Below are 72,089 nucleotides of genomic sequence, written 5' to 3'. Positions count from 1 at the left end.
ATTTTCAGATTGTGAAATACTACTTTTTTATGTGGTTTAAATTTTTTTTCCAAAATCTAAAGATCAAGGTTTGTTCAAAACTCTAGGCAAGCATGTATTATGTGATTTTCCTTTTTGAAGGCTTAAAAAAATGGACAAGAACCAATAAAGAAAATGCAGAACACTTTTGATGTTTGGCATCAAGAAAAGTTTGAATGTAAGCCCTAGGGAGGCTAGTTTCTCCTCCTTCTCCTGTTTTTCTTCAATAGATACCTAGTTACCTAACCTAGATGTTTGACCTTTGGCAAGTTATACTTCTGATTCATTTGTAAAGTAGTTTGGTTAACTAGAGAATAAAAATGGTAATGATTATAATAATGATGACAATAATAAAGCTAATAGGTAGAGAGTGTATAACAGGCACCAGTTACACTCTACATTTGTAAGTGTTCATTTATAGTAGCATTTATAGTTTATTAGTCCTATGAAATAGGTGCCATTATGAGACACAAATTATAGATGAGAAAACTAAGGCACAGAGAGGTCAAGGAACTTGTCCAACACTAAACAGTAAGCGACAGAGCCAGGGTTGGAGTTAACATGCTGATTCCAGAATCCATGATTTTAACCACTATGCAGTACTGATTTAAACAAACTCTGTTCCAGTTACAAAATAAAAATTGGGGCTACACCTTTGAAAGGATATGGTTTTCCCTTCTTAAATATTCTCTAATTTTTTCCACTTAAAAAATCAGTAAAGAGTAGATAATGTGTCTTATGCGCTGAAATTTCAACATATTACAGTAACGGCATACTTTTTAAATTTTACTGAGATATCTAAATAACATTTTGAATTTGGGAAAGAACCTGGAAAAACCACAGTAAAATAAGCAAGGTCAAAGAAATGGCAATGTCTAGAAAACCAACATTTTTGTTCCAAGTTTTCCTTCAGCTTTGGTTTCATAGTATGAATCAAGACAAATGCTCCATCTCTGGTTCTCAGACACACTCGGGGACTCACCCTGAATTCACTCTCATTGATCTCGGGGTAGAAGATATCTTTAAGAATGGGTTAATTAAAAAAACAAAAAGTAACCACCCTCTACAAAAATACCAGTAACAAATGATCATAAGTGAAAAATTAGGAAAGGGGAGGAAATAACCATGAAGGAGGAAAATAAATGCTATATATAAAGCAGAGCCCAGAATCAGAAATGAGAAGGCATTTGATACAGTTTGCCTTTACCACACTCTTCTCTATTACAGTTACATAAAAATTCCACCAGATGGTGCAATGAAAAAGACCCCCTACTTCTCCATTTGCACTTTCTGACTGCAATAATATTTAAATTTACAAAACCTAGCTTTGAATGATCTATGACCAGTTTTAATTCACCTTTTTATTTGCTTACTTGTTTGTTTTTTAATTTGTTTAGGTGTTCTGAGTCCTACTTCTAAGCTCAGCAGTTTTCTCTCTGTAACTTTTATGAAATTTCATTATATTATAGCTAAGAGCCCAAAGGTTACTTCAAATAAAAGCGTGAGCTTAAATTTTGATAAGGGGTTTTATTCTGCCTTAGAGATAAATATATATTATTATAAATGTAAAATAGATCTAACAGAATTCAAAATCTCTTTGTACTTACTATTATTAATTTATTTTTTCTGTGACTTTGATATTAATTTAAAAATGTATTTCTTTGGTAACACATTAATATATTTATCAGAACCAAGGTTTCTTATCGCTCATTACATATAGTACTCCCCTTTACTTCTAATATATAAAAACTGTACATTAATTACAAAATAACTATTTGTTTTACAAAAAACATCATTAGCTTAGCAGAAATTTTTATAGTTGGGTCCCATTTTATAGCAGCTCTCTATTAAAATTCAAATATAATTTGAGGTCCAAACGGCTACAAGATATGATCTGATTCTATAGACTCCAACTGGTAATTATAAAAATGTAATCCTCGTTATACCAAAAACTTTTTTCTGCCTCAAAATTAATATATACAAACATACTCTCCTGTGTATTAGTAAATCACTGATTTTTAGGAACATTAGTACTGTGAGTTACTCTTGCTAGTAACAGTAATAAAAATGATTTATATTTGAAACATAAATGCATATAATTTGATATTTTAGAAAGTTATTTAATATTTCAGAGTCATATTTACTTTTTCAAGTCAGACACATCTGTTTTGAGGTTATTTGTGATTAAAAATGTTTTCAGTGTATTATACTTTCTTATAAATACACACATTTTTCAGAAAAAGAAGAGAAAATGGAAAAAAATAAGTTACACCAAATTCCATCTGCCTGCAGATAATCATTCTTACTGTTAATTTCCAATTCACACTGAAAATGTTGGTTTTCATGTCTGAAGCCCTAGCATGATTATAGACATCACATATTAATGCAACATTCTGTTACTGCCTCATATTTATTTAGTAAAAGTATCTTTAATGTGACCAATTTTTACAACTCTTTCAAATTTCAGGTACTGTAAACTCTACTTTAGCTTATATTGTATTTTGATTGCTTCTAACAGCAGTAAAAAAGTGGTGAGAGTTTTTCAGAGACTAAAGGAGACCCAGAGCAATTGCAAATTTTGAGCTTCCATGCTATTAAACAAATTAAGAGCCCTATTTGTCAGTAACATCCAGAGTATCAGTTTAGACTCCTTCATAAATGTCACGTCAATCTGTAGCCCTCTGCTCACAGTGGAGCAAATGTGGCTGTTACCATATTGTAAGCATGTGTCCTCAGTGTTCAGTTTGACTGCATGTACTTCATATTCACTGCGCTGTCCCTGACTGCTGTTAGGAACATACTCAGTGGCCATGCAACAAGCTGTATCTTAATTAACCTTATGGTCCCACTTCTGCCATCTCAGCCAATTTTGTTTTACGCAACTGAGCAAAATTTGCCTGAACTGAGTAGACTTTCATAAATTGAAACAATTTAAAGGTTCAGAGACAAGCATGCACCAGATGTACTGTATATTATAGTAACTGTATATTATAGTAACTGTATATTATAGTAACAAGGTATGCATATTTTATTTCATGTATGTGTACACTCATATATGTACATACATGTATCTATGCACAGATAAAATATGTATGAAATAAAGACATGCACACACGTATATTTATTTCCAGGTTTTTAAAATGATGGATATTCACGTTGTATTCAGATTATTGTTATAAATAAACAACACTGGAGTGACTACCCTTCTTAAAATCTTTTTGTAAATAATTGTTTTGTACTTATAAAAATACCTGAGAGATACCATACTAGAAAATTGCTGAAGGATACAATCCAATACAAATTAATACTGGTATGTATTTTAATTTTTTTTCATAATTTGAAGTTGTCTTTCAAGAGGCCATACTCTATAAGGCTAATTCTTATCCCCATATAAACTATGAGGCTTGGATTTCATAAACCACAGAACAGGTATGAGGCCATTTCCTTGTCAGAGCTTCTGTAATCTTTAATAACAGACTTATTACATCTAATTGAATGGTACATGTATTTAAATGTGACATTTCTGTCATTGCCATGGTTACAAATTTGATTTGTCCAATTATGTCTTGTTGGGGAAGAGGACAGATTCTTGCAGATTGCATGTAAATAACCACATTGCCATGAAAAGTGAAGTGACTCAGCAAAGGCACTTTGTATAATATTTGCCCTAGTCCAGCTTCTCCCAAAAAAGTAGAGCCTGAGACACAGACTTGCAGGTCTACATAACTAAGCTGTGTACAGCTGGCTGTCAATAATGTTTTAATAAGTCTTGATAAAAACACTATATACTCAACGATCAATTTTTTTCTGAACTATTGTCCTCTCTGCAAGTTTTTGTAACTTGTACAACTATTGTCCTCTTTACAATTTATAAGTTTTGATTCATTCTATTTCTGTGTATATAGACATCCTCATATAATTTAATACTCCATATATGTGTCCACATATAACTTAAAAGTGTTTAAAATATATGAACATTGCAAGACAATGCCTATACTATAGAGAATTACTTTTTAAATTTCTAATATTTCACTTAATAAACAGACAAAACATACCTATTATTTTGCTACATTGAGCCTAGTAGGCTTTCAATCCTAGCATGCTGCTACCCTCAGACCTCTGTCCTGGGTTCCATGCCTCAGGGCACCCCCTCCCCTCCAATTTGAAGGGTCTGCCTTCCTTAGTCTGGGCCCAGCAGAAGTCAGCAGTGCTATTCAGGCAAGACAATCCAAGGTCAGATCTGCTCTGCATTGGCTTCAGAGGGATCCAGTCACAGTTTTTCCCCTTCAGAGCACTCCTCGACCCTATCCTCCACACACAGACCGCAGATCCTGGGACGTGATTCTACGGGGTTATCACCGAGCCCTGTGGCTGAGCCCTGGAAATAGATTCCCTGCTGCAGGTCAGTGCAGCCCCTTCCCCCCAGAAGTAAGCAAGACTGAATCACCAAAATGGTCCTGACATTGATGAGAATAGTGTTTGGGAGGATTGTCACTCACATGAGGCGTGGGGCAAGTTCAGAGCTCTGGGAGACACATAGTCCACTGTCAAAAGCTGGGGTCAAGTCACATGCACGGGTTTACTTGTCAGTGCTACCATAGTCTCTTGTCTCTAGAAACCGAGGGCAGAGAAGTGTCAGCAAGTATCTTTTACCTGTGTGTCTATTCCTCCCCTTACTTCACTGGCACTCAGATTGGTCACTCCATCCCTTTCTCAGGCTCCTCACCACATGTCAGGGTAGTCCTCCATTTCCTGCCAGGACTTACGGACTTCTGAGGCTGCTGTTTTGCAATGCCACAGGCTCTTCCAAATGATGTTCTCTTGACTTTATTCAAGTGACAACGTTGTGCTTTCTGACACTGGTCTTAAACCAAACCTGAGTAGGAGTAATCACTCCTTGTTCCACCCATGGCTTCTCTCCTAGCTCTTACCCTGTGGTGAGTATTCAGAAGCAGGGGCAGAAGGGGGGCAGTCAACACTGAAATGGATCACGTTCCAGCAATGTAGAGATTACAGCCTCAAGAGTTCAAGAGAAATCATGGTCAGACACTGTGCTGTTCTAAGTTTATATTATAGAAAGAATCCTGAATGATAAATTTAACATGACCAGAAAACAAAATACATTCACGTTTTACTGCATACTCTAGGCAAGTGTGGTATTTGTGGTCATTATTAATGAAGCACAATGATAATCACAGAGAGAGTAATTGGAAGCTGGTTTTCACAGGAGGCACAATGGATGATGAATGATGCAGTATTGTGAGTAATGATGTAACCAAGTTTAAATACGTGGTATTGGAGAACTGCAGAGCCAAGATCTATGTTATTTCAATACAGTTTCCCAAAAGCCATTGCCTTGTAAGTAACAACAGTACTGCGACCTTTTTTATGTGGTAGGAGACAGGAAATTAGCTATGAATGCACAATTGATAAAAAAAGAACATAAGGAGATAATTCCTGGACCTGAAGAGGAAGAGATAGTGCCTGAACAATATGAAGAATCTTCACATCCAGTGATCTGACAATCAGCAAATCTGTAAGTGTATTTTCTCTATTACTCTATGTCTAGGTTGATAAATCACTGTATTACTATACTTCACAGAGGCCTATGAATTTTCTAATTCATTTTTAAATTAATTGCTTGTATACTTAGGATGCTCACAAAAACAAACACGTGCAGGGCCCACACACTTTAGAGGTGACCTTGCCACAGGAGCAGTCTCTACACATCACTTTTATGTTTCTTAAAGTAAAAAAAGTCAATTTGTGCATGTACACTGCCGTATTATTTATCTATTGCTGTGTAGCAAATTATTGTGAAATTTAGCAGCTTAAAACAACAAACATCTCACATAATCTCTGAAGATCAGGAATAATAGCTGAATAGTTCTGGCTCAGGATAGCAAAAGAAAATGCAGTCCAACTGTCACCATGTGGGCCCCTCCATAGTGCTGTGTACATAATATGGCAGCTGACTTCCTCCAGAGCTAATGGATCTAGAAAAGTGAGTATGCTCAAGACAGAGCCACAGCTTTTGCATATCCTAACTTCAGAAGTGAAATCCCATCATTTTTGCCATATTCTCACTCTTTAGAATTGAGTCACGACGCTCAGCTTATATTCAAGGGAAAGTGAATAAAGATGTACTTCTTGAGGGGAGGACTATCACAGCATGTGTGTACATATTTTTCCCAGCCTTACAGATGTATGACTGACAAACAAAATTGTATATATTTAGAGTGTATATGTGATGATTTTATATGTATATATATATATAGAGAGAGAGAGAGATGTAGATATATATGTATTATATATATATAATGGAAGGATTACTACAATCGAGTTAATGCACCCATCACCTCACATAGCTTGTTTTTTGTTGGGGGGGTGTGTGTGTGTGGTTGGGGGTTGGTAATGTTTCAAAAGTGTGGTATATGTATAAACCCAATGTGTACATACTTTTAAAAATGACACAATGATCTATGCATTCTTTACAAGTTATTAGGTAATGGCCAGTTAATAGTGCTTAAAAATAAGAAAAAATAAGAAGCAAGGATACATGTAGCTTGGCAACCAAGTGTTTTAAAAAATGTTTTTTGGTGGTCTCTATAGTTTTAAATTGAAATCTATCTGGAAATTTTGCAGATAGAGAAACTTTATATATTAATAAACTCAAGTATCACTCTACAGTTTTACACAAGTTAAGGATCTTGGAAATTATGTTAAAACTGATGTTTACAGAGAAGCATATTTAATATTGATATGACTTTGTTTGTAATGTGACAATTTGTATTTTATTCATATGTTGCTTAAGTAGAAAAATGTTCTCAGAATTTGCTATTCTAGAAGACAATATGAACTTAATTGAACTCTTTTTTATAACTGTTATCATAAATATTTTTTGGAAATGATTGTAACTTAATATAATAACATAACCAGTATAAGAAATTAGTAAGTTTAAATTAATTAGGATTTTTATGAAAAAAAATCACCCAAACTTAATACAAATTACATTACACTAACATATTTTTGGACTATGATAGAGTCAGGATGAAATAAAATTAGCTAATCAGATTAATCTGCTCAAGTATTCACTTTGATTAGAAATATTACAAATAATTTTTTATACCTTAAATTCTGCTTACCATTACTGAAGTTCTCAATTTTTTCCTTCTATCAATTAGACATTATTTTAACTTCTTTGCTTTTTATACTGTATCCTGGCAATCAGTCTTTATTTGCAATTTAATCATTTCTCTAAGCTAATTTTTTTTAAATTTAAAGAGTCAGCAATTTAATATCATTTGGACATTTTTTCTATTTCTAGGATTATTGAGTTTGTTTTAGTTTGGTTTTATTAGCTCTGAATTATGTCAGTGTTTAATAGTCCCTGTAAGTCAATCCTAATAGAAGCTCCAAGAGGCTTATAATCTAATTTATTAACTTCCCCAGAGTTAGGCAAAAGGATATCAATCCATATGATCATACAACATTTCATATAGACAACAGAAGTCTTATCAAGTTCTCAGGGAGTTAGAGGAATTTGGGATGGCTGCTTTCTTCAGGACTGATTTACCATTGGGTTGAGCCCCAGATGGGATCATAGTATAGACACAGTGGCAATACACCAAGAAACCCAGGATGAAGTTTTTTATATACAGTGGACCTTGCTGCATTGTTTTCTCTAGTTCTTGTCCAGATAGGCTGTGGAATGAGATATGGGCTTAACTTTAATGTTTACTAGACATCTATCTTTTGATAATTAATGTTGACTAATAAAGTAATAAATATTTATTAGACATTTATTATTAACCTACCTTATTGCTAACAAATATTTTATCCACATCTTCACTTGACTTATTTATGTATTTTTATAGATTTCTCTAGTTCTTTCAAAAGAGACAAAAAATATCTTGCACTTGGGCTAAAATCTCTGGGCAAGCCAGCGATAATCTTTCACGTTTTAATCTACATTGTAATTATTACACACACTCATTCAATCGCTATTAAAACTAACTAAAGGTATCAGAAAAATCAGAGAGCTTTGATCTCTACACCACACATATATGATTATAGTGTGCAAAAACGATAGTTTTTAAGACCAACTAGTATCCAAAAGTCCCAAAACAAGAGAGTGACAGTGTGCCAGCCACTGACCAAAAAACAAAACAAAACACAAAACAATAACAAAACCGGCACAATTATAAAAATAATACAAATCTTTTTGTGTGTGTGAGAAGAGGAAAAGTCTTTTTAAAATATCTACATACATATATGTTAGGCAGTTAGATAGAAATGAGCTCCGGGCAAGGGCAGAGGAAAGGGGAGTGGTCAACCAAGAAGATAAAAGCATGCCTGAGCTCAGGGTAAGGGCCTTCAAAGAGTTTTACTTTCTCTAAATGAATGCCAACAAAGAAGCCAGTTAGAATGCTGCTGCTGCACAATAGAGAGAAGGACCCCGCTTAACATGACCCAGTGCGCATTATAATGTAGTTAACATTATGGTTTGGGCCTCCTCCCATAGGGTTCTCTGTGTGCATCCTGGGTAAGAGCATGAGTAAAGGAGATGGTATGCCTGAGCACTCAAGGAACATGAGCTGTCAATCAATCACCAGAACGCCCCTAAACCAGGACTTTAGACAGGAGAAACAGAGAAGCACCACCATCTTCCTCTCTTGGGTTGGCCCAGCTTCAGTTCTCAGAGGGGTACTATACTAATATCTGCTCTATTAATAAAATTTTCTGTTTATATCATACTTTCAGTCTCCCATTTAAATTCTTTTCCTTAGGTAAGATAAAGAACCAAGGGCTTTTTACCCTCCTCATAGTAACACAGAGACATAGAAAACTGTCAGATTAAGTTATACAAATTTAACCATGGGCAAGCACAGTGCACAATTACATTTTTCAACAAAAACTCACCTGTTGGTTGCTTCAGCTGTATGATGCAAAGACCAGGAAAGCACAAAGGGTATCTAAAACATATTTGTTATGACTCCCTTCAAGTGGCTACTCTTTACTCCAGTGGGCACAAAGATTTGTTTTTGTTTTCCTTAAATGATTTAAGCTCTTAAAGGTACACAAACAAGTCAACTTTAGAATATACTATAAAAAATCAGAAGGCAAAATATCCTTTATATTGAAGACAAAAAGTGACACAAGCAACTTTTCAACCTCATAACTGATACAGCAGTTCTACTAATCTATGTCCTGTAATGTCTTAGAACTTGTTAGCAAAGATACAGGCATTCCAAAACAGAGATGATAGAATCATCAAGACAAGAGACTAATGTAAGTGACATACATAGATAAGCCCACCCTTTCTGCCATTTGTTACCTGACAAAGATCCTATAATCAAAACTGGGCTCCCAATGTTTTACCACTAACAGAAGTCATAAATTATAACCAGGAACAAAAGAGAGCCAGATTTCACTGAGAACCAGATATACTCCAGAAGCACAGACAGAATCTGAAACAGTAACAGAATCATTAAGAGAAAAAATTCCATCTCTGATTAGCAAGACTTACCCCTGGAGACGAAAAGGCTGACCTGGGTGTGGGGACCCATGAGTTATACCTCTTGGACAATATCTATCTACCCAGCACCAGTGGTTATATCTCTCTGAACATTTTGGTGGAACCTCCATCTCTGGAAGAAAAACCCACAAATAAAAGCTTTAAGAAAAAAAAAAAATATATATATATATATATATTTATCTGCAAATGGTTTGAAAGAGTCTAGAGTTCAGAAGAACTGATGAAGGGATCCAATAGATACTTAAAAAAATAAAACCATGATTATTGTCATTCAGTTCATAGTAAGGGAAACATCATCATATCTTGTCTCTTATTTGTAAGGATAGTCACATATCTGTAGATGTCAGTGTTGCAAAAGTCAGAGATAAAGTTGTTTATCTTAGGAAGTTAGCAACTTACAGGAAAGGGCTTAAGTCTGCATTTATTTAGAGGCTAGTGCTAGACAGGATGTTACATATTTTTAGTTTATCTCAGGATGCGAAATTCTTTTTTTTTTCCCTCTCTTACTATGGAACATGATGTGCTCAGCTATAATGGTGTCAAGGCAAGTTCAGTTTTACTGTCTTGAACCAAATGCACATGTTTAATAATAAACTACACTGGCTATGTGAGAAGGAAATGTTACAGGTCAGTCCTTCAAAACTGTTATAATTTGATCCTAGGACAGAATTCTGGATTTAAAAGCTTTAGGCATAACCTAGGCTATGTTTTTCTCCAACCAAATTTAATCATCAGGGTGGAGACAGTATTGTCCAACAAATGTGGTGAGAAACCATGATAGCACATTCACACTATTTTTTTTTTCTGTGGGGAAAAGAAAAAGAGACAGAACACTAGAGTTTACGGTAAAGGACAAGTAAGTGTTTTAATTTCGTGAAGCACGTATGTCTTTTAGAGCAAGAGTAGGAATTACAGTTCAAAACGTTTCTCAGATTTTGGCTTTTTTTTTACCTTAAGATTTTTTTTCCATGAAGATATCTTTAATGTTTATGCAGTCAATCTTACAAGATTTTCACTTTTTGTCTTCCAGGCAACATTAAAATCCAAAACTTATTTTCTGAATCAACATTATAATGTAAAGCCATATAACTTCAGATACGATGAAGGTTGCTTTATTTTCACTATAAATTATTTTTCAGACTGAAAAACTACTTTTTGATATTACCAACTTTGGTATATTATTTAAGTTACAAATATCTGTGAAATTGTATCTCAAATAAAGACAAGATCTGCCTTTTAACATTCTGGAAAACTTGTATATAACAGAGCCAAAGAAATTTGCTGACTCCATTCTAGGAGGTACTCGTACTGTATGCAAACAAGAAACCAATTCTTTAAGACAACCACTAATTAATCTGGTATCTTTTGTGCCACATGTATTATGAAAAATGTTTTTGAACTATTGAACCCAATGTCTTTTTGATAATTAATGTCACATGTGCTTTTTGTGGTTTATTTCATAAAAATTCTATTTGTGCTTATTTTTATTTTGAAATACATTTTTAAATACTTCCTAGTTATTTCCCCTCAGTTATCTTATAATCCTATTTAATTAGAGGTGTAATTTGTTCTTGAGTTTTTAAAAAAGTTAAAAATGTACGACAGAGAAGTATACAAAAGCAATTGGACTTTGTTCTTCACAAGTCAAAAAAGAAAAGATAAAAATCCAGTGGCTATTAACAGAGAAATGCTTTATTTGAACTGTTTCAATCAACTTAAAAAAACAAAACAAAACCTAATTTTTGAAAGAAAATCCAAAACCACTCTTTTGGTGAAACAGTTTGTTGAATAAGCATGTGCAAACTTGTCATAACATGCTATTCTATAAACCAATATATATGTCCAGAAACAGAAAAATGTCAAATGTCCCCATAAGAGGACAGCTTTTCTATCACACTTCTATTGCCAGCTTCATAACCTGTGAAAAAATGTCACAAATAGGACTAAACTCCCTTTCAACCAAGATGCAATATTAGCGCTATAACCATTTTCTGTCAGACACGAATATCCAATCCTGTCTTCTCTGAAAAAGACCACTTTACCTGTGATTATCTGCACTAGATTGAAGTATATGTTTTCCTACTCCCACCAGATGTTGTTCAACACTTCTACTCATTCAGCTCCACCAAATACCTCTACTACACTTCTCAGCACTATTAGCTATTCATTTCCACAACAGGACTTATTTCCAGTGACTCGGAAGCTATGGGAATGGAGGAAGATTTATCCCTTTGGATGTTATCAAAGTCACTTCAGGATTATACTCTAACCACACCATGTGCAGCCTTAGTCGTAAATCTAATACAAATACCATAAATTCATTAGTCGATTTTTCCATGGAGAAACAGGGCAGGAAAATTAGAATAAAACTGAAGTTAAAAAAAAAAGATATCTAACAAACAAGGAACAAATAGGAGCTCCATTATTAGACGTGTGGTGCAAATTTAGAGCAGAACCAAGAAAAAAAATTAGTGATACCAAGTTAGTTGTCCAGGGAGCAGCAGCAGCACAGGACCTGAAACTTGTTAGATGAACTTCCTACCCTCCCAGGGATAAGCTAACTCCAAATCTGCATTTCCCCAAATCCTCCAGGTTCTCTGTATGCACAGCACAGAGTAAGAGGTACTGAGCAAGTTTCTACATGCTCCTGTTGCCCCAAAACCGGCCTCTGTACTCTGAAAACGGATTGAGACTCAGAGGCGGATTTCTGGGAGGACAGAAAAGAACAGCTTTATTGCTTTGCCAAGCAAAGGGGAGTCACAGCTGGTTCATGCCTTAGAGACTGTGAATCCGTCCTGGAGTTGGGGTCTTGAAGTTTTATACGAAAAAAACTAGACGGAACAAAAAAAGTGGTAACAATCAGGGCACTTTACTGGGTGCTGCTACATTCCCCTTAACCTCGGTGACTCTTTGTGGGGGAAACTGCAGAGGGCCTGTCCATTCTTCTGAGATTATGGGCCCATTATCTTCTTCCTGGAGCATCGCTTCTAGGGTATAACTATTGTAAAGAACATAAGGGAGAAGTTTCGGGTTGCTTAGCACAAAAGCAGAAAGGGAGAGAAAGCAGACTGCGGGGTTTCTTAGAAAGAATCAGCAGGCAGTTTTAGTGTCAGGGAAGTTAGTTCGTTTCCTCCTTCTTCATTCTCACCTGTTAGTATCATCTAGATTTGCAAAGCTTTAAAAGCCCGCAAGATAAATTCTACTCAAATGTTCAACCTTATTTTAAAAAAGCTGATTAAAATCAATGGCGGCATAATATTTCTTTTTTTTTTTTTTTAAACAGAGGTACTGGGGATTGAACTCAGGACCTGAGCATGCAAAGCACATTCTCTACCACTGAGCTACACCCCCAGCCCTTCATTTGTTTTTATTACTCAGTACAGTTATGTTTTATGATCAGATGCACTTGAGACCAACAGTTTATTAGCTAAGTGAAAAAGAATATAAAAATGATCCACACTAGTAACTTAAATATTTTATAATATAAAATTATCAATACATATGCATTTTAACAATCTTTTGATGTATAGCCAAGATCAAGATCATTTCTTTAAGTCTGGGTCTGTTGACAAGAGGTTTTTTTGGTTATTTTTTTTTAATATTTTTCTTAAAATATACCCCAAATGAATCTGCTCTAACTTTTGATTTTATTCTTTTAAGTGGAGAGCTTATTTAAGTAAGTCAATCATGTTTATAACAATTTTATAGTTTTTTAAAAATAATTTTAAAAACCTGATTCCATTGCAAGCTCTCTTGATGGAAACCAATACTCAGAAAAAAAACTTATTTTTCACATTTGTACTTCATTTGTTTATATACTCTTCAATCAAAATATGTAAATACAAATATCATTACAGTAACTAGATTAGGAAGAACCCACCTGCCACTTGATAAAAACACAAGGGTAACTGGTAGTAATGAAAGGTACGGGCATAACTGAGAGTGGCCTCGTAACCATAGATTTCAGTGTGCGCTACAGATTATATTCCCCAAGGAAGCAAACTCTGAGATGGAGATTAGCACTCCATCCTAATAACTTCTCACAAGTTAATAGGGACTGTTTTGGGATTAGCATCTACAGAAGGAAAAAGGTAGGAAGGAAGGAAGTAGGATTGGGTAGATTAAAGAATCTGGGCTATGAGGCAGTCTCAAAAAAAAAATTCTCCGCCATGCTCTGAGGGATCTCTTCTCACCAACCCACCATTAGATGCAAGTTTAGCCAGGAAGATGGTGCTTCCTGTAGTGCTTGTGTGCTGGCAGCACTCACAAAAGTTGGGGGACAGTCATTTCTTATTGGAGAGGGGACCTAGGAGGTTTATCCCAGAGTTCATACAACAGGAAAGTCAAAGTTAATCTGTTAACTAGATGTCATGATGAATTTTCCTCTGTCAATAAAGGAAATAAAGAAACACATAATCCAGGAAGTCCACTAGGTTAAGAGCTAGTTTACTGTGACTATAATTTAAAAAAAAATTAAGGATAAATCCAAATATAGTGTATTTTAGCATTTAAAGTGAATTGAAAGAGCCATTTACAAGACATAGTTACTAATAAAATTTTCTTTTTTAAATTGTGAAAGTCTATTAATTTTTTTCAAAGAGCACTGATTTCACTAAAGCAGTCTTGTCATTTAAATAGAACACAAATCTTTAATTTGCTTCTTCTTTTTTTAAAGGCTGAGACCAAATTATTATTTTATTAAATCTGACAATAGCATAGTATTTCGGATAGAGGTATGCATAAATTAATCAGAAAACTGCCAGTTTAAAGAACATTTTTCATTATTATAAAATTATAATTTGAGCATTTTAAGTGTAATTATTTAAATTTATATTATGACTTTCAGCATGTCCAAGATGCCTTGAACATTTTCTTAAAAACTGTTGTTTACAATAAAATGAAAAAGTACTATGAGAAAAATAGAAAATCCTACATAAAAAATGTTATTTATTATAATAAACAGCTCTACACCAAGGTTTACCCTCTTTAAAATATCAATGAAATGTTCACACACTGTTTTACTATCAACAGTGCTTTTACTAAGAGTGCAAACACATTAGGAAATAGTACTGTTATATCTTTACAACGTAATGAGTCTTCATAGATTCCTCCGAGCTTATACAAGTAAGTGGTAAATAAACATCCATGGGTTGTACGTGTGTTTGTGTGACAGTATTAAGTTCCAGTGGCAGTTTTCCTAAAAATTACTGGCTTTTTCTCAGTAAAATATTTAGTGGCTTTAATATCACCACGCAAAATCAACTTTTCTCCATTTTTTTCCTCCACTATTTAAACAAACATTTAATCTATACCAAGTAATATAAATGCTTATCACTCTGTGAGGTAAAGACAATTGAGGAAGGACCTTTCTGTAGAGCTCCTAAACATTTTTAATCTGCGTGAAAACATATATAACCCAGATAAACTCTGCTCTCTGAAATTCAGGCAGAAGATCTTTAGCAGCTGAGGTTGAGGATGATTTGAAATTTAGCAGCCTTAAAATAGCACTTTCTGCTTTCTCAAGTCACAGCTTCTATCTTCAGATAACAAACTATGTATAGTCCAGATGCAAAGAAGAGTTCTGCGAAATCTGGTTATTTCCAGTACCTAGCGAACAATGCCTGTTTATTAGGAAAGCATCAGTACTTCTAAATACGTCTCAGTTCCAAGTGAATTAATGATACAGGAACACTGTGCACATTATAATCTCAAAGTAGTTTAGATGTACTCCACAATTACAACTAAATATTTTTTTAGTAGAATTACACAAACCATAAAGATATAAACATAACACACAGAGAAACTAACTCTATTAAGGCAATATGAAGTTTGGGCCCTAGTAAAAACAAGCAAAGAATGGAAAGTAAAACAAATTAATTCAAGACCCTAAAATTGAAACGGAGTCTCTGTCCTTTGTGAGTTCTAGCAGATAGTGTCTCATTTTCTTTAAAAAAGTTTATCTAACTGAATAGAGAACCTTAAATTGAATCTACATTTTTAAAATAATTTCTAAAACTGATTTTTATTTATCTTTAAGGTTATGAGTCAGACTATATATCTGAGTACATTAGTTACTGTTCTTTGAAGTTATTAAAGATTACAAAGCCAGAGCAAGTATTGACTAGCATTATCTTCATTTGTGCCAAATTGTAAAGCCCCCAAAGATTAGGGATTTTTACCTAGTTGTTTTCTAGTGGTAGACACACAAAATTTCAAGCTCTAACAGGGAACCAATCAATGATTTGTGGTGACTGAATGCAATGAAAGAATTTGGGCTGGGAATCAGAAAAACTATCTTGAAGACTGAGATACTGGTCTATTTTACATAAGCAAGTAGACGTCCACCATTATTTATTCCAGTGAATAGCATCACAAATCTCTAATTCTGCAAAACAAAAAAAAAAACTAAGATTCATATTTGACATCTCCTTCTTACGCACTTCCTGTTATAGTCTATCTGTGATTCTCATTTAATGTTCTGAAGTGTCTTTTGGATCAATCCATTTTCTCCTTCTGCACCACTAACATGGCATCAGAAGTTAGACCTACTTTAGTCATAGAAATGTCTCCTCACCAAAAACACAAATATGAACGTACCAACATCACGTATATACCTTATGAGAAAAATGTCCTAACTCCATTTACCTCTCCACACACTCACGTTATGCTCCTACTTTCTCTTTTCCAGTTAGACGTTCTTTAGCTTCTCATTTTCCCCAACTACCTCCACCCACAAAGCCCTTGCTCAGGGTAGAAACAACTCTTCTCTGATGCCAGCCCTTGTACTGAACCACCCTTGGATGACTTTGCTAAAACCTACCCCTAGCTTTGTAAATAACTTCTTAAATTACTGTTTGACTATTTCCTCTGTTTTTTTGAGGACCCTAACTGAAACACTCACCAAAAGGTCACTAAGCATCTAAGACATGATGTGCCTACAGCAAGTACTCACTAAATGCATGTGTGCTCACATGTAATAGTAAACAATTAATACATGTCTCCCCAAATGAGTTTCAAGCTCCTCTGTGACAGGGACTCACGGCTGGCAGTTTATACATCTTTTTCCCTTTCAACTTCTCACAGTATCTGACATCAAAGTGCAGTGGTTTGATTGATTCTTCATGTTTTCAACAGTTTCAGAGAATAACAAGAGCAAAATGAAAATAATTATGTATGAAAAATTTCTCAGAACTTTCAAATGTTTTAAAAGTGTTGCCTCAAGATAAATTCGTCAATCCTGAACAACTCAATATTTTTCAATTTGTCAACAATTATTGAGACTCAACTGAGATAAAGAAACAGAAAATGTTTAACAGGTTGACAGTTTTTTACTTTCTGACTAGATACAAACGATCAGAAATTTCATTAAAGATTTAAATGACATTTTGATTTAAAAATTTTTTTTCTATTCCCCTACAATGAACAATATTCTGAAGTTATACTGCCTACTTTCTGTGTTTTATTTCTTACATTATATGATTTTCTCTTTCTCCTTCACAAAAATTGGGGTTTAAATAAAAGTAATCTCTTGGGAACCTCAAGCATGATAACAAACTATAAGCACGCTGTCTTTTGAGAGTTTATAACTTTATCTGACCTTGTATGCCTTTTTAAAGGTATGAGAAAGCCAACACACCCTTCAGCATACCGTTTGCTTTCTTTTATTACTCCACATTCTTGACAGGAAATAAGTTGGCCCCTTATATTTGTGTAGATGCTTTTATGAATATAAAGGGGGAAGTATGCACTGGCTGGCTGAGGTTATATTTTTATTCATCTAGCTTTAACATTGCCAGAGCCCCAGGAGAAATTATGGGAAATGGGATAAGTGGGCAGACTCTGGGATTTACACAGGGCAGGAAGAGTGACGTGATCAACATAGGTACAGATAGGAGTGGCTCTTGAGTCCTGAGGAATTTCAATTGCATGAGTTACTTTGTGGACCATGTTACTAGCCTCTACTCAGTTCAGAGATACAGCTGAGAATGTAGCTCACTTCATCACAGTATTTCTTTATAAGGGCACATTTCTTACAAACCCAGTGGCAGGAAGATTTTGACTTTTCCTAGGCAACTGGCTTGTTTTTAACTTAATGACTATAACTGTAGCTTTGAAAATGATTTTTTTTCCTCTTTGTGGCTTATATGCTAAAAGCCAAGTTTTTGGCCCACCCCTAGAAAAGGAAAGGGTACACCACATATTTTAAGAATTAATCCTATAAACATCTTTCATTCAACTTGAACCTCTCATCCCTACCAGCTGTATCACTCATTTCTTTGATATATTAGATGAATCTTACTTTAGATCTCTTGAACCGCTGGGCCCAGCCCAATCAGTCTGTAACCACAAGGGAAAAACTTGGTTTATCAACCCACTGCAATGGGGAAATCTGGGGCATCGCATTAAACAAAAGATAGAGTTTTATAAAATTGAGGGGATGGGGAAGTTTCAGAGAAATTTAAAGGAAGCAGAATTTTAATGGGCACAAAACATGGCTGTGTAAAGTCTCGTGGCCTGCAAAATGGATGACAAATCCTGTTTTCCTTGAAACCACAAAGCCAAGACAAACGCAGGCTGTTGTACATAGAAGCTGGGTACTGAGCTGCTTTTCTCCATGTCAAAATGATGTATGTGCTCCAGGCGAGATGGTGTGTTTAATTCTTGATGGGATTTCAAAGAGGATACTTCCTCATCATCTATGACTTTAGAGAACAAAGTCTCTGCATGAGTAAAAAAGCAGTAAAGAATCAAATAAGGGGGTCATTATGACACTTCCCAGCTGTGGTATGTCCTTGGGAGAAATATAGTTTCCTGTTCAATCTGCTGTCAATTTTGTGTCTGTTTTGCAATCTAATGAATAGCTAGGTAGACTTTTACATTCCTAGCTCAACTGTACTTACTTATATGTTGAAATGTAACAATATATAAGTTAAGACTATATAGTCAATTTCTGAAAGGCTGAACTTCATGGAAAAAGCAAGGCTTTTCCCTAAAGCAGTCAACATTTAAGAAAAGAATTATCTGGTTTTGGTTTCAGCAATTTCACCATATGCATTTAAAAAATAGTGGTTATTTTTCCAATAAAGTTTCAGTTAACTCAATCCATAACTACTCACATTATGTTTTTGGTCTCTCTCTTTCTTGTACTAGATCATGTATCACTGATTTAATATGACAGAATTTGGGGGCTTTACCATCTGTGGCATTAATTTTTATGGGCAAGGAAAATGAGTGCTCATTAAAGTTAGGCAAAGCCTGAAAACTCCAGCTTCCTGTACTTGTCTAGTGTTTGTTCACCATTCAATTCAGAATATTATGTCTCCCCCGTCAAAAAACCTTAAGGATATTTAGAGATAAACTCTTAAAAAATGTTCTTACGATTACTGGAGGAACTTCATGTTGACTACACACACACACATTTACCTGTCAGGGCAGGAGACAGAGGGGGATGTGTGTTTAAACTGTGCCAAAGGCAGAAGGGCAGACGAAAATCTAACTTCAGTAGTTGGAGTAAATGTAATTAAAATCTGTCTTCCGTACTCAGAGGCAGTCTCAGGAATATAGTTTGTGTTCCTGGATCCCTGCAGCTCTACAATAAAAACAGCATAATGTTTCCCTGACCACTAAGGTGAGGCCTGGCATCTAGAAATGCATCTGATTGTGCACTGAGCATTGTTTTCAACGTGCCACCAGGTCATCCTACAGTGGTTTTCAGATAATGAAAAGTATTAAGAGCTCTGCTGTCATCTGAGGAATTTTAGCAAGAAAATAATGAAAAACAGTAGCTTCCCCTCAAATGCCAAGGCTTAAGGAATCAAGCAATGCTGGTGACCCCTCTTATTTTCTTTCCTTTTGAGTTCTCCCTGTTCCTGGTCGGTAACTGCCTTAGAATGAGGAGCCCCTGCAAGGTCAGGAGGGAGGTGATACAGTAGAGCTGCCACCCTCAGGCTCTGGATTTGGACCATTTGTGTTCCAAGTCTGGCTCCATCAATGCACATCTGCAGCTTTAGGAAAGAGTCTTTATAATTTATAATTTGAAACATTAAATATTACAATTCACTTATTCATGAAATAGGCATGATGACAGTCTCATTGTAAGGAATTAAATAAGACTACATGTGCCAAAATTTTATACAGTGCCCATAATATAGTATGCACTCAATAATGCTGTGTTTTATCTTGAAAGCAAATACAAATAGAAGTTTTCCTCCAAAACCGTGGAATGCCTTTATGAATACAAGTCATTTTGAAGATCGTAATAATGCTTAAATTTCATGAAAACCCTTGGTCTGTAGGAATAATGTATAAATGAAACACTTTGTTGTTGCAAAGAGATATTAAATAAACATTTAATTTAAATGATGGAATATATATGTAATGGCTTAAGTCAGAAGTAACATAGATGAACCAAATGTGGTTTATATCCAGTTTCAAAAATGTATTAGAGTTTCTTACAAAACTAAACATAGTCTTACCATATGATCCAGCAATTGTTCTCCTTGGTATTTACCCAAAGGAGTTGAAAACTTACGTTCACACAAAAATGTGCACCCAAATATTTATAGTGACTTATTCATAACTGCCAAAACTTGTAGGGAACCAAGATGTCCTTCAGTAGGTGAATGGGTAAACAAACTGTGGCCTATCCAGACAATGGAATATTACTCAGAACAAAAATGAAATGAGCCATCAATCCACGAAAAGACATAGAGGAAGCTTAAATGCATATTACTGAGTAAAAGAAGTCAACCTGAAAGGCTACATAGTAAATGATTCCAACAATATGATACTCTAGAAAAGACAAAACTATGGAGACAATCAAAAGGTGGGAAAGAGATGAATAGGCAGAGCATTTTACAGCAGTGAAAATACTCTATATGCTTCTTGAATATTTGTATGTTTGAATATTTGTATATTTGAACGTATAGTTTGCACAACAACAAGACTGAACCGTAAGGTAAACTATGGACTTTTGGCGATTTTGATGTGTCGATATCCTTGATTTTAAAAATGTACTATTCTGGAAAGTGATGTTGATAAGGAGGGAGACTATCTATGCATGGGTGGGGGCAGGGAGTACAGGAAATCTGCGCACCCTCCTTTCAATTTTGCTGTAAATCTAAAACTGCTCTAAAGTATACAGATTTTAAGGATTCAAAAATGTATATATTAAACAGGTAACCATTTATTCCACAGTAATTCACAACATACATACTATATGCAAGCATACTGTTATATTCCTGGCGTCAAAGATGAGATTGTCAAAGAATCTGCCTTCAAGGAGATCATGACGTCGTGGTAAGACAAGTGGACAGTAACGTGTACTCGAATGGAGGCTGGACAAGTGAGGGCAGGTTGCCACTCAGGGCCACGCAGATTACATTCATTCTACACCACTCACAACAACAATGGCACTCCTGGAATTGTGAAGAGTACAACACGCAGGATACAAGCAGGGCCTTTAATGAGGGGCTCTTAGTGACCCCAGTTTTGAATAATAAAGAATATTTTGTAAAGGGAAATAATTAACAGAATTCAACAAGATTTCACATCTTCTCTATGCCAGTACTCTAGTAAGAACTAGTATTACTATTTGGGAAATTTTGAGATAACATAAATAAATTTTAATATGCTGGGGCAAAGAATACAAATAAGAATTATTTCTGATCAAAAAACTAAATGAAAAAAGCAAATTATAAAAATATTTAAAGAAAAACATGGAAGAATTCCTATATAAACTTGGAATAGGGAAGGCCTTTCGAAAAATGACTCAAAATCCACCTAAGAGAAAGTTAGTAAACTACATAAAAAATTTTTAAAGCGTCTGTATGGGGAAAAATCAGAACCATAAAGTAATTATTGAGTTGGGAAAAATAGGTGCCCATCATATTACAGATAAAGAGTTCATGCCCCTAAACTATTAGAGTGCACAGAAATCAAGACCAACATTCTAACATAAAGGAAGTTCACAGAAGAGATCATACAGAATGCCACTGAACAAGGGCAAAATGCTCACTCACTATATTAAGAAAAATACAAGTAAAAATACACTGAAGGAGTGTTTTTTCACGTGTTCAGCCTGTAAAAATTCAGAAGTTGTACAATACTTAATGTTTAGTGTAAATATATACAATTCTCCTAGAGGGTGATTTGATACATAAATAAATGCATATACCCTTTGCCCATTAATTTAACTTCTGGGAATTTATCCCAAAGATGGCCTTCCATGAGTGCAAAGTGACCTATGTACGAAGTTTCTCACTGTGGCATTGATTCTAATAGCAGAAGACTGGAAACAACTCAAAAAATCATCTACAGGGCATTGGCTAATAAAATAATAGCACATCCTTGCAACAGGCTACTAAGCAACTGTGAAAGTATATAAGAAAAGGGCTCTCTCTATCACACAAATGTTAAAGTCTCCAAGATACAATAAGTGCAAACAGAAAGATGCAGAAGAGATTGTATTACATGCTACGTGTGTGAAGAAAAGTGATAAAATAAAACTATGCATTTACTTCTATTTATATTTGCATAAAACAAATTTATTAGAACATATATGCAACCAGTAAAAATCATTAACCATGGTAGTAGGTGATGGAAACTGTATAATGAGTAAGAGGTTAAGTACTAGAATTCCTGCTGTATAGCTTTGAAGTGTTTTTATTTTTGACCCATGTAAATCTATTCAAAAATAAAAATTATATATAATTTATATATAGTTTTACATATATATAAAATTCCGTGTATATATATACACACACACACACACACAGAATCATCAGTTTAATCCCTTTAGTGAGAGTGAACTAACATCTACTGATTATCCATTTACCTGGTTTTTGTCAAACATTTACTAGGCTCTTAGTAGATGTGTGTGTGTTATGTAATAATATATGTTTCAAATCATTTATGTTACATGTAATTTAAATGTCAATAAAACCTTTAAAGATAACACTCACTGTACTCATAGGTTACAGTTCAAGTAATTGAGTCCCAGAAATATTAAGTAACATATTTAGGTTTGTCCAACTGATCATAACAATAATAGCTAACCCTTATATAAACTTGCCATGTGTCAGATACTATTCTAAGCACTTAACATATATTAGTTTAATCCTCAAAGAATCCTCTGAGGTAGCTGCTAATACTTTTCCTATTTCAAAGAGAGGAAACAGAAGAACAGTAAAATTAAATGATATGCCCCAGGTCCCAAACCAGAAAAAGTGGCAAAGCAAGCATTCAACCCTTGGGAATCTGTCTGTTCAGTCCATATTCTTCACCACTTTGCTATTACCTAGGCATTTCTAACAGTAAACCCCAGTCTTTTCCTTTGCAGCGTGCTTTACTTCTATGCTGAAATGTGACACTGAAAAATCACCTTCAAGATCGTGGTTCCTGGAAAGAGAGAAGACCTCAGGGTACTCAAAGTGAAATATTCCAGAGATGATTTCTGCTCATTTCTGTCTCTGCCTCTCACACATGTATCTGCTTTAATGGGGCCCCAAACACCACTGAGAATTCTCAGGTAGTACTTAAGTGAAAGAATCCAATGGTAACCACGACAGCTGCCTTATCTGATTACAACCTTTTAGAAATATGTATTTATTTTAAGGCAATTTCACTAATATCTGAGTTGCTAGGTTTCTGACATAATGTTATTTCCAATTATCTTCTAGTACTAAAATGAACTCGTTTTTTTAGGTTATATATGTGAGCTGTATAACAATAATGTTTACTATTCCAGATAAAACCCCCTAAAGTATTTTTTAAAATCCTCTTCATTTAAATTGCATGCTGCAATTTTCATTTTACCCTCTCAGTCTGGGAACTGTATTTTAATTTTGAGGTAATTCAGTTCACTATACACTTTGTCATTCGTTTACATGATTAGAAATAAAATTTTCAAGTGATAAAAAAAGAAAAATTAGCTTCAGTGGTATTGAAAAAATTTTGTAAAAACACTCATGATGAGTCACAGGGACACAGAAATGTTGCTGCCCTCAATCAGCTAAAATAAATAAACAACAAAGTTGTTTTAAAAATAATAGTGGTTCTTTCTGAATGCAGTGTGCTATGAGTTGCTGAAGGACTGGACTAGGGATTGGAGGTTTGGGTTCTTAATCCGTTTTATCGCTATGTGACAGGCTGCTGCTTCTCTTGCTTCCTCAAGTGTAGGTGAGCTCTCTCCAAGGTCTGTTCCGACTGGACATCCCACAGTTCCAGAATTCTGCAAAAGCAGTTACTTTTACCAAAGCCAACACCACAGAAGAACCTTTTCCAACACATTTTTCTAGAACATCCCCAAAAGGGCCTTTTGTGAACTTTAAGTCTGCAGTACCTTTAGAAAGGCAAGTTCCTGAAGGCATGAGGTCACAGAGTACCTGGTTCCTCAAACTGCTAAACAGCAAATTTTTGCTCCGTTCTCATGAGAGTAATTTCTAAGAGACTGGAACAGTGTGAAAGGTCAAAGCTGAGCCAGCCGGCAGCAAAGGACTGAGCTGTAACTCTGTGTCCAGGTGGGAGAGCGAGCTGTGAATTAGTTCTCCTGAGCTCTGCATTTTGTACTCTGCTGAACACTCTTACTAAATAAAGAAAGTTGTCAGCCACTTACGGGCCCAGACTGAGAGAATTATATCCCATATCAACTTCTGATAATTTTTATCATATAAAAACGTGTCTAATTTTAAATTTACAACAGCCAAGGAAACTGACCAACATTTTTAGATGTTTGCAATTATTTATCTTGAAATGTATGTTTACGAACCATGGAATCCAGGGTTTCATTTCATTATAGAGTACTTTAATTAAATCTACAGATCTAAAGATTTAAATGTTTGTTCCAGCCAGCTGCCAAGTTGTAACTGACACATCTAGAGACAAGAGTTTAAAATGGGATTGCGTGGTCACAGCCAAAGCAGAATGTCTGCTGTGGAGCAGGATGCCGAAGGTTGAATACTGCCATATCAGCAGACTATAGCTTAACTGCCAAAGCCTGACACAAAGACTGATTTTCTCTAAAGGCAGTGAAATGTTTTGGGGGACCGTACTGGATTGAATTTCTAAAATATCTATAGTATCTTTTCATTTGAATTATAAAACTTTATATGAGAACTTCATTTTAAATACATTCCAGCATTGTAATTGTACACAACACTTTAGGATTCAGTCTAAAGCACTGTTGCAAGGAATTTCTAGAAGACTCTAAATCTGCACTCTCCACTTAAAATTACAGAATTGTTATTTACCCTACATCAAGTAGATGAGTGACCTTGTTTCATACATTTTAGAGCAGTGACAGGAGTGGAAAGGACAAAAAGCTGCCGTGGCAGAATTCCAGAAATAATTTCAGGAGTGGATTTGGATAGTTAGTTAAACTTGGCCCTTTTGCTCCTTAGTAGTTAAAATCTGCACAAAAGTATAAACAGGAGCAATTATTTCAGGCCCTGGCAACAGCAGGATGTGAGCTATTAGAACTTTTATAAACAAAAGGGAAAAGAGAGGCATGAATATGAGAAAACTTGTCCAATATCATCTGGTCATATCCGGGTTTTAATATTTGTGTGACCTTAGAAAAAATAGTTAGCTCTTATGTGAAATAGTTTTTAAGCTACACCTACATCTCCCAACTATGATAGTTAAAATAAATGTGCAAGCAGTATGCATGGTGTCTGGCACCCAGATGACAATCAACAGACAGTGGCTGAATCTTCTCGACACATCTTGTACTTGTCACACACTCTCATTACAGCATTAGCGGGTAGGAAGTTTCTTTTTTATAAGAGAGCATAACTAGCTTACAAAGTTTTAAATGAAAGAACTGTTGACACACATCCACAAAAAGAATGAAATTCTTATTAAAATACAATGCCCAATACTGTACTCCTTTGGACACTTGGGGACAGCCAGCATCTCACTTATTTATATTTCTGTGAAGTAACACATCCGGACTCTTGTCCAAGCCCTTCTTCCCTCTTTCTTCTGACAGTTCTCAGTTACGAACTAGTTATATTCCTCAGGTTTTAAACATTTAGAGATTTATTGTCTTTGTTTCCTTTTTGTCCACTGGATTAACGTGATGCAATAATCCTGGACCTAAACTTTTACTTTAGGTGGCCTGTTGTAAGACCGAAACTGACAAGGAGGCTGTTAGCTACATACTTAAACCCATGTACTCCTTCAGCCCTAGAAGTAAGCTTTACTAGCTATAAGGTTGACATATTGATGGTCATCTGGCTGACCCTCATCTGGTTCTGAATCGGTAAGGGAGATAGATGCTATGTATTGATTCTTAAACAAGGAAGAAGAAAATTTAAGTAGAACAGTGAGAAGGAGATTCTTAACAAATATTTTGTAACAAACTGTTCAAAAGAGTAACTTAAAAGCCCATGTGTCAGTAGAAAAAACACGTGTTGAAAATCATAATAAACAAACTTGATCTTCATTATATGAAACTGTAATAGGGAAGAACAAATCTGACTCCACATTGGATCTGTTTCTTTTACTTTAACCTTTGTATTCTACTGCTTTTGCTACAAGTTAGTCACTTGTAGGGATAGTGCCTATAGCTTAAAGCTTAACATATACATAATGGCCCACCTCTGAGATCTCTGCCTCCCCTGGCTGAGCGTTAAGCTAAAAGACCTTTGTTTAGCTCACAGAAAACATCCTGGCCAGGAATACCTATGAATGGCTGCAAGAAAGAAGAAATTAATACAGAGTCTGGCCAGAACCAGGAAATATCTGCAACAACGTATGCCCTTTTTCACTTTACCTACTCTCCTCCTACTCTTTATTCTATTTTAAAAAAAAAAAAAAAAACTAGCATCCAGACTCAGGCAAGATGGTACTTTGGGACACTAGTCCACCAATTTCTCAGTCAGCTGGCTTTCTGAATAAAGTTGCTATTCCTTGCCCCAACACCTTATCTCATGATTGACTGGCCTGTCATGAAGCATGCAGTACAAGTTTATACTTGGTAATAAAATTATGTGCTCATTTTTCTTCCAACATTTTTTCTTATGACATGCATAGCATACTAACAATACTCACCATGTATTAGACTATAGGAGAAATCTCAACAAATTCTCATGGTTCACATATATTGGCTTCATTCACTGACTGCAGTACGATAAAAATAGAAAATGAGAACCAAAACAAAGTATGCTCCACACCAGAATTTTATACCTAGAAATCAACTGTATACTACAAAATAATTTTGGCAATAATGGGGACATAAAAATAGAATTACAGTGAATTAAGAACTAAATAAACTACGTATGAAGGTCTACCTAAGGCTTCAGAATGCAATCTTGTCATCTTGAATACATTTATTAAAGAGGAAATAAAAGGAGTTATATTTTTAAACATAAGTAAAGAAAAAAGAAAAAATAACAAGCCCAAAGGAAATAGAAGAAAACACATAGATATATAAATAAGTAAGTCAATAGAGTAGAAGAGGAAAAATAAATTAATAAAAACAAAACTATCTTTTTTGGAGGGGGTGTAGAATACTTATATGACAGCTAAAACTTTGGCAAGTACTTCCAACATAGGAAGGAAGGGAGGGAGGGAGGGAGGAAGGGAGGGAGGGAGGGAGGGAGGAAGGGACAGGCCCAAAATGGCCCCCAAGACAGCAAACCAAAACTTAATTGAAATTTTCAGCCCTTCTCAGGAATGTGACCTTTAAATACTCAATCAGAAATTTACCGAGTTGCACTAGTGAAATAATCTGCATGATAAAACACATGCCAGTTCTCTTTCTCCTCAAAGAAGATGTCCTGGCCCCACATAAACCCATTCTTTTCTTTTACTAACACCTTCTTGCCAAATCTGCCTTGCTATAAAAAATCTTCCACTTTGCACAATCCCTGAGTGCCCTTCCAGTTGTTAGATGGGATGCTGCCTAATTCATGCACTTAATAAAGCCCATTTAGATCCTCAAATTTACTTGGGAGAATTTTGTTTCTTAACAAAGGAGAAAAGAATGAGAAAGAATGCACAGTTATAAATATTAGTAAAGGCATGTGAAATCACATATGATGAAAATAATATGTAAGGGTTTTTAAAATACTGTTTTTCACCCTAGAAACTTCTGCTGTGAGGGATGTCTCAGCCTCCCTCTGCCTTCCCATAGGCGCCCTCACGCACCGAGAGCAAGGGGCATTTAGTTCCCTTACTCCAGGTAGGCTTCTTTTTCAAGCATTAAGGACTACTGGGTAAAGCAGAGGAAGACAGGTGCTCCTCCATTCCCTTCCCACATCCAGGGGGTAACACACAATTCTGAAAACAGCCAGATTTACTGGCAACCATCTCCATGGAACACTGTCCGCGTCCTACCTAGGTCTTCTTTGAAAACATTCTCCACAATGCAGTAAAATCAACATTACCCCTTAACATAATTCCCATGGCAACTAAGTCTGAAACCAGCGGCAAGGCACTTAGAAGCATGACATGAGCAAAGGTTACGCTGTCACTTACATTTTCTTATTTCCTCAGTGTTTGCTCATGATTAATAATAATAGCTACTTAGACATATTCTTTGGTCTGAGTAAGATGAATATTTTTGGCAAATGTGGTCTGAAACTAATACATTTGGAAATGCATCAAGAAATTCTGCTAACTTTGCTTATTAACAATCTTAAAATTCTCCTAGAGTCTTCCATTCTTTCAGTCTGAGTTTTTTCAAGGACGTCTTTTGATGAGTGTAGAGCATAATCCAGGTTATAACTGTGTTTTCTTTAAAAGCACACAGGAAAACAGGCCTCGCCCAGGGTCAAGAAGTCCACCTAAGTCCAAGAACACTGTTGCTAATTCAAATAACATTACCTTACCTCTCCTCTCCATTGCTTTCTTTCTCTTTTGTTTATAAGCGAATATAAGTGGTTAATAATACCTTATATTGTTCTCCTCTGATATAATTATTGTGACTATTTGAGGTCTCTGCTTACAGCAGTTTATTTTTACATCATTGATATTGCTTCAAAGAATGTAGTCACTGAATTTTAAAATTCACAGAATTTTCTCAAGGTTTCAACTAAAATCTCAGGACAAATTTTTGATCAAAATATTTTAAATAAACCATAAAAAGCAGAATTCCAAAGTCTAAAAGCAATATTTATTTATAATATATTGCCCACTGTCTAACAATGCTTCTCCAGGTTTGGATGGGCAAATCTAAACTTTGTCTTCAAATGTTAATACACTGCCAAGGTTTTCTAAATGAACATGTATTATTATTTTTTTAAATGATAATATGTAGAAAAGTAATTTAAAGTATTTAAACTTTTAAGCATTTCTTCTTTCTATACTTTAAAGAACCTTATACTGAAACCACAGGTATTCACAACTATAGTTCAAGCCAGAAAAATGTGAACAGATAACAATTAAAATAAAAACAGAATTTGCAGAGACAAAAGAAACCATGAAATTATAGTTTTTTCTTTTATCTCTCAGATGAGAAAAGTAAGAATCAGAAAGTTTAGTAACTCTTTTCACATTACATCTCTAGTTGGTGGGACATTTGAAAATCTAGCTTCCTGAGTCTCATACAAGGTTCTGTCCACGATCATCATGAATGGTTTAAGTTTCCTAGTTGTTTCTATCTCGTCATCTGCACCAGATAATGAATTTTTAAAGAGAGAAGCAAAAGTCTCCTCCTAGTTTTACTACAATTCCCTATGCAGCAGTGATCTGAACACTGAAACTTCAATGCATATCAATTTACTAAATATCTGTGCTCCAGCAGAAAACAAAACACTTTTTTAAGACGTAGAGTGCACACAGACAAGAGTGGTGGCAGGACAGTTTAGAGGTGACTGCAAGCAATTCGATATAAAACAGTTTTACAGAAGTAAATCTTAGGTATGAAAAGCAATTACTTAAAAGTAAAACTTTTCCATAAATCATTAAGCATGGAGATAAAAAAGACAGGGTGATTTAATACAACTCAAAAATGGTCTTCACAATGTGAATCCTGATGGGCATTAGGGATTTCTGTCTCCCAAATCCATTGTTTCTATGTAAACTAGATGTCTAGGAAGCTTAGTTTATTCTGTAAGATCTAGATGGGATTCATCTGCATCCTCATCTCATACTTGTTTATATTCAATGCCCCGCCTAAGGTATTTATAAATTCCCCCAAGCTTATATTACCAATGAATTAAACACAGCCAGAAACAAGATCAGTCCAGTAGCTTGTGTATTGAAGAAAGGCTTTGAAAAATACCTGACAGTATTAAGATCTTCCCCTTAGCTGTGTCACACTACATAGGATAAATAGAGATTTGCCATAGCATTTTTTTTTTCTGTCTCAAGTATGAAATCTGAGAGCTAGGAATTAATAGATTCTATCCAACTCGACCAGCAAGAAGTAGTGAACTGTGACTGTATAATTAAGGAATGTGCCTTATTTACAGCATGGAAATTTTAATTTCAAAAATGGAGTTTCTTGATTTTTTTTCTTTGAGTCTCTATTTTTCAAAAAACATTCACATATTCCTTGCAAGTTAGAGGCACTAGGGTTCTAATAAGTGTTGCCAAATGACTAAACAGTCTTGGGCCAAGAGTTATCTAGTATGGTAAGAAGCCTCTTGATACATATTCAAGTGCAGCACTTCAGGTAAGTATCAGTAATGCGACCTCAACGATCCTCCTAATGACTTCAGGCAATCCAGAGTTCTAACTAAATCACTAAAGGGTTTTATGTTACATTTTTGGTACACTGACCTCTCCCCCCAAAACAGTAACCAATTCTAAATAAACAGATTGTCCAATAGGATTATGAGCCTTCTGAGGAAAGCACACTTGCAGCTTCATGCTTTAAAAAAAAATAGATTTCAAAGATGGTAGACTCGAGTGTTTAAAATAAACAAATATTTAAAAAACAATGTCACCATCAGGTGAATTGTTTTAACTTAGCTAGAATTTAATCACACAAAACTAAAATAAGAATTTCATATTTAATGGTCAGTGTGATCATATTAAAGTATCACATGGAACCACCATATTTGGTTAAGGATATTCATTTATCTCGTTTCATCCTTCTTACAATGTCACAATAGAAATAGTTTGGGTACCATTTTAAAACACTACCATCAGAACTAAAGCAGTCAATGATATTGTCTTTACCTATTAGGTTATTTTAGGTGAAGTCTAGAATGTAGCAAAAAGAAATAGGGATTTGACACTTGGGGCACAAACTGGCTTCTACTTCCAAAGCTACGGCAAGTCTTAGGAATGATTTTCAATCCTAACCCATTCTCCTGGGCCTAATAAAACTTCTTCTCATGAATTTAACACTCCTCACCAAATATTATGAATTCTTCCTCCCTGACAGAGTATAAGAGAGTTACAACTAGATTAATTAACCAGTATTAAGGCTGATACTGCATTTATCTCTCATTAAATAAGAAATGGCTTTTTTTTGCTTCTTTACTTTCAACTTGGAGGTAAAAAGGAATTCTAGTTCTATATGATTCAAATTAAGAGATCCAAAGACAACATAAATTTATTAGTGACTTCACTAAATCTGATTATGTTATTAACATTTTTCAGGGAGATCAATTGGAAGTAACAGTGATCATTAATTTTTTAAATGTAGAATTAATACATGTTTATTATAGAAAACTCAAAACTGTATAGACATATGGAGAAAAACAAAAATGTACATAAACAACAAATATTCTGAATCCCAACCCAGCAAAAGACAGCTACTGCAAATATTGTCAGCCCACTTTTTTTTTAACGCCTTCTAAGCACTTACACTGCCAGTGAGACAAACTCATAGACCAACGATCACATTTCATCACTTCTGACATTTCTGCTTTTTACCTACATGAAGTTAATAAGGAACACTATGTTTCTCTTAAGGTATACTTGGATTAATTTGCATTTCTAGAAGAAATTTTATGCCTCCATTTTTTTTAACTTTCTCTTTCTTCTTTTTTTTTCCCCCTAGTTTTATTGAGATAAAATTGACATAAAGCATTGTGTAAGTTTAAGGTATACAGCACAATGACTTGACTCATAAACATCATGGAATGATAACAGTAAGTTTAGTGAACATCATGTTATATAGATACAAAAGTAAACAAAAATTTTTTTCTTGTGATGAAAACTCAGAATTTACTTGTAACTTTCATATAATATTGAACAGTAGTGTTAATCATATTTATCATGTTATATTCATGTCTCAATTTTTATTGAAGTCTTCCAAAGAGATTGATGATTATTATGAGAGTGTGTGTGTGTGTGTGTGTGTGTGTGATTTAATTCATAGTCGCTAAAGCTTCTAATGCAGCTCTTATGAAAAGAGCACCATGGAGATTTTTCCTCTGGGTTGCTTTATGCACCACCTCCTTTATCTGCTTCTAAAAGAGGGCTACTCATAGATAAGGGACACAAACAAGCCAATCAGCCCCCATCTGCAATCCAGTCCTTCTGCTTCTGAGAGCCTTTTGCACAAGTCTGAGCTGCTAAGGAAAGCACCCAGGAGGTTCTATCTTTATAACCAACCACATAACAGAGGTTTGGCAAGTTTTGTGTTTTATAAATTGTACACAAGACAGCATCCAGATCACTCAAGTGGTACAAATCAAACTACAGGCACTGTAGATAAGGAAGTAAAATGCTGTTTGGCTTATTGTCTATAATATTAAACACAAGTCTTTCTCCACAAAATATCCTCATGATAGTTTGCTCAAGGTATATCAGCACAAATGAGCTGTGCTACTTCGGCTTAACATACAATCACTCTTACAGAACTCTACCTCAGTGTCTTGTCATCAGTCAATCCAAAGAAACCTTATATTTAAAAGTCATCTAAAATGCATTATTCTATTTATTATAAGGCTTCAACTGAGTATACTGTCCATTATATCATGCCTCTTTTTTTATCATGCCTTGTCCAGTGATTTTGTAGAAGACATTTATTTCAAGTCTCAGTTCCAGAAATTCCTGTCTTTATTACCAGTAGGCTTGAATTTATCTTGCTAACATGATGAACGTCTACTGGATCATGATTGGCGCTTTTCTCCGGCTTTAAGTCAATCAGAGGTAGGCACGCAGCCCACCTCAAACTGCCATGTGAGACCGATGGCACGAATTCCTGCCTGTGTTCTACGGACCCTGCTCTTGTTACCTTTCTAGCCTTTTTAAAATTTACTTAATTTCTCAGCTGTTTAGTTTAACAATGTTCATGGTACCTATTATTTTAAGCAGCTTTAACTTCTTTGTGAAACAAATAAATGTAAATTAATAATGTTTAACATATTTAGTATTTTTACTATTTTTACCTATTTTCTTTCTAAATCCTTTAATGATATATGTGTATGTGCGTGTGTGAATTTTAATACTCATTGAGTTTGTACCAGAATAAAGACACACTTAAAACTGTTTTTAACAGCATTTGCCTTATCTTCAATTTCTACTAAATTAGGAAAAAAGAAAAAATGTTAAAAATCCTTTTATTTTACTTTTAGCTCAAAGACTCATAAGGATTTTTCAAGCAAATGTAACAAATAAGATAAATAAGATTTCTGAAGGGGATACAAATTAATAAACCATAAGAAGCTTCGCTAATTCAGCATAGAAAATTAGTTCTTAAGAAATCTCTTGGTAATCCACTTTCAAATCTCCCCAGTTTGTTCAGTAACAACATAGGTTTGTATTGGTCCCAGAGTAAGTCTCCTTTCTATACCATGGTTTCATTGTTTAGCTTATAATTAAGCACTTGGAATGCTTGAAAATATACTCATTAGGGCATCAATACACTGCATAATATTTTTTCTCTCTCTCCCTCAGATAAATATTATGAATGTGTCAGCATGAGCCATGGAGTGAATGCATTATGCATGGCGAGTTAGTCAGCATTATCTCCCCTCTGTTCTGCTTAGGAGACAAAGTTGAGATTATGTAAATTAAACTGCTTTATCATTTTTTGATTCCCTTACTTGATTCTATATGCTTAAGAATGTACTTACTTCTGCAAAAGTAACATCAAGGACAGATTTTGCTCTATGGCTGCTATACATATCCACATAAATACAAAGGTAATATTCCATTTATTTAGAAGAGCATGATACTGAAAGTGCAACAAACGTAAGCAATAAGGTAGAGCTTACAGCATTCGAAAGAGAAAGGCTGATCCAATTTGGTCCCCTTATTTTGTGGATGATGCTGTTCGTCAGGAAGCTGAATAATTTACCCCAAAGTCAGAACACATTAAAATTAGGTTAGAACTCAGGCCTTAAATGGCCCAAATCTGCAAGTAAACTATCAATCCTTCTTTGAGAAAAGTGTTTTTTTATCACTTTCCATAACATTTAATCACAGAAAACATTTATTGTATAATCATACTTATATATTTTTCTCAAAAATTATTCATTATTCTAAATATCCAGCATGCTGTAGTCTTAAGAAAATAATTTTACAACTTCTTGAGACAGTACTTTGCATTTGAATCATTTTTCACTCCTAATAAATGGCCCTCAGGAATTTTCCATTCTTAAAAGAAACTTCAGCAACTTAAACTACACTGGGTGGGGAGGTGGGGGCGGGCAGTGGGAGGAGAGTGGGAATTAACTGTAGAAAAAGCACTCAGAAATAACCAGCTTTTTACGGAATTCATTTTCTTCCCAGTTGCACGTACCTTAATTTTTTAGTATGGGTATATGCTTTACGAAGTTCTTCTAGATACAAATAGGAACTACATAAATACAGAGACTAGCATTGATCAGGAAATCATCCGGCAGCAAGTGACAGAAAAAAACAAAACTAATTGACCAAAACTACGGATTTCTTGACTCACGTAACTTGAAAGACAGGGGGTATTTCCAGGCATTTCTGGATACAGAGAATAAAACAAGGTCACGAGGACTCTCTGGCCTTTGCCTTTTCATTCTCTGTACTGCTATTCCTGGGTTAAATTCTCGGTTCCCCTCCACGTGGTGGGAAGATGGTGGCCTATACTGCTTGGCCTACACAGCTCAGCCTACACACCATCCTAACAACAGCTCCAGTGGGGCAGGTGGAGGGATGCTGTATTTCCAGCAGTTCCAGCAGAAGCCCTAGAATGCAGTCTCCAGGGCTCTGACTGTATCACCTGTTCACCCCTGGATTAATCACCAGGACAGGGTGCTTAGATTTCTCAAGCCTGAGTCACATGGCCACGGGGTTTGAATCAGCTCCACGCAAACCACACAGGATATGAATGGAAGAAAGATTGATGTTTGCCAGAAGACATAAACTATCAAAAATGACAGATGCCCTCTGCAGTGCACTTGCTACACAGAGAGTGAAGTTTGGGGACTCTCTTTCCTGTATCTTCCTATTTACCCCCCATTAAGAAGTTGTTATAGATTGCTTTCTAGTAAGCTGAAAGGAGTACATTCAAATAGTGGGAAGACTCACCATGTGGTACTCAGTTTTACATTTTCAAGGTCCTCTAACTCCTTCTCTATCCATGGGACAAAGGTGGTAAGTGGAAGATCTGCTTCCAAAGTGGAGGAAGACCCGCATCTCTCAGGTTTTCTCTCAATGTCTCTCTAGTCCATCTTTCCTGTGCTACCTTAAATCACAGTGGTAACAGCCAAGCAAAGGTTTTGATGTTGTGGAGGGGGAATTTGGAGAAAAGAGAGCACAGTCTTTATTACAGAGTTATACTGAAGCTTTCCAGGCCTAACTAGCTTAAGAAAAGAGAGTGTGTCACAGGACCAAGCCCCATCTTGGATTACCGCTGTCAGCTCTTCACTCTCTCCCTACAATAAAATTATGCCTCCAACATTCTTTCCCCTGTCACTCTAGCTTTGGGGTTAGTTATATCATCTGCTTTGACTAGTGCTATGTAAGTGAGTATAATGTGTGCTGCATCTCATCAGAGGCTTTAAACGAGCTTGTGTGGTTTGGCTTGTGTTTTTGTGCTTCTGCCATCTGCCAACAGAAGATCTTGCCTGGGTCTCAGAATGAAAGACATGTGGAACAGGTGTGACGCTGACCTGCAGACTCAAGAACAGCCAGCCACCCTAGTCAACTCTCAGACCATGATTACTGTCCATCTCTCACTGTAAGTTGCTGGGATTGCTGGACTGTTTGTTAGGCAGATTTATCACCCCAATAAAACAACATATTACCTAAGTTGTCTGCATTGGGATTTATGACCAGAGACAAATCTCAGCAAAACATTATTTTAAAACATTAGAGCTATGGCTCCAATGGTCTCTTCTCAAAGTACATTATGGTACTAAAAAAAAAAAAGTCTGAAAGCCAAAGTAGGATAAAATTAACTCAAGATCTTTATTTGTACATCTCCAACAGTTTGAGATTGATACGTCAATCAATGTAGGATTTTTAATAATGCCCTCTCTTCTTTTTCCCTCATATCATGCAGCTGGCCTCACACTTCCCACACTAAATATTATTTCCCTAAAACCCATACATTTTACTCTAACATAATGCCTTTAATTCTTATCCTACACTCTGTTTATTTATTTAGCAAATAATTTTCTTTTTGGCAAACAAGGATTTCCCTGGAGAACTGGGTGGGAGATATTAAGCCAAACCAGAATTCTGCATCTTTGGCAGGGAGAGAGAACTACCACACTTTCCATATGCTTTCCTTGGGAACTGCAGCTAAGAAGTGATTGGCCACAGCCAGTATTTGGGCATATTTACTCCCCCAGTCCTGTTCATGTCAGTCACCAAATGCCATCTTAATAAGAAAAACTTCAAGTTAGTCTCTGTTTGTATGTTCTTGTATTTTATTGAGTTTTTTAATTATAAAAATACATTTTATTTCAAGAAGTCAAAAAGTACAGTTATGAAAAGAAAATATTAATAATTTTAACTTCTCTCCTCTGAAGCCACTATCTCTGAAGTAATCAGTGCCCAATGTTAAATGTATATTCTTTGAGATAAGTACCTCTACAAACATCTCATGATTTTCTACTACTTCCTATAAAAATGCACTCTATGATACATTTTCATCTAAGATGTGCTCTTTTCCCCATATATTAAGTGAATGACATCTCTCCCAGTAAACAAAATCTAACTCATTTCTATTCAAATATAGCTGCATAATACTCCCAGTTATATATTTATTAGAAATTCTTCAACCAATCTTTCTCACTATTCAGGTTATTTCCAGTTTTTTGTTTTGTTTTGTTTTTTGTTTGGTTTACCACTATATGGCAGAGCAACGTCAGTGAGTGAGCATATGTAATCTTACAGGGAGGGAGAACAAATTATTTGAGTCAACTATACAATTTGCCATGTGGTCTTTTATAATGTGTGTGTGTGTTTCTCTTTTAATCTTTGACTCTTTGATTATTTTCCTTTATTGCTTCTGAACTTCCTAATTCACCAACAAATCACTGGGACAAAATAAATTCATGTTGTACATAGGCCAGAAATATTGAGCGGAACAGGCAACTACTTTGTGGTATGAATTCAAGGAATGTAAAAAAAAAAACTCAATAATCACCTAAAATCCCTCTTAAATTGCTTGCTGATGCCTGACATTTCTTTGTCTTGATGTAATTGTAAATATCACTGAGAGCTAACAAAGTCTTATTAGATTTGTACGTATTATTTTTAAGGCTTTTGTCAAATCCTGCATGAGAGTAAATTTTTATGTAGGAAAAGCAAATGAATTAAATAGCAATCTTAAAAAATATCAAACTAAAATCTAAAAAAGCATAAAGGAAGATTGAGTAAATTAAGGCAAATTCATCTAAGTTAACACTTTATGGAAACAAAGACCTAAACAGATGATTTTGTGTTGAAGATATTTTGGTAATATACACAAGATCTTATGGTAGCTCACAGAGAAGAAGATGTGACAATGAATATATATATGTTCACGTATAACTGAAAAATTGTGCTCTACCTGGAATTTGACACAACATTGTAAAATGATTACAACTCAATAAAAAATGTTAAAACAAACAAAGAAACAAAAAAAAATGTTGTGTCAGTCAAGGGCCTAAGGTAATTGAAATATTTACATCAGGTTTTATCCTTCAGCCTGATGTTAGATGGCAGAATTTCTCAACTAAAATAAAGTATACTTTACTCTTTAAGACGCATTCAAATTTCATGGTTGACAAAGCCAAGATTTCGGAGGTTTTCCTCCCGGATGCAGGACTCTGTGGATCACCACTTTGCTTTCCAAGAGTAAGTAGTGAAGTGTAGCAAAAGCAAAACATCTGAGTTCCTGCTGGACCTTAGGTAAATTTCAAACAACCATTCTCTACCTGGTAGTTATGAAACAGATCCCAGTAATGAATGTAAAATCATTCTTCGCATCGTCAAGTACTTGACAAATATATGAGGTTATCATTAGCCATACAAAGAATATTCATATTTTTTAATAAAATAAAAAAGTGTTTAAATGTGAAGAGACCCTGATTATATGCAAAATAAGGACTTGGAGAACTAACTCTTTAGCTTCTCTTAAGCAAAAATAGTAGCTTTCTGGATTTTTATTTCCTCTAGGACCAGTTCCCCAGGGCCCAAAAGTGCCACTGCAGAAAGATCTAAGCTGAACTAACTAAACAACACTTTCCTTCCACATCCAGGCAGAAACTGTTAAAACTGCATGCTTATCTTTCTGAATCAAACTTTAGTTTTTCAGAAACATTCTCTTAAACATAAAAAATGATCTCTTAAAGTTATAGGGCACTACTGTAAAAGTGAGACCATGAAATACTTCTGTTGAGATACAGCCTAACATTTGACATGTTGCTCCAGGATTTTAAATAACCTGATTGAGAGATTACTCCACAAAAGTACAATAAAATGAATGGAAACACAATTTTTAAAAAAAGAAAATTGAAAAACATACATTCTGGTGATTCACATAGGATTACTAAACATCAAGCAAAGTTAAGAAAATATAACCCTAGACAGTCTCTTCAGCAAGTGGTGTTGGGAAAGCTGGACAGCTACATGTAAATCAATGAAGTCAGAACACTCCCTCACACCATACACAAAAATAAACTCAAAATGGCTTAAAGACTTAAACATTAAGACAAGACGCCATAAACCTCCTAGAAGAGAACATAGGCAAAACATTCTCTGATATGAATCATAGCAATGTCCTCTTAGGTCTGTCTACCAAGGCAACAGAAATAAAAGCAATAATAAACAAATGGGACATAATTAAACTTACAAGCTTTTGCACAGTAAATGAAACTATATAAACAAAATGAATATACAACTTATGAACTGGGAGAAAATATCCACAAAAGATGCGACTGACAAGAGCTTAATTTCCAGTATATACAAACAGCTCACACAAGTCAGTAACAACAACAACAAAAATCCAATCAAACAATGGACAGAAGACCTACAAAGATATTTCTCCATACAGATGACCAATAGGCACATTAAAAAATGCTCAATATCACTAATTGTCAGAGAAATGCAAATCAAAATTACAATCACCTCACACCAGTCAGAATGGCCATCATTCAAAAGTCCACAAATGATAAATGCTAGAGAGAGTGTGGAGAAAAGGGAACCCTCAAACTGGTAAGAATGTAGTTTGGTGCAACCACTATGGAAAATAGTTTAGAAATTCCTTTAAAATGTAAAAATAGACTTACCATATGACCCAGTAATTTCACTCTTGGCATATATCTGGAGGAAACTCTAAGTCAAAAAGATACATGCACCCCAATGTTCATGGCAGCACTATTTACAATAGCCAAGACATGGAAGCAACTTAAAAGTCCATCAACAGATAACTGGATAAAAAATTTACAGTATTTATACATATATATACATAAATACACACATGCACACACACACACACACACACACAATGGAATACTGCTCAGCCATAAAAAAGAATGAAATCATGCCATTTGCAGTGAAATGGATGCACCTAGAGATTATCACAGTAAGTAAAGTTATCCAGAAAGAGAAAGAAAAATACCTTATGATATGACTTATATGTGGAATCCGGAAACAAAAAAATGACACAAATAAACTTATTTATAAAACAGAAACAGACCCACTGACATAGAAGACAAACTTATGGTTATGGGTGTGGTGAGGGAAGGGGGTGGGGAGGGATAAATTGGGAGTTCGTAATTTGTAGATACTAACTACAATACATAAAATAAATAAACAACAAGGTCCTACTCTATAGCACAGGGAACTATATTCAACATCTTGTAATAACCTATAATGAAAAGGAATATATACATATATACATAAAACTGAATCACTATGCTGTACACCAGAAACTAATACATTGTAAATTGACTATACTTTAATTAAAAAGAAGAGAAAAAAGAAAATGTAACCCTATAATTATACAAGTATTCATTAAAATGGGATATATTTGGTATTAAAACAGTGCCCATAAAAGAAAGTTTCAATGACTGATTAACTTGCAAAGACCTATTAGGAAGTCATAATTAAATATAATAGGGCAGAATTAAAAATACTTTTTAAAAGTAATAACATAACTATATCATTGAATGGGTTGGAATTAATAATATTCAAAAATATCAACTTGATCCTTTTTTTAATCACCCTCCTTTAAACTAGCTCCACCAAATTATTTTTCTGCTAGCAAGCATCCATTCTTATCTAGTATCAAGGCTTTGGGTTTTTATTGATACTTCTGAGCCCCCTTGCTCCCTCTGCTTGGGTCAGTTTTAGACTGAGAAATCTTTAGTCCGAGAGAGGCCAAGATTGGATTTTCACTGTTTCCCTGCTTTGTTCTTCTCCTGCTTCTCCTGGACTCATTTTGCTGACTTTGGGGTTAGAATCAGGAAAAGAAGAGTGCAACAGTAAAGTCACCCAATATTTCTCGTCCCTTTATTTTGTCAATGTGCAAAATAAAAGAAATCAAATAGATTATCTATATCTGATCACCTGAATAATTTGAATTTCCCCCTCATTTATTCAAATAAAAATGAGTACAGAAAAGAAGGTGGAAAGCCAAATGCCAACAATTTCACTTTATCTGGCATTTTTTCTAAGGCTCTTGTCATGACAGCAGCCTTTGGGCTTCTGAATGCCATGTCTTTGCTACATATTCTGATTTTACATACAGTCTCTTTTCCAGCAAATTGATGTTAATAAAGATGCAAAGATTAGGACTTCACAGGTCAGCTGAGATAATTGTGAAAGAAGACAGGAATAGCTACAACTTTTGTTTTTGTCACCAAATTCTTGTCACCAAATAGCACCTGCTATGTACCAGGCTCGATTCTGGCTCACCACTGTGCAAATAAAAACAGGCCAAGATTCCTGACCTCATAAAACTTAAGTTCAGTTGAGTGGGAACAGACAATAAATACTAAATGTTTAGAGTTACATACAGATTGCAGAGTATGTTCAGAGTTGTGAGACGTAATAGAGAAAAAGGAAAACACAAAACAGGCCGAAGGGGTATGGAATGTGCAGGTGGTGTAGGAGGGTTTGGTTAACCATTCCAGCTGTAAATAGGGTGGTCAAGGCAGGCCTCACTGAGAAAGGACTATCTGAGCCAAGACTGGAGGCAGGTAAGGGAGTTAGCCAGAAGGAAGAGGGAACAGTCGATGCAAAATTCCTAAAGTTGAGCTTATTCAAGGAAGAGTAGGAGGGCCCGCTCACTTGATGCTCAGTCACTGACAGGGGAGTATGAAATGCTGTGTCCATGAAGCTAAGGTGGGAGTGAGGTGTCACATCAGGCAGGTCTCTTCAGATATCATAAGATTTGGACATTTTACTCATGTGAAATGGGGGAGCATTTCAGAGTTTACATGAGAAAAATTGCATGATCTGATTTACAGTTTTAAAAAGCTCACCCTGCCTACTGTGTTGAGAAAAGATGATACAGGAAAGGATCATGAATCAGTGTCAACTCAATCCTACTGTGGTAATACGCAACACTAAAATTGCAGGGGCTTAAAAAGGCAATGGAAGATAAAAAGTTTTTTCTTACTCACATTATACAGCCATTGTGGGTCACCGTGGCTCTGCTCCATGCTGCCTTCTCTCTGGGACCCAGGCTGAAAGAACAATTGTGATCTAGGACAATGCCAGTCTCATGTCAAAGGAAAAAGAGGCTGGACCAAGAGCTGGCTTTTAAAGCTTCTGCTCAAAACTGTTTTCTCTACGTTACTTGCAATCACATTTCATTGACCACTCTAAGTCATGGAGTCAAATCTGACATCAAAAGACCAGAAATCTATAATTCTCCCACAGGGAGGGGAAAAACCTCAAGAAAGTCATGCAAATATTTTGAATAATAATGCAATTCTGCAAAGTACAGGAGAGACAAGTAGGGAGAGTATTTAGAAGGTTATTACAACGCTTTAGGGGAGAGATGATAAGGTCTAGTTCCATATCAGTTATATCTCAAACAGTAGAATCTTGAGATTTCCAAGGGTATTAAAAAGAAAGGGAGAGGTGGCAAAGAATAGAGGCTCACCCAAGAACAGAAGAAAAGAGGCATAGAGGTCTGTAACAGGAACAAGATAAGATCAAGAAAGGTATGGAGGAAATTCAGTGAGTGAAAAACCAGTAAAAAAAAAAAAATACAAATCATAGAAATACTGTTAATACTAATTTATTACACCTAAACATTTACAAATGTATTTATTTTTCATGAATACTTATAGCTGGAATTCTCCAGAAAAGATTCCAAATAAACTCACATCCTAGAGAAGAGAATTTGATGACCTAAGTATTGCTTTTCATAGATTTATCTGACCTTGTAATTTAGAAGGAACAGTTTTGTTAATAAGCATGCCAATTTTGCCTCCTTTATTGACTTTGCTCTGTTATCTTAACTTGACAGCAGGATCTCTTTGTTAAATCAAGTATTTCATTATCCCTGATTCTACTAGATGTTGTTGAGTATGTGTAGAAAGCTGATAAAATTCAATTCCTAATTCCTATTCCTACTCCTGCATCTTTCCTTTGTAGACTCTCCTGGTCAGTAGTGAATGCCACTGCTTAATGTAACTACGTCCTTCCTTTTATCCACCACAATTGGTTTATTCATTTATCTGTCTTCTTAATACATACCAGGAAATGTGTTTGATGCTAGGGATACTAACATTAAAAAGAACTACCTCTGTGCATGAGAGATTCTTATATTCCAGGAATATAAATAAAAGGGATTTATTGACATAAATGCTATTTTGGAGAAATATGTGATACACAAAGATAACAGGGAAAGGAAAGTCAAACTCCACATAAGGAGGCTTCATAAAGAAGAGATACTTTGGATGAGTCTGTGTGAAGAACAATGGGGTGGAGGAGGGTATTTCTTTTTAAATGCAATGAAAGGAATTCCAGGCACAGAAGGAAAAGCATATAAAAACACATGTGATAAAGTAAAAAAAAAATTAGGTAAAAGAAATAAATGGATGGAAAATAATATGGAAAAGGGTAGTGCAAGAAGATGTGACTGAACAGATAAAAAGAGACCCGATCACAAAGAAGCCCTTGTGTCAAGAATTTCCGACATTAAACACTAACCAGGAAGCCAATGAAGAGATTCAAGCAAGAAAGTAAGATGTTTTCATGTTTATGACAGTTACTGATTGCTTAATAAATCATCATTACTTTTTCCCTTTATTATTGAAACACAGGAAAGCATCTTTGCAGTGAACCGTCAGTCATGGAAATCTGTAATGTTGTCATTCCAATATCAAACCAGATCTAGAGGCCCATCAGTACTCTGGCCTTTGCACTTGCAGAACTCTAGTTTTTCTCTGTTGCCTTCTACTCTCTCAGGGTTTCAAGGCACACCTCTCAGAGTCTCCACTGTAATTTCACAACTCTACAGCAATGGTTCGCAAACTTTTTGATCTCAGGATCATTTTACAATCTTAAAAGTCAGTGAGGGCTCCTAAAACTTTTTGTTTGTATGGGTTGTAGGTAACAATATTTACTACATTATAAAATAAAACTCAGAAAAAAATTAATATTTGTTTATTAATCTATTTAAAATATCAGTAATAATGCCATTGCATCTAGTAAGAAAAGGGAGTTTTATATTTTTGCAAACTTCCTTAAAGTCTTGCTTACATAGAGCGAATTCTCATAATCTCATAATTGCTTCTGCATTCAGTCAGTTACAATGTATTGTTTTGGTTGAAATACATGAGGATAATCTGTCCTTACATGGATATACAGTTAGAAAAATGGAAAAGTCTTTTCAGATAATTATGAATATTCTTGTATAATAATATATTAAAACTCATTAAGTGATAGTTTCACAAACTTTGTTGCAATACGCAATCTGAAACCATACCAATGCAGTTTTTGCACTCTGCTGCATTAAAATTTCTTGATTTTTCTTTTATTTTAATGGTGTTTGACTCTTGCAAGATTTTGTTACCTCATGCATTGATCATTCATAAAGTATTTATTAACTGAGTTACTGAGTTTGGAGTAGATCTTCCAAATTTTGGCACATACATTACACAGTATAAAAACCCACACATTTGTCAATATCTCATCAGAAATCTCTAAGCTTTCAAGCTTATAGAGGCAGACACAAATTTTCCAAAATTTTAATGTTTCTTTGAAAGTTTACATTTTATGATTAATAACAAACACTTTCATTTGTTTCATGAAAATTTATACCAAATATCCTAATTAGGGTAGCTATAGTTTGTCAGTCATTTCTCAAACGAAAATCACCATTTTCATCAAAAAATTCGGCTAGTTCAGCTCAGAACCCAGTCACACAAGGGCTCTTCCTTGAGACAATCAACATACTTCAGTGTGCAGCAGAAGTGCTTCACGGATGCTTCCTAGATCATCTTAAATGCTATCAAAGCCTTTCCCTATTGGGCGTCTTTGTTTTTTAATGATTTGTACGAGTAATTTATATTTTCTTCATTGGCTACAATGACTTTCCTACATTGGATCTATCACAAATAACTTCTTTTACTCTCTGGCTTGCTTTTCTACTCTTTAAATGGTATCTTTTAATGAGCATAAGCTTTGAATTTTCCTATAGTTTAATTTATGATTTTTTTCCTCCATGCTGACTGATTTCCTGTCCCACTTTAGAAATCACTTTTTATCCAAAGATCATAAAGTTATTTTTCTATGTTTACTCCTCAAGAATATTTTTGTAGTTTTCAGCTTAGGGGTGTTATGTATGTTTAATTGGCTTTACTCTTGAGGTATTTTATATATTTTGATGCTATGGCAAAGGATACCTTATTATCTTACTTTCTATACTTTGTTACTCTTATGCGAGAATACAATTGATTTTTATGTATCTCTGTACCTAGCAACTTAATACATTAGCTTAATAATTCCAATAGTTTTGCTGTACGGTCTTGAAATACATATACAATCATGTCATGTGCAGATAATGATAGTTTTATTTCATTCTCTCCAAATTATAAACTTCTCATTCTTTTATCATGATCTCTTCTCTAAGACTAAGTAGACAATGAACAGAAGAGTCCAGAAAGGAAGAAAGAGTCATCCAAAAAGCATCTGCTATTTACAAAGGAAATAATTGGGATTCATTACCCAGGCTGGGCAGTAAGTCTTAAAAAACTTAGGGCTGTGCTAAGTAAAGCAGAAAGGTCATACTGGAATATATCTCCACCACTGAAAATAAAACAAACAAAACAACTGTAAGACTGACAGACAGAAAATAAACTTATGGTTACCAGTGGGGAAAGGGGGTGGGAAGGGATAAATTGGGAGTCAATGCATGACTGAAACATTATGCTGTACACCAGAAATTGATGCAGCATTGTAAACTGACTATATTTCAAAAAAAAAAAAAAACCATGTGTGTGACTTGAAGAGATGTCTTCTTAAATTATAAAACTTTAGGGCCAAATAAATCCCTGCCTAGAATCACCATCTCCATCCCTAGACCCAACCCTTTTCTCACCCTGCCAACAGATCATCACTATCAACATCTGAGTACCTATTTTCAGCTGGAATGAGTCAGCAAGCATCAAGAAAATAGCAAGCATAGTCATGCATATACATTCTTATATAATGATAAATTTATAGATGCAATTCCTCAAATTTGGGTCAAAGAATATGAAATTTAAATAGTAATAAATGTCACTAGGTTGTCTTTCCCAAAAGGTTACAGCAATTTACTGTGACCAACAGTTGACTACTTGTGTCCTTCAGTATTTATGTTTTCAAATATTTTAAGTTGTCTAATCTTACAGATGAAATTATGTTATTCTTGTTTTAATTTGCATTTTCCTGAGCCCTACTGAGGTTGATCATGTTTTTATATATTTATTGCTCACATGCTTTTTCTCTTCTGTGGATTATCTACTTATATTTCTATTTTTATACTGAAGTATATGCTTCTTTAACAATAAATTTTTACAACTTCTTTGTTTATGAAAAGCATTAACCTTTGCCCTGTGGCTTTCCTTTGTTGACTTGTACCAAGTCTTTGCTAATTTTCTGAAAAAAAGTCAAATAAGTATATCTCTTGTAGGTCTTCTGCATGTACGTTCTTAAAAAGATCTTTCCACTCCTAGAGTGTCAAAGCACTCTTGTTAATTTTCTTTGACTATTTTATATTGTAGTCTTTACATTAAAATCTTTAATACATCAGTATTCCATTTTTGCCCATGATGTGGGTAAGGGATAAGTGTTGTAGTCATATTACAATTGAGACGTATAAGATTTAGAAGTTATATAAAGGGAGCATTTTTTTTTTCAAAAAGGAATGATGATGGGGAAAAACCATATTGAAGGATTTTGTGTTTATCTTACTGTGATAGGTAGTTTAACTTTTTTCTTAAATTTAGTCAGCAGTCTCTCCTAGGCCTGATGCTTGACTATGTGAGAGTTTGCCAATACATACATGTCCTACCTACAATTTATTTGGATATTAAATGTCCTTTTCCACTGGCAAGAATTGGGAGAAATGTTTGAGGACCTGAGAAAGTTGGAAAACATCAGAAGCATCATTGGTGGTGGCCTCTTCTCTCTCAGTCATTTGAGAAGTATAATCATAAAACCGAGGGCCGTATAAATAAGGGCTCTCCTGAGCTCTAGTTTAATGGACATGAAGAAATGTTTGTCAGCTCAAATAAGAGAAAGAAAATGTAATATTAACTCTTTTACTAGATGTTAAAATGTTTTAAATTTACTACAGGGAAATATAAAGAAAATAAAATGCTAATGTAAAGTAGGCTCACTCAGGCATGCAGTTGCATTTAGTCTGCTCAGTTAATGAGGGATTTATAGGGGCTAAAAGGAACAAAAAGACAAAAAAAAATTAATTGCTTACAGCCCAGTAGCAGCCAAATAAAATATGGAAATATTCATTCAGGTAATGATTTTAGGACTTAAGGGAAAAAAATAAGAACCTCTTTCTCAGTATATATATATATATTTGTAACAGAAAACCTCCATATTTGGTTAGATAATCCATCATGAGACTCAAACGATAAAAACAAACCAAAGCAGTATTGGTTTTCCATTGCTGCATAATAAACTACCACAAACTTAATGGCTTAAAACAATACACAATTATTACAGTGTGTGATATTACTATTATCACACAGCTATTACAGTTTCTGTGTGTTAAGAGAACTGGCATGGCTTAAATACTTCAATGGGTCTTCTGCTTCAGGTTTCCAAGGCTACAGTTAAGGTGTTTGCCAGGGCTGGGTGCTCATCAGAGGCTTGACTGGGGAGGAATCTGCTTTCAAACTTCCTTGGGATTATTGGCAGAATTCATTTCCTTACAGTTGTACAAGAAGTTGCTTTTTTCAAAACCAGCAACAGAGAGAACTCCAGCAATACAGGCACCACAGTTTTATGTAATCATCTACTGGTGCATGCTACTGGTTACAATCACAGCTTCCACTAACACTCAAGGAGAGGTAATGACCTAAAGCATGAATACCAGGGGCAGGGACTATGGGGGCCACCTCAAAGTCTGACCACCACTAAAATAAAATTCATGGTATTTGAAGTTCTCTTGGGTATGATTTGCAATGCTTACTTATTTTAAGTCTATAATTTTCAAAAATCAAAAATATATTGTTATGATGATGTTAAAATACTTAACTCCATCACAAAAATGTCTTAAGGCAAACTCATAATTGCTGTAACACAGCAGTCAATCAAACAGAACCAACAACGTGACATTATGGAGAAAACCTGAAATTAGGAGCCAAAGTTGAATTTTGGCTCAGTCACCTACTAAATATGGTTACTTGAGAAATGTTTATGAGCTTCTAGGACCTCTAATTTCTTTATCTACAAAATGAGGCAAATTTATACTTATCTTACAAGGTTCAGATGAATTTATGCTTACCTTACAGAGTTCCTATGTCAATCAGAGAAAGTATTTGTTAAGTACACCGAACAGCTCTACTGCGTAAGAGTTGTCCAGCAAAACACAGAAGTCACTAGTATAGTCACAGTACTTAGAGCCCCCTGTGTACATGACACATTTCATGCCATTATGAAATATTTTTTCAGAGTTACAGTAATACCTCTATTTCTAAGGCTCAGTCCCACAAAACTGCCCCCACCACTTCGCTTCAGTTGCCCACCCCAAGTCCAGGTTTTCCCCTGTGCTTCTGACCAATCAGCTATAGAACACAGCTTCTAAATTAGGTTTGATCAATCTTCTAGAGTGACTCAGAAAACTTAGAAACATTTTACTTACTAGATTACCGGTTTATTACAAAAGGAAGTAACTCAGGAACAGCCAGATGGAAGAGATGTATAGGGTAATATGGACAAAGAGGGAGGAGATTCCGTGCCCTCATCAAGCACCAGCCACTCTCCTAGAATCTCCATGTGTTCACCAACTCAGAAGCTCTCTGAATCCTGCCTTTGTGGAATTTTTATGAGGGTTTTAATACATAGGCATGATTGATTAAATCATTCCCATTAGTGACTGAACTCAGCCCAGCCTCTCCTCCCATCCTTGGAGGTCTAGAAGTTCCAACCTCTGATCACATGTTGGCTCTACCGGCAACCAGCCCACATGCTTACACAGGATCCAAAACCTTCCTCATTAACATAACAAAAGACACCTCGGTCACTCTCCTCACTGGACATTTTAATGGTTTTAGGAGCCCTGTGCCTGAAACTGGGACTAAGATCAAATATATATTTATTATAAATCACAATATTATAAACATGTAAGTCCCTTTCCATTGGCTCATTTTCCTCTTTCTCATTTCAGGGACATTGAAATAAAATGTCAATTAATATGCAGATACATATGAGTGAATACTAGGAAACACAACTTAACTTAGCACTAAGAATTAGACTTGAAATAGAACTTAAGATCATTTAGAAAGGATGGCCAGTTTCATTATGCTTCAAAAGAGGAAAGAGTTTGGATACTAAAGAACAAAAGACTATAAGTAAAGATTTCTACAAGAAAAAAAAAAAAGGTTGCAGACTAAGGTTAGGCAGATTGCAATGGATTTGTATTTATAAAAATAATGAGTAACGACCTACAGGTGGCAGAATGGGTCCAACAGATAAGTCATGCTTTTGACCAGGAAAGATTCTATTGTACAAATAGTTTCATTCCTAATGACTTGAAAGACCACTTAGACCTAGCCAAGTATTCACAGGCAATCTGATACTAATGAAACTAATTGTTTAAAGGAACAACATATATATAAGCCTTGAGACAAAAGGCAAACCTGAAAGGAATGTTTCATTAGACAGAACCATTTTAGGAATCAGCTCATAGTTCTGCAGGGAGGGAACAAAGTTGCAGAGAAAGTCCTTATAGCAATTTGAAGATGACAATATATAATGCATGAAATAGGATGACCAAAAATAAACGTCTGTAATGTCACTGATGTATGTGTGGTAACAGATTACAAGGGATAGGATAAAACTTGTGGCTGCTGAGACAGGAGAAAATGGATTGATCAAGGTAATATACTGAAAGCAATATCTACATCAATTCAGTTATCTGTAAAGGTTGAAAATTTGTACATTGTACATTGTGAAGTATGAACATGAAAAGAGTTATACCATAATATGGTATTTGGACATGTTAAGGTTCACAAAGGAATTAGCACAGAGTTAACATATTAAGGGGAGGGGAAACTTCAATCATTTATTAAACTTTAAAAATATTATTTTATTTTATTTTATTTATTCGACAAATATAAGCCAGAAGAGAAAACTGTAAATTATAGTCTAGCCAGCCTGGCACTGATCTCCAAATCAAAGTGAAGCAGAAGTTTAGAAAGCTATTCTCGTATTAATCCATTTGTATTTTCATACCTTCCTATACTACTTTCTTTTCCCTGATTTTAAAATAAAATGCAATTCTGGTCAAAGGAGAGCTTGGAATTGAATTCTAGAGATTGTCTTAGTCTTCTAATATCACTTCTCTGCAAAAGTCATGTGTTTTGAAGATCAAGAAGGATAGGGACATTTTTACCATGCTGGGCATCAAGGAACCCAGGCAACAAAAGTACAACCCAATGCCTTTGCCTTGATTCTTAGTGCACACAGTTTTTTTTATTACACTAAATCAACCACTCACACTCTTGAGTAAATGAAATAATAGTAATGTGCCATCAACCATTCCTAACGTTACTATGACCTAGAATTAGCTGACCTACCAGCATTATACAGAAATTATCAAGGTGGCAACTACTAAAACCAGTTCGATTCTTAATTAGTTACTTGATAACAGTTCATTGTTAAAGAAAAATGAATTTGAAGAGAACTCACACAATTTTTTCACAACTGCTGATGACTCCATTGTGTTCTCTGTATGTATTTCGATCCTGTTTTTTTGACTACTCTCTATAAATTTAAGAATATAAATGTTCTTATTTATTTCTCAACCTTCTTTTGACAAGAAATGACCTTGGGGGTCAGTTATTTCTTGTTACACTTTATTTTAAAGGTATGTAATGACAGGCTGCATGCTGATTCCCATAAAATAGCATGGAGTAAAGTGTTGACATAACCATATAACTTCAAATGTTTCCTTTCTGAAATACTCTTTTTTGTCCTCTTTATTAATTTTATTTTGATGATGTATATACATTGTAAAAATTTGTAAGTATCTTTGGGGTTTTTGAATAACTTTCTTCTTTTTTTAATTGAAGTATAATTAGTTTACAATGTTGTAAATATCTTCGAAAGGTCAGTAAATACAGTTTCATATTCTAATCTCTTATGCTATAGACATATTCAATCAAATGCTGAGTAATGATCACATTAGAACCACTATTCAGCCAGTGCATGACTACTGAAGTTGTTTTAGTTCCAATCAATTTCATTCCATAAATTTAGTTCCAATATTTTTCGTAAAATGTTTATACATTTTTGGAGGATGCCAAAAATACTGACTATATCAATCCTAAAAGTACTTAAAACTTCAAAAACAATTCTCCATTAATGAGAAGAGTAACACAAATATACCACTTAGATAAAAAATGATTATAATCAAATAGTAATGGGTTTTTTTTCAGTTTTCTAGGCTTATGTGAGACCTTGTGTGAAGGATGCATAGCTACCATTTCTAGAGCTAAGTAGGCTGCTGATTAGCAGAGACTTAAGAAGTGAAAACATAAATTTTTATTTTAATCAAGTAAAGTTAATGTGAAACAAACTTGCCAGAGAAGGTCACAGTAGGCTCACTAGTGTAGACATTCCTGACAACATCCTGCTGAGAACAGAATTAGCCTCTGAAGAATGTCAACCTAAATAAGATCATTCTGGGAAAATCACTGGGCTCTTTGAAGACAGACAAGAGTCAGATAAACACCACAGTAGGGATCTGTGCGAGCAGAACAGACTTTAAAGGGAGACAGTGCTTAGAAACATGCTCAAATACTGTCTACTTGATTAAACCTGTCCAGCACTTTCATCGTGCCTTGAGGCTTAAATATAATTGTATGCCATCACTGAAACATCAGTGGTATTTGATATTTGGGAAGTTGTTCAAAAAGAATGCAACTGATAAGAATCATGAAAGACTTCTGCATTCTCTTTTCAAATGCTTTCTAATCAGAGTCATTTTACAGCTAGATTCCATGGACGTAAATAAAACTGTTCTCCTAACGGGGTGCTCTATAAAGTTAAAAATGCATACGATCCACTAACAGCGGCTCACTTGGGCTTTCTTTGGTTATTCTCTATTTCACTCTGCATTATTGCCATAGAATCTCTGTCCTTTCTGAGTTCCCACTGTCTCATTCAACTTCAATGACAGTTATTTTTTTCCCCTGAGAGCAATCAATGTTTACCATACCTGGCTACACCTTGTGTCTTCACCGATTAACAGTGACTTAAACACCAATGTCAAGCAATGTCATTCAACACATCTGTTTCATTAATGCAAATTGTGATGACAATCTGAACTCTCCCCTCTGATTTCCTGTTGCATAACTATGGCAGAGGCAAAGCAAGAGGCACAGATCATGAGCATTTAAATGATGTCCACCTACCACAACATCAAGGAACACACAACATCTTTTAAAAATTTCCCCACCATTTAGCTATTTAACTATAGTGGTGACTATAATGAATAATACTGTATTGCAGAGTTGAAAGGTGCTAAGAAAAGTGTCCCCAGGCAAAAACAATGTCAAGTTTTATTTTTAAAATAATAAAATATTACATTTTTATAATCTATAGAGTCTAAGGTTTCCAAAAATATGTAATTTTACATGTAAGGCCACTTTAATCACAAATATTTATCCGATTTTGGTAAAGTCTGATGTTCTGATCTGCTTTGGATGATTGGAATTTGGAACAGCAGCCCCTAAAATTCAACTGGGCATCAGTAAATGTGAATCTGAGATTTTCTTTTTTTTTTTTTTAAACACATGGATAAATCACTTCAAAGCCCAAGAGTGGAGAACAAGATGAAATTGAAAACATAGAACAATTTTTCACAGCTTTCTCCAGCTTTCACCATTATTCTTTGCCTCTTTCAAATTTCATTCCCTGTGTGAGGAAATACAGTCGATAGAGTTTTGTGGCGTAGTGTACCTGAAATCATTCATTCCTCTGTACCTGAGTGACTCTCCGTGTTATAGGTATTCTGTTCTGGGTTCTTACATTCAAAACTCAAGTGGGGCTGTTTGGGGGACATACATACCAAGAAGAGTCATTTTTAAATTTAAGCCTGTAGTTCAAACAGGCACTGCTCCTTTTTATGTCACGGTTCTTATAACAGATCTGTTACCACACAGGTTTTTTTTTTTTTTTCTGATCTTCTTAAAAGTTTTCAATATGACTATGAGCCAACAATATCATTCATTTATGAGATAATGAATCTAGTCATAACATCATCTTTAAACCTAATGAGAGCATGATATTAATGTTTACTGGTATGGATTTTTTTTTTTTTGGAGGGGGGAGCACAGAATCCTATTTAATCACAGGGAAAACAACTGTGCATAGTTTCGTTTTTTCAGCGCAGTGCATGCTGCCATCATTGAGCATTAATGATATACTAGCGTTAAGGGGCACGGGCCTTCTCAGTGCTCACGAGAGGAACACATCCTGTCCTCCAGCACCAGCTCAGTAAGATTCTGGCAATGAGGTGAGTACAAGAACAGCAACTTCCCAGCTGGTTTCTTTCTATCTCTTCTGAGGGAGGAATTCTTATCTTGAAAATCACCCCTATGATATCTCTTGATGTAGGTTAAAAAGGAGAGGGAATACTTCAGTAAAGATCAACTTAGATGTGACTTTGTGTATTACTTCAAGTTTCAGATTTTCACAGGGAGCCCAAACTGACAGCAGTACTGCCCTGAAGTTGGTAGTTGCTAGGAAATGCCATGTATTTCACAGATAGATATACAGATGTCTGTATTACAGGAAATCACCCATGGGGCTCTCTAGCTCAAATGCACTGGCTTTTATGCAACCTTACATTACGTTGACAGAGAAGTATTACTATTCATGTATTCACTTTTGAAACAGCAAAAACAAATCGAGTTACATCAAAGTCTTATTCTGGACCTTTTATAAGGAGTTGTGACTGAAAAGAGCCATCATTCCAAAATTCGTCTGTGTTTTGTCACTGAAAACAGAGCCATCGTTCCAAAATTCGTCTGTATTTAACTCAGGGGGCAGGGGGAATGTAGCTACCTTCTGACAATCAGATAAAAATTGATACATGGTGCAATTTCCTCCATGAGCCTGAAATAGTTTTTCTTGTATGCTACTTTATCAATTTATAAAGTGAATAGATCTAACACTAAAAGTAGGTTTTAATCTGGTTTCAGATGTAAAGTATATGAGACAATCATGGTTTAAAGATAGCTGAGGGACAGTTTTATCTAAAATGTGGAGGAGGTGGTCCTTCCTGTTTCCTACAATCAGCTCGTCTCCATCAGTCTCTGTCTCACACACAAACACACACACAATCTGTGCACGTGTGTATATCTATCTGTCTCTGTCAATCATCGTCAAGGCAGCTTCTCAGAGAGTAATAATAAACATGTTTTTCAAGTCGCTTCCTTCTATTTCAACACATAAGGTCAATGGGACTCTAGAAACATCTATAACGTCTATGCCACGTACCGAGAAGAAAGAAAACTGATTACTTTCTGTGAAATGAAAATAGTCATTCTAAGGACTGATCACATTAAAACAAGGGAGAAGCTAACTTTAATACAGTTCAGTCCCTATTTTAATTAAATAGGTAGATTAATAGATGAGACAGATTAAACAGAGAGACCAATCATTCTTTTATATTCTTATAAGATTGCAATAACTAGGTAATAAGTATATATAAGAATCATCCATTAGAATCATCAATAAGTCTATGTAAGAATCAATTAAGAATTTGACTTAAAACACTCCCTGGGTATTGGCACTAAAGAACCTTAAATAATTACATTAATGAAAGGCAAAAGATCTGTGAGATTAGGGAAGCTGATTTTAAAAATGTTGGAACCATTGAGGCTAAATTTGAAATGGGAACAATACTTCCAGTTTAAACTCACTAATTATAATAAATTTTTACTGTACACAAATTTATAAAACAATGTAATAAAATCTCAGAGATTATGAATTGTAGACCTACAATTTATCTATAATTTGCACTTCCCTCAGGGCCAAAGAAGGGTGTTCTGGGGTGGGCAAATATAGACTATAATAATACATCAACTTGGCTATGAGGTTTGTCTAATCTGAATCTAATCTAATAGGATCTTGCATTGAAGCAGAAGTACATGGTTCTTCCCACACTGCCCAAAGAATTTTATCCCCAAGTCAAGGTAACAAAAAATTCCCAATTTCCTTTCAATGGACATGAAAACAAGCATATCATTGAAATTCCATTCTTAGAACAGGTCCTAAATTTTTGGAACATATATTGTAAACATGATCTTCATATATTATTGTTTATTTTCGTGATACAAAGACTTCTACATAACTGAACACTTTGGGGGACTGAGGTCTTCATTTTTTAAGCTGCTAGTGTCTCATATAATGACTTGCTGCCTGAGCAACCTGATATAATTTAACTTCCCCACATTTATACAATTATGAGTCAAATGTCCAAGCTAGCATAATTCAGAAGACATTAATTGAATTACGTGACCATGTTCTGTAAAGTTCTCTAGAAATTAAGTCCTCTAACTTTCTTCCCATCATCTTGGCAGGGGGCCTTCCATTTTAAGAATACGGAATTTAGGAAGACACACACACCAGCCTCAATCAATGTCAACTCTCCATATGCTTGTAATTAACTTATGGGTAGACAGTCATTTTGAAGGACTCACTTACTAACAAAAATAACAGAATTCTTCTGTCCCCAGGTGAGAAGCGTGTTGAAAGACAGACTGCACTGTTTATCCAGGTACACTTTCTAGTTGTCTGTAACTACCTTCAATGTGAGGTGGATGCATCTTCCTTGGAACACAGATTCTCAAAGAATAACAGAACTTCACACAGTACTCAAACTGTGAAGCTACTGAATAAATGTAAATTGCTGGTGATTATAAAGATGATGAAGTAAACGTGCTGACATTTTGAAAAGGTTAGCTTCCAATTTGAAATGGTACATAAGCAACTGCCTTGACACAGAAGCAGGGACAGAGTGCCTGCTTAGGAACCTGCCAGCAGAACTATGTGGATTCAGGTACACATTTGGAGTGAGGTATCCAAGGGACATCTCTCTGGAATGGCCTAACTGTATAATGACTATTTTTCCTGCCAGGTGAGACAGCTTCACACTGTTTCTGTATGATTACATCCAAGAAAAAACAGTAACTTAAGGAATATTTCTTTTTAATATGCTGCCTTTAAGAAAATTGGCCAGATATTCCTTTAAATGATTGGTTTCATTCATTTATTCTTCACTTCATTCAAAAATATTTACTGAGTAGCTATCATAGTTCAGACCCTGTTCCAGGTGCTGGCCGTACAATTGTTTGATTCCATATATTGTGAGTAGATTGGCCCAGATTCTACCGGACAGAGTGGATGTTCGAAAGTATTAAGTGAATGAACGATAAGAATTCAAATGAAAATCTGACAACACTTGGTAACAATAAGCTCTTGAGAACCAGAGAGGGCAAACTGACCCTTTACTTTCTGAGCTGCTGTTCAATATAGAAAATATGGCAAAATCCTTTTATAAGCAGAAAAAGCATTTGAAATTTTTAAAATCTAAGTATTATTAGCATCTCTATTTTATTTTTCTCAAAATTTCATTTGGGATCCATATACTTATTTCCTAGCTTTCACTCTACCATCTCTTACAGAAAAGTATGCTCATGAAACAGTCTTAAGAAGTCATCTCTTCCACTTCTTACAAACATCCTACTTATTGAATACATTTTAATTCAGTGAACTTTCAAAGACCTGTAAGACATATGATTAGCCACCATTTCACCTCTGACTCACTTCTGCCCACACTTAAAAGCTTAATTTTCTTTTCTTTTTAATAAACCTCTGTGGCTGAAAAAGATAGATAAATAGCTGACAAGAACTCTTTTGGAGGAGTCTGAATTTTGCCTTTGCTCTACAAAACAGTAATGAGATGCTATACAACTATTAACCCTCTTAAATTACAGGAAAACAGTAAGAGGGAAGTACAGTCTCTGTTTTAATGTCCTGATAATGTATAAAGCTCTAGATCAGGGGCTCCCAGTGTGTAGTTTCCTAAACCTTTGGTATAAGTATCACCATGCAACTCGTTACAAATTTGAGGTAACAAACAATGTGCAGTTTAACAAATCCTCCTAGTGATTCTGATTCGCTGAAAATTTTGATGATCACTGTTCTGCATTTTGACATATTCTCTCTCTCCCTGACCCTGCTGTATCATTTGCTATTTTCGTTTAAGAAATTGTTACATATAAATGTTAGAAAACTCATCATCCTCAATTAATAATCTGTATTTAAAGGCATTTTTCAATCACTCAGCAAAAGTCTGGACACAAGGTCATTGGAAAGATTAGATTTGGTCTGTATAGAGCAAGTCCTGAGAAGGAGGCCTCTGCTGTTTTGTTTCTGAAGCAAAGAGGACCATCTGTGGATATCACTGAATCCGACAATAAAAGTTATATATCATTAGTCAGGAGACTTCAAGTTCACAGTGAATCGGTGCATGAAACCCAGCTTCAAGTTTGGGGTCTTTTCTCATAATAATCCAAGGCCCTAATATGAATTCAGAATGACTCAACAGAACACAGGAAAAAACATTTCATTTCAGAAAGTCAGAACCATGCATGTCTGAAATTGATGAAAGTGCCCTGCGGGTTAATTAAGGAATAAAAAGTCACAAATTCAGTCTCTCTCTTTCTGTGGAACATAAACCTCCAATATTTGACAATAATTTTGAGAGAATTAAACCCTGCTTTTCCCATCAATTCAGAGAACTGACAAGAAGTATTTCAACAAAGAAACACCTGAATGCCAGATTGATACACCGACTTTCTAGTCTGTTTTCCAAAACTTTGTGTCAGCCTAGTATAATATAGTATCGTGGATGCTTATGGTTCAGAACAAAGGATCTGTAACCAAACTGATCAGGTGTGATTCCTGGGTGTCCTACTTACTAGGGACATGACCTTAGGTAGTTACTTCACCTCTCTGTGCCTCGGTTTCCTGAACTGTAAATTAAGACTTACTCCCTCTTAGGGTGGCTATTTCAACTGAAAGAGTTAATATTTGTATTTTACCAAATATTTTAAATGATTTATTAATACTAGTAACTGGAACATGGCAGGAATCATGAAAATGTTTATTAACAAGTATTTGTCCTGCTGATCTTCTAATTAGTTTCCAGGCAATATGTGTGTGAGCAAATTCTTATATTTAAAAATAAAACTATACATAAAATTAAGGCATGTGTTAGATATAAAAATTGTACACGTAGCATTGCTTTTATTGGCTAATCTTCCCAACAATTTTTTCCAGGTCGCTTCTACTGAGATAATGCAAATTGCTCAAAACATTATCCCTTTTGCAAAACGTTACACATGGACTCTAAAAAGGGCAAAGAGTGAAGGTGAACTTATATTAATGAACAATTAATAGAAGACAAGTCCAACTGATAACTGTTTCAAAGATGTGAAAATGAATTTATTACTAGCAGGCCTTGGGTTGCTAGTAGAAGACACTACAGTGTCGACAGGAAAAAAAATCTGATTAAATAAGTATGTAATCAAATGGAGTTTGTATGAAATACTGAGGTCTATTCTTTCTGACTGCAATAACCCATTTTCATGTTAATTAAGAATCACTAAATGAGAAAACTTTTATGAAGGAAAGTATATTTTTAGGAGCAGTATCTATAAAATCCTACATTTGATTACATTTTTTCAGTGCTCATATTAAGTACTGTCCAAGGGAAATATAAGAAATATCATGATGTCATGAAAGAAATGGTCGAAGTACAAACTAGGAATAGGTTAAACCCAACCAACGTCCAACCAAGGAAACGCAATTAGTTTATTAATACCGAACAAGTTGACCATTCAACCTTCCATATAACCTCCTTTTCCCAGTTTTAAAAAACTCTGTTTAATGTCACACGGTTTCACATGCCCATGCTACTTACTTTATGTGAAACAGCCAGAACTTAATCGTTTGTCTGCGAAACAGCCAGAACTTAATCGTTTGTCTGCACTAGAATCAACAACTTATAATGACACATGCTGTCAAGTAATTTGCTGATCCAGCCACAGCAGCAAGAGGTACGTCATACCTTTTCTCTTTCTCTCTGATAATTTGGGTTCCTCCTTGAAAGACTATCATCCATCATGTCTACAGTGAGTCTCTAGTTATTCTTTTGCTATACTTAAACCAGCATCCTTATAAAATGGCCCTCTCCCCACAGGGAGTCTAAAACAGTATCACTGCCAGAAAAATCCACAATGAAAAAGAAAACCATTGTTCCACTAAAGTAATATTGCCAATTACAGATGACAAAGAGAGAAAATAATGCTTTCTACTCACTGTGAATTCTTCTCTTGGTCTCTGCATCTTCCTTCTCCTACTTTGTTTCTGAAAAATAAAAAGCATTAAAATCTTAAAATGAAGGAAAACATAGCTGAAAAAATATTTTACATGATCGTCTGCACATGCAGACGATTTTATTACAAATATGAAATTAAACAGTGAAGTTCTGCATTGTTGAAACACATGATCATCTGCACATGCAGATGATTTTATTACAAATATGAAATTAAACAGTGAAGTTCTGCATTGTTGAAACACAGGGAGCGTAAAGACACCCAGGGTTCTCCAACACGAGGGAGTTAACTTTAAGAACAAGTACGGGCTCAAAGTCATTCTTTCTGTCCAAAAGGAAAGTCTACAAGGAACCACTGCAGAGAGAACACAGCACTGAGGAAACTGGCTAAGAGGAAACATTCAAAGAATGGTCAGAAAAAAGAGACAAATAGCTAAAGGGCTGGGTCTTAATTAGGAAAAGGTTTATTGATAAATAACAAGTAATTGGTATCAGGCATTTTTAGAAAACATTATTAGAAGTAACACTAATTATTAATAGAATTAAGACTTTGTTACATAAAAATTGAATTTTGAGCATGTACTGATGCAGGGGTTAAGGGTATTGTCCAACAGAAAATGATCTAGATGGTGATGATAATGTTAATGATAAGACCTTCATAATATGTCAGACACTGTGGTAGGCAATTCAGACATTATTTCATTAAGTTCTCTAACATTTAAGCCAATTCTATCACCCTCTTTTGCAGAAACCAACGTTTACAATGGGTGGATAACCTGCCCAAGATCACCAAACCAGTAAGTGACAGAGTCAGGACTAGGAAAGTGTCCAATACCAAAGCCAGTGTTGTTAAATCTCTAAACTACAAAGGCATTGTTTTATCATAGAGTATCATGGGCTACAAAAAATGAATCACCAAAACCTGAACAATGAGAAAAATGGAGATTGACAGGACGAGAACAAAGACCATATTTTTAACCCATATCTGCTCTATAGGTATTTCAGCATGTACAAAGAAGAAACTGGAAATCAATACAAGATTGTCATGTATACTATTTACAACTTGTCAGGCAAAGAATTATGTGATATGAATGGTATACTATTCTCATCCGATACAGCCGGTTCAGGCATTTCATTAATCCTTTCGTTAACTTGAAATGTCTTGAATTAAGGTATGATTTTATGCAGCTGTTTGGACCTGAAGGACACCAATTTACTCTTACCTTCAAAATTCCCATACAGAGTGGACAGATAAGCACCAGCAGCTTTGGAATGCTATCTTATCAGCTTTGTAATAGATGCTTGTAACTCATTACCATTTCAGAACATGTATTTTATATTTTCTGAATGTTATTAAGCTTTAATTTCTTGAGGATAATCTATGTGAATTTAAAGAATCTTCATCAAAGATATTAAATGCTGTCTAGATATAATAAGGTCACTTCTCTATTTTTCACGTGGGATGGTGCTGGCAATGCAGCTGTCCCCTTGACTTCTCTTTTTCCTTTAAATCTTGACAGAAGAAAATAAGGTCTGGACAGTGCTTATAGTAGCAATCACCTTTACAAGGCAGTCAAGCGATAAAACAAGCTTTGTCTCACTTATATTTTCTATGCGTTGTACAATTTAAATTCCAGAGGAAAATAGCAAAAGAAGTAATAGGAAATACAGCAGAATTATCTGGACATTGACTTATGTTCTTGTCAGAGCATCATCAAATGCACTGTCAACTGATATCACATGAAACCATACCAACATATTTATGTTCACCCTTAGAAGGCCTGAGATACTCATCCAAACAGACAATGTTCTCTATTCTGACACTACTGCTTTCTCCCTAAGTGCCTACGTCTTCATGTAAGCAAGGGACTTTTTAGAGCTCTTTGACTAGCCAGAGTGAGCTGAATTAGCCTGTATTCCTCCAAAGATAAAGTAGATTTTGAAGCTGTACATTTTTAATTCCAGTTTATACTATGAGTTTTTTGAGATAAAAGTATAATAAAATATCCACTCATGCCCACTTTCACACAAAATCAGATGCAGACTTCTCTCACTTGGACCAGCTATTCTGAATAACAATATTGAAGAAACATTTGCTGACTGCTTGTCATGTATCAGGCGTTGTGCTTTAATTCTTATAGTAACTATAAGAGGTTCCACCTCTTATTATTCCAGTTTTACAGCTGAGGGAAATGAGACTCAGATAAAATCACTTTCCATGACATTGTGCCCAAGATCACACTGGGAATGAATTATAATTGGAGCCAAGACTCAAATCCAGGCAGTTTGTCACTAGGGTTCACGTTCCCATCAAGTCTGTTCCCCTGCCTCTCATTTGAAACTGTTTTTGCCACTGATTTCCAGGACACAGCTTGCTCATGGATCTCGTCAGCCCTTTATGAAGCAAATTCCCTACCACTGGTTTCACTTTGTGTACCAGTCTATTAAAAGCTGTAATTACATTTTTTATTACCTCTCTGCTCTATATCCCAACTAACTGATCACACATCTGTCCGCCAAGAACCATCTATATTTCAGCAACTTCCAAATCTAGATAGTCACCCTCACATCCATTTTCAGCTACAAGATTAAACCTCTGTCATCCTACATATCTGTTTTACTTCATATCAACCTGTCAAATTAAATTAAATCCAAATCTGAACTCATTTCACCCCTCTCACTGTCTCTTGCATCTCCTATGTATGTCATTTGTGGGATGCTAACACCTTCCGTTCTAGCATGGCACAGTTACATCCAGTCTAGAGAACTAAAATCCTCTTACTGAGACTTTGCCTTCTAACTCACACTTGTACTCCATTTTTCCCCATCCAGTTCATGACCAAACTCTCATCACTATAACTCCCCAGATCTCTTCATCTTATCTTTCTCTGTGAGTTAAAATTGCTTTATTAGAAGTCCATCATACTTGGGTGACTAAAAGTTTGTCCTATTTTTTCCTTCTTTTTCTCTGTCCTCTTCAATACACGTTAAGGTTTCATATTTATCTCAAACTCAAACTCACCCATTTAACTACAATAAAATACTCAGTTTCCCTAAAACTACAAGGTAAATCCAAGTTTCTAGGTTTGACAGAGCATTTCTGGAACCTTCTTACTTATTGAGTGTAATTTCTCAACTGTCACTCCTGTCCTTGAATATGATTGTCCTGTCCCATTGGACTGTTTGAAAATCTCCATGTTTTCTCATACTTCAATGTCCTTGCACATGCCATCGCATGTCTAGCTTCCTTGTTGTCCTTTTCTTTACCTAGGAATTCATTCATTACAAGTGGCCATAATCACCCACAGCCATCCTATATTGCTATTTCTTCCTTTGTGACCATTACACTTATTATGGTCGTATCATTTCAGAAAATAAATGGTAATGATGTTTTTGCTTACAACACTGGATAGAAGTTCCTTCAGATCACGGACTGAGATTCATCTTCATTTAAGCAGTAACTACAAATGTCATAACAGGCACAAAATAAGTATTTATTGAATAAATAAAGAAATGGATGACTAGATGGATTAGAAGTGTCACATGTTAGGGACTTAAATATACAGGCAGGAAGAAATTGAATCTGTGTCAGTTTCACTGTCATAAATAACTATAAATGTATTTTGTTTCCTACTCTTTACAGTGAAACAATACTTGCCTCCAATAAGAAGGGGTTTTTTTTCTAATTTTACTGTAAATTCCTTAAATTCACTGAGGTGGAAAAAAAACTGGCTATTTGTATTTACATCACTGCAATTAACATATTTAAATTATGATTAAATTAAGTAATTTACATAACATTTAACACATATTCTAGCACACAGTAAGCTCTCAAAAAAAAGTAGTCGAGTGATATCAATTACCTCAAGGGATACATTGAAAACTTAAATTTCTTAAAGTTTAATTGAATTTACGCATATTTAAGTAAAATGTAATCATAGGACTTACGCTAAGAATTGTAAAACAAACTTAGAGGAAATACAAAATAAAGCATTTATCTTCAGACACTACCTAAATTACCCAAATACAATTATCTCTAATCAGCACATAAAATAATTCTAATAACCCAATGTCTAGTCCTTTAACTACTTAATCAAACTGAGTATGGAGAGTCCAAGTCATTAAGTAGACATATATTCTGCCACCAAATGTCACTCTCAAATATAATCTGATGAATTATACCAAGAGGAACATTAAACCATAATGTGTAAAATATTCTAGGAAGGCAGTCTCAACTCCTGTTGAAGTAACAAAATAGTGGGCCCAAGTGTTTATTGTCTAATGGTTACTGAATAAAATACCATCAGACTCTTCTAGAGTGAAGCAAGGTCTGTACTGATGGAATACAAAAGTATAATAAATGAATATTCAGTAACTTTACAAAAAATGATTGGATTTTCAACTGCATTTAAAGTGACTATTCAAATCAATAACCTATTATTTCAGAGGACATTGTCTATTTCATAAATATGAGGCACAATAATTAAAAGCGTTATTTCCAATAGCCTAGAGGTTAATTGCAAAAGCAACCAGAAGGCCAGCATTGTCTGGGCAATATTTAAAAGTAACAGTCAATTATAATGAACATTTGTGCATTTGCCGGAAATTTTTCAAAAGCAAGCTTGCATTGAATCGAAGACTATGTAAATGCTTTACACAAATACTATGGGTAAATGTTAAAATATCTGGGAAGCTATCAGAAGCTAATCACTCAAAAGATAAAAAAAAAAACAATAAATAATGCTATTTACTTTTAACTATGGTTATGTGAATTTTCAGTATTTCCCAGTGCACTCTGTTGTTAGGTAACATGGTCTTCTGCAGACTCATTGTTATTCTTAACAATTCATATTGTTCATATAAATCATTATATAAATTGGCTAATTTGCACTTTATACGGGATTAACTTAGAAGCTCATATTTATAAAAGCCAGAGAAAGGGAATTGTGAAAATAAAGAAATGTAGTCTAATTACAAGATTGCTTTTACTTATTGAATTTTTATATTTATAATAAGATTCTTAGGTTTATACTTGTTTTACTACATCTGAACTACCAAAATAATGCATTTATAAGGCAATGGCATATAAAGAAAAAAATAATTTCCCTCCGCTCTGCTTCAATTCCATATCCTCTAAAATGTAACCATCATCATTTAATTTCGTATATATAATTCCATATATTTCTCTCTGTACATGTAAACATTTGAAAATACATGCTTAAATTTTTATTTTCCTACAAACACTGGTAAAAATATACACATAGCCCTGCCACTTGCTGCTTTATCATATAAAATGCACATCACTCAACGTAAACGAGCATAGATCTAATTAGTTTTAAGGACTGACTGAAGATTATTTCACATTATGACTGTATCATAATTTATTCAACTGTTCCCTTTTTTATGGACATTCAGATTATTCTCCAGTGGGTTTTTCTGGCATTAAAAATAATGCAGAAAAAGACATCTGAGTATAGATCCCCAAGTGCTAGCACACTTATTTACATCTCCAAGAAAGATTTCCAAAGGTGAATGACTGTCTCAAAAGATACACATGTTTAAAAACATTATTGTTAAATATTGTCAAATATTTTCTAAAAGTTCCTAAAAATTCATATTTTGCCAATAATATTTAATTATTATTCAAGTATTATTCAACATATTGGGTAGACAGGACAATAAAACAGACAGATAAAATATATAAAAAGAGTAAAAACATTTAAAACTATTTAATGTTCAATATTTAATGATATTATTGTATCATTTTGTGTATCTGGTAATCCCAAGAGATTCTACTAGAAACAGTAGAATTAATAATTAAATTGATAATGTGTTTGGATATGAAGTGAATATGCAAATATAAGCTGCTTTTCATTATACTAGCAAAAACCAGTTGAAATGGTATTGGAAAAATCACTTTCACAATAAAACAAAAATATGAAAATATCTAAGAATAAAGTTCATACTTAAGATATAAGGCTTATATGAAGGAAAAAAGAAAAAGAAATTAACATCATTATATTGAAAACATAAAAGCTAAATAAATGAAGACAGATACCATATTCTCATATGAAACACGTACATACCACTTTTTCTTCAAATACTATTCATTTAAGGCAATTTTTATCTGAATCAAATGCATTATGTTTAAATTGGACAAAATTGACTGAAAATGTTATATAAAACAATAAATGTGGGAAAATGGTCAAATTTTTCAGAAATAAGAAAACATAGTTACTGCATGTACCAGCTGTTAAAAGTTATTACAAGGCACTGGGGGAGTGACACTGTTACCTAGGCTTAGATTTGTGTCCACGCCCAGCAAGATGATTTAGGGCAACAGATAAAGTTCAAGCAACTACAGCAAAAGGAAAATGAGGGAGGACATCGTAGAAAGGAGCTTCGGAGTGGAAGTCCAGAATTCTATGTGTAAACACTACTCACATTTCTGAGTAACCCTTGATTTTCACATGTATGAGGCAGAAACCAGGCAGTTCAGCTAAAATTAAATGAATTAAGCAGAGATTTCTTCTGCCAAGTGCAAGAGAGGCACAGGTTCAGTTATGTTAATAGTTTAATAAAGCAAAATATTAGTACTCTTCTGAAACAGAATCCTGGAACTTCTAAATGTATCACAATACGCAGGAGGTAGTCCAAACTGACTAGGCTTTGGAAGAAAGAGAAGAATGTAAGAGAAAGGACTGACCCTCAGATGACCAAGATGTTGAAATAGACACACAATGTGACTGTGTTCAAGGACCAAAGCAATTTATGCTCATAATGAACACATGGGAAGTCTCAGCTGAGAAACAAATTACATAAAGGAGCCACATGAAATTATGAAACAAATATACAATATCATTTTTCAAAATCAGAAAATGATTATGATAACAGAGTGGAGTTTTTTTTTTAAGGCATGCAAACTTGCACATAGATCAACAGAAACTATGCAGTAGGAAAAACCAAGTGAAAATATATTGTCTCAAAATAGAAAGGTACTAAGGGGCTGTGGGACTGTATCAACAGATCGAACAAGAATGTAACTGGAGTTTCAGAAAGAGGAGAGAGAAAGGAGTAGAAAAAAAAATTTTTTTGAAGAAATAATGCCTGATAAAACCTGAATTTTGGTGAAAGACATAAATGTACAGACTCAAGAAGTTCAACAAACCTCAGTTATGATAAATACAAATAAAAAGAAAAGCATATCTAGACCTATTATAGTCAAACTGTTGAAAACCAAATATAAAGAGACAAATCTTGAAAACAGCTGAAGATAAGCAACATATTATCTACAGGAGAACATTACATGTGGTGAAATGACACATTTCAAGTATAGGGGAAAAAAATCCTTTATAAATGATGGTGAAATAAGAACAAAGTATGAGATAAAGATAACAGAAAATGAAGAGATTCTGTTACCAGCAAATGCTCTCTACAAGAAATGCAAAATGAATTCTTCAGAGTGGAGTGAAATTCTATCAGATGGGAATACACATTTGAAGGATGAAATAAACACAGCCAGAAACTGTAAGTCTAAAGACAAATATTAAAGAATATTTTTACTCTTAGTATCTTTAAAATACATACAACTATTTAAAGCCAAAATTATTCACACTATAGCATGGGGGTTATAATTTCTATAGATGCAACACATATGACAACAATAATGTAAAGAATGCAAGCTTCATATATTTTATGAAAAGTGGTACAATATTAACTCCAAGTAAGGTGCAGAAAAATTAAGGATGTACATTATAATTCCTAAAGCACACACTAATAATTCACAGAGCTGTATCTAAAAAGCCAACAGATTAATTAAAGAAAAGTCTTAACACATTAGATTAGCCCAAAAGAAGACAGAAATAAGGAATAGAGAAACAAAAAATAGAGGGACAAAGGACAACAAACAGTGAAGTGGCAGAATGAAGTCAGATCATAACAGCTGCATTAAATTTCACCCTGTCTAATAACTCCAGTTTAAAAGCAATAATCATCAGAATGAAAGAATAGCAAGATTCAACTATGTTTTCTGTAAGAGACCAATTTTAAATATAAAGAGAAAGAAGGAAATTGATAGGCAAAATACATATGCAAATAGAATGCATAAAAGCACTGGAGTGGTTACATTAATATCAGAGAAAATAGATTTTAAGACAAAGAATACACCAGAGATAAAGAGGGACATTTTACGATAAAAGGTTAATTCATCAACGACATGAAAATCATAAATGTCTACATGCCTAATAACAAATCTTCAAAATTTCAAAAACAAAAGCTGACAGAATAAATGACATAGATTAAAATGGTAGCTTTTAACATCCCTCTCTCAGCAACTGACAGAATGACTAGACAAATATATAATATCAATAAAGACAGATAAAGTGAACAACACTATCAACCAGCTTGGACTAATTGATATTTGTAAAATATTATATGTAGCAACTGCAGAATACACATTTTTTATAAGTATACATATGACATTCATCTAGCTAGACCATATGCTAAGTCAAACCAGACTCCAATATACTTAAAAGAATTAAAATTATACAGAATAATTTTTCTCATCAAATAGAACTAATAGATTTGGAAATTAAAACACACTTCTAAGTAACTCCTGGGTCAAATGAGAAATCACAATGGAAAATTTTAAGTGTCTATAACCAAATTACAATAAAAATGTAAAATACCAAAATTTGTGGTATCAAATAAAGCAGTGTTTTTGAGGAATTTACAGCTGCAATTCCCCTTTTAAAAAGGAAGATTAAAAGACTTCTGTCTTCATTAAACCTCCATATATGTGCATGCACATACGTGCACGCGCACACACACACACACACACAGAGTTTATGACCATAAGATAAGACAAATAGATGGAACAGACTAGCAACCAGAATGAGTGAAGGATACGGGAATATATCTTTTGATATAGTAAAATCAGGGGCATAACTTTAAAATAAATTTTGATTTCATTGGGAAAGGATAGTTTACATAAATAGCTCAAATTAGCTAAAGAGTAGGAAAAATGTATTTCTAAAATATGAGTAAGTATTTAAGTTTAATACTAAATAATTTAAAATAATATTTGCATTACATTGTGTTATTTTGTCTTAAAATCAAAAATCAGAATCCTATAAAGCAAAATACTGATATTCTAGGCCCTATAAATTTTATTTAGTGACAAAATATACCATAAAGTTCAAAAATAAATGACAGATTGAGAAAAGATTTGTGGCATACCTCAGACAGAATACAGATTTCCTTAATATACAGAGTTCACAAATTAATTTTAGAATATTAATACAAGATGCAATTCAAAAAAGAAGTAATATTGGAAAATAAATAACAAAGTTGTTTAATTTTACTGGTACTCAAGTAAAAGCCATTTAAAGCAGTGATATACCACTTTTTTGTTCAAAGTATTGGCAACAAATTTTAAAAACTGATTAAATCACGTCAGCATGATTAGTTAGATCTTTTTTTCATCAACCACATCTATTTGGAATGTCAAAGTTCTAAAATGGTATTTGAAGCAAAATAAACTTGAGAGCAAGAGCAGGAAGAGATAGATTGTGAGTCCTTAGAGAACAAAACCCGGTGATTAACAAGCCTGGACAATCAACAACAGACAGACACAGAGAAGATGGAGAAGCAGAGAAACAATCATAGCAGGAGTAGGTCAAACTTAACCTCAATAGCAGCTGTTCAAAAATAGTAATAAAATGTAGGGACCTCTCACGTAGAAGAAAATTGGTTCCACTTCCCCAGCAGGGCACTGTAACTACCAGTTGCAGGGCAAAAGAATCTCATGGTATCCCTGAGCCTGAATTCACTTCCCCCACAGGGAAATAGCCATTAAGTATTATCTCCTCCTTGGAAAAAGTGAAGTGCTGTTGAATCTGTCTGGCCACAAAGCCAGACGGATCGCCTTAGAATGCCTACTTTCTAACCAACCTTATTTCCTTCATCTAAGAAATTTAGGTATTATCTACAACAGGAGGATTAAATAGAAGAGCAATGAAAGTCAATGGCACAGTGCCTGGAACAGCGGAGATGCGTAGCAAAGTTAACGCCCCTTCCTTTCCTATTGTCTGTGCAGATCAAATTAAGCATCAGGGATGCTTTGCACATATTATTAGGTAGTTGAGTAAGGTAATCAGTAAACCTTTTGACTTCGTGTCAACTTACAGAATCATCTGATAAAATATCAGACATGGAAGAGTTTCTTAGGGTGCTAAGCTGCCATGTAGGAAGTCAAACCACCTGCTAGAGAGATCAAGTAATAGGCTGATAATCCATGGAAAGGGGGGAGACTCAGCTAGGCTCTGCCTTCCAGCTGTCCTTCTTGAGGCATTGGCATGTGAGCAAAATTATTTTGGATCCTTCTTACCAGCACAGCCACTAGCTGAATACCACTGAGTGTCCCCACTCAATGCCGTACGAATCAGAACAAACGTGTAACTGGGCACTACTCAAATTCATGGCTCACAAACTTGTTAAATGTAGTAAAATGTTTGTTGCTTTAAACAACTAACATTTGGAGTTGTTTGTCAGATGCAGTAAATACTCCAAACAATAGCCAAAGCCAGCAAGTCATCAAGCCAGCTATCACTGTGAGCAAATGAAGCTTAAGCCCGTAGGAAAATTCTAGGAAATTGTCAAACACACCTTAGAATTATCTCACCTGAAGGATGAGAAAGCTAGAGTAGTTATCCAACCCCTCTTGGCTGAATGCCAACTCTCTCTGGCTACCAGTGGAATCTACAGTAGCACATTCTGAAGCGGTGAAGCCCAAGAGATACAGGGGAAACTGACAGCACCTGCCACTGTCCGACACGAATGTACCATGTCTTAGGCTTTCCTCTGCTTTCCTTCTGATAACAAAATTCTACTTTGTTTGATCCTGACTCTAGTAATTTTTGTCCTTGAAATTTTCCTTGGTGTTAACTTTTATATTTTCTGAAGAACTCAAAGGAAGAGCTTTCTGATTTTTTATTTACTTAAACGCATTCTTTCTTGTTTATGTCTTTCTAGTATTGTTCTTAATAGCTTTTCTTAAATCAGCTTTTATACATCCTAAAACAAAATACTACTATCCTCACCAAAACAGAAAGCTATAAATTTTTGCTTTTGCAAATTTCAGTTCCCAGTCTTACTACCTTCAATTTATGAACAATTAAAAGCCAAAGGTCACATTTACAAACAACTACCAACTGAAAGTTTTTTTTAAACTTTTGATTGTCTATCCCACTGGGGTTGCTTCTTTGAGTTTGTTTTCATAGGAGACTGGTTACAGCACAGGGCCTGCAGGCCGACTTTCTGAATTGTAATCTCTGCTCAACCATTAACTAATTCTGCGCTCTTGGGAAACTATTAACATTTCTGTGCTTCAGAATGTTTCATTACTGGTACAAAGAGGGAAGATAATAGTACTGTACTTATAGAATTGAGGTGACTATGGAATAAATGATTATAAAGTACTTAGAATAGTGCCTGCCATATATATATGTAGGACCTTAATAAATGGTAAAACATTGTTGTTTTAATAATCATAAAGTGTAGAGATGACATAAAGGACTATCAGGAGGCCCAAATAAATTACAATTCCTTGTAATGTCTTTAGACCAACATCACTGAAGCTGTTTATAGAATCCTAACTTTCTCAGACCAGACCATTCTCTAAGGTTATAAGGTCATTATGCTACAATTTGAACAGAACTGTCACGGGCAAGAAGCACTGCACAGAGTGAACCACAGATCAAGAAGTAGGGATGATAAAAAGAGTAGGCATTTAGCGTTTGTTTTAATGTCATTTACAGACTTTTTCTAGGTCCAGGAACCATATGCTCAAATTTCAATCAGTAATCATACTCATTTTTCTTCATGTACTATCTGCCTTTTAGACCTTCAGATTGAATACTGGAGAAGCTATCAGCATACAAGCAGTTTTACAGTTTAATGAGCTTAAGCAAATTCTTTTTATAACCCAGATTCTCTAATACAATTCAAAATTGCAATTTGAGCCTGGAAAAAAAAATACCTCTGGGATAAGTGAGAGAAGGAAAAAAAGGACAGAAATAACATTCTAACTCTTAGTGTTCTTCTTTCATATGATCTGCTGTAATTGATGACTGTTGTTCTCTGAGTTCCCATTAAAACTACTGCTTTACTCTCTTCCCTGCTGGTCACCTTCACAATGATTTGTATCTAAGGTCAGAGGCAAAAAATAATACTATGAATTAGGCCACCGAGTTCTAAATGACTAAATTGACAATTTTTTCCCACAACATATAGCACTGTGCCTAAAAAACTAGCCAGTCTCTAGTCTTACTTTGATTTTAACTCTTTACTTGTGCTCAAGAACAGCCCTGAAAATGGATCAAATTGCCTCCAGCATCTGTGACTCTCATCAGGCCAATGAGGACCAAACCTGAGGTCAAGGCTTGATGCGACTTTCTGCTAAGAACAGCCAGCTGCCAGGTGCCCCACTTCTCTGCTCTCATGGCTGTTGAAGGTGGGTCATGTCTTCATGAGGGCTTATTTTACTGCTTTTCTGGTGAATGTTTGAAATTTTACATAAGTTAAAAAGATACTTATTACTCATCTTTATATTTTACCAGAAGCTTCACTTCAACCTGTTTCTGCTAAAAACTTTTAAGGATTTTTGACAACTTAACAATCCAAGAAAGTTTTAAACAATACAATATGCATCGAATCTGTTTATTCACCCTCTTCTCCTCTGCTGGCTGGTAAGAAAACATATGGATGAAAAGGATCATAAGGTAAGAAGCCATCATTTCTTCTTAAACTTGAACTCTTACTAAGCAATAGGAACTTTTTAACTGGACTGCCATGAATTAAGCATTCCTCAATGAATTTGTTGCTAGACATAATCTCATAATCATACTCATACTCCGGAACACGGTAAAAGAAGGCTCATGCCAAGCCTCTCTGTCCTTAGTCAGCAATGCTTAATAAAATCAGGTCTAAATTCAGCAAAGCAAAACCTAATATTTCTTTCCCACACTTTTATTTCCACTCCTTTCCTTCTCCATGCTTTAACATACATTCAGAAAACTTGAAAAACTTTAGAAATTGTGGAGTCCTATTTCACATAGGACTTAG

The sequence above is a fragment of the Vicugna pacos genome, chromosome 5 (genome assembly GCF_048564905.1).
Source record: "Vicugna pacos chromosome 5, VicPac4, whole genome shotgun sequence".
NCBI lineage: Eukaryota > Metazoa > Chordata > Mammalia > Artiodactyla > Camelidae > Vicugna > Vicugna pacos.
The sequence above is the reverse complement of the archived record's forward strand: the minus strand, read 5'-3'. Positions refer to the sequence as shown.